We start from the raw sequence: 72,089 nt of genomic DNA, 5'->3' as shown, positions 1-72,089 counted from the left end.
TGGGGCCTCAGATTCTGAAGTTCTAACAAGCTCCTCAATGCCACTGCTGGGGGTCCTGCCTTTGTGGAGAAGTGGTGGGGGTGGGGGGGTGGGGGAGCTAGCTGCTTTTTAAAGTCCTTTTTGGCTGTGAACACGGCATGATTCGAACAACTCCCCATACAAAGGGGGGAAGCAGAATAGGAAGGTCTCTCTAGGCAGCACACCACCCACATTAAAATACCCTTCTGTGTGTAGAGAGATAAGAATCGAATTCCTAAGCCTGAGCTTGAAAGAAGGAAGGTGAGTTCTGATGGAGATATGTGCTCTGAAGCCTGAGACAGTCTGAAATTTTCACTGATGCTTGAAAGGAGGGAGAAGAGAGGGGCAGAAAGTGTGCAATAGGCAGGTAGAAAAGTCAGCGAACAGCCGTCTGCAGAAACCACGGGTGATGGTGTTGGGAATGGTCATAGAAATATAACAAAGGGCCTAATGCTAATTCAGCAGAGATGCACGAACTGACCCTGTTTTCTACAGATGTTATCTCATGCACTCTCACAGCATTCCTGCCAAGCTGCAGGAGAATGGTAGGGCTCTCCCCATCTTGAAGGGGAGCTGGATGGAGAGGAAGAAGAAAGGCTGAGGCTGGGAGTGCATTGGGAGGGGAGCCTCTGGGATGCAGTCCGCAAAGCCTTGGCTGTGACATCCCAGTGATGAACCTGGAGCCTGGAACCTAACCCGGGCTCTCCCCATGTCACCCCTTTGGAGCCACCCGTGGGCAGCGTCGTGGGGGAAGGAAAGTATCTCAGCAGAACCTCAGTTTCACTTCCTGCCTTGAACACAGAGAGTCATTATATAAATATCAACCTCAGCAGCTGTTGCTCTCACCCCTCTTTTCGCTATTACTCCCAAGGCCCAGCTCACAGGCAGGGCGCCTGCAGCCTCTCACTTTCTCCTGCTCCCATAGCCCTGCACCAGGCAGGCCAGGTGGGTGCCTGGGGCAGAAATGAATCACAACCTTTCTCTGGCCCTCCAGCCAGCCATGCCCAGTGGCCCGTGCCTCACTGAGCAGAAGAGGTTGTCCTGACCAGTGGCCCACATCAATCAAATTATTATTTGATTAACATGACAGGCAGGCAGCCCATGTATGGGGGCAATAGAATGCACCGTCAGCACTCGCACTGCTGGAAGGGGGTCGCCTTCATGTACGTGCATTCTATTCTGTGAAATGAACTAAAATTGCCCACACGTTCAAATGGGTTTTAAGTCAGGAAGGCAGTGCAGCACGATAGAAAGAGTGGTCTGGAATGAAAGCTCAAAAATGGGCTCGAGTCTCCACTCCACTGTGAGTGAATAAAATCTTCTACTAATCTTCAACCACAAGAAACTTTCCTTGGGACATCGGCTCATTTTTGTTTACTTATCTTATTTCTGAAGATACTATTTAACAAAAAAAAGCACAAAAATCCTGGGCATGTACATGTAATCTCCCTGGGCCTCAATTTCTTCATCTTTAAAATAATGATGTGTGTGTGTGTGTGTGTGTGTGTGTGTGTGTGTGTGTGTGTGTGTATGAAAGCATTTAGCAAGTTGAAAGCTGTTATTCCAAGCTGCTATAGTTACTCATTCCTTAATAATGGTTTAGACATGGCCATCTGAGTGACAGAAAAGCTTGAAAGCCTAGTAAAATGGCCTTGTTGGGCCCTTGAAACCATCAGTGGAAAGCAGTACTTGGGAACCTCAACAGGTCAAATGTCATAATATTACACTCATTCTCCTGCTTGATCCACTCTGACCTGACTAGGTATTTGTGATTTATTATCAAGTGACAAAAACAGATTACTAAGCAGTTTGTTCAGTATGAATCTATTAAACAAATTATATATACATTCTGACAAAAAGACTAAAAAAGGATAGATGTTCACCAAATTACTAACTACTGGTAATCTCTAGATGGTGATATTTGGGTGGTTTAAATATCTTTCTCTGTGCTTTTTTTTGGAAACATCCACATTGGATATAACAAGCATTAGAGAAATTGACCCTGTAAAAAACACAGATGTTTGGTGTTATTCATTTGTCCTCTTCCCTTAAACATATGTGTGAAGTGTTAGGGGAAGGGAGACCAAAGGTGAGAGGACTGAAGCAGGTCCTTGTGGGTCCAAGCAGAAGGAGAGTCTAGAGTTGCTTATTTTTTAAAAATCTGTTTCCCAAAAGTGACTGATTGGTGAACTTTGTCAGTCTGTCATTCATCCAGGCATCCCGCCATCATCCCCTCACTTGATCATCAAACAGGTACTAGATTGTTACGCTGTGTAGAAGAAGGGCATGGACTGATGGTCAGAAGACTGAGGTTCAAGCTCTGCCAACATGTGTTCAAGGCCATGAGCCCTTTGCCCCATTGGGTCACCTGCGGCTTCCTGATCTATGACATGGGACTCTGATGGACAGGAAAGCTCTTTGAGAACTCCACAGGGCTGAGCAGGGAAAGAGTTTCCATGAAGCACCAAACACTGTGCAGACAGTGCAAGAGGAAAAGGTAAGTCATCCAGGCCCTGGGCCCTTGGGAAGCTTGTGCTCAGGTAGTCTGCCACCACCTGAATGCCAAATTGAACAGCATGGTGCAGGGAAAGACTTTCTTAACTGGAATCAGGAAGCCTGGGTTCTAGGTTAGTCTGAGCTAATGACATGCTGTGTGACTATGAGCCACCCAATTTCCTCCTCTGACTCTTGGTTTCTATCTATACCATAAAGGGATTATTAAGCCTGATTATCTCCAAGGCACCATCCAGCTTGGACACTCTATGGCACGAGTGAAATCAGGAAAAGTTTGGAATATATTCAGGTATCTATGATGAACCAGCATGCATAATGTTCTGTTTCTCTTTGTACAGCAAAGAAACAGGAGCATTTGAGACCGCAGTGGAATCCCACAAGGCAGGTCCTAGGGCCATCAGTGTTGGTCTTCTGCTGAAGCTCTGCTTTTCTGTTTAGCTTTCATCACTTCAGGAAAGAGACAAGAGCAAACTCTTCTATGAGGGGACTGGGAACCCACTTGTGAACATAAACAAGCATGTTGGACTTTGACTATTTACAATACCTTTCGGTCATATTTATGAGCTGTTTCTCAAACCTTCCTATGAAGTGAGTGTGAATGGAGGAGACAGAAAGTGTGAGCAGTGGGGAGCCCCAGCTTGGTAATCTGGAGCCCAGGGTCTAGGGCCAGCTTAGCTAGTTACTGGCATTCCTTTGTTTACTTATTCACTTACTCAGAAAACATTCACAGGGCACCTACTATGTGTGTGTTAGGCACTGGGTTAGCTATTTGGGATAATATGGTGAGTAGGACATAGTTGACTAGACAGTGTGTTTCTTGAAGCAGGTGTCTTGTCTTTATGTCTCCAGTGCCGGAACATGGCCTTGCCTTGAGAAGCATATGAACTAGTGGGGTCTTTGGACAAGTAATTTCCTTTCCTGAAACTCAGTGTTCTCATTTATAAAATGGTTTTGGGGAATCAGACTTAGTGGTCTCCAAGATCCCTTCTAACTTGAGTGTTCTGATCCGTTACATAACTTAGCTTCCCACAGCGTGAAAGTTTGCATATAGAGATGCAGCAGAGATCACAGAACGATCTGCAGCAGGGGTGAAAAGAGGCCACAAAGCCTCCAGGGAGTGCCTGACGCCAGTGAAGTCCCCCTGCCTGAGACTGCGGTGGGACAAGGCCTGGTCTGGGAATGTGGAGAGGTGCGTGCAGGCAGAGCATCAGGCAGCACTGGCCCTGGGCTTCCATGGCCCCTTCCCCTGGGCTGGGATGGGGAACATCGGGTAACGTGCTGCATGGCGCTGAAGCCAGACAGTCCACACTCAGATCGACATGTTGTAGCCAAATACACTCTGGAGAGAGAACCGGAATTTCTGAGTCCCTGTCACAGTCACCCTCCCCCCGCTTTTACCTGTGTCACCAAAACTCTCTGGGGATGGCAACACCTACCTCCAAACTACTGTGATGATTAAATGTGAAAACACATATGAAATATCTTTGTAAACTCTGAAGTGCTTTATACATGGAAAATAGAATTAATATTCATGAATGAGAGAGAAATAAAAGGGCACCTTAAAGAATAAATAGGCACCACCTAAGTGGGTAGGTGTGTGCCAGGCGCTGAGGTAAGCACTTCATTAAAAATTCATCTAAGCCTCATGACATGATGTAGAGGATATTGTTTGTCCCATTCTGCACATGAGAAAACTGAGTCTCTGGGAGGTGAAGAAGTTGACCAGGTCGACCAGGTCACCCCACGAGGAAGTGGCAATGCCAGGGCTCACACCAAGGGAGGTTGGCTGCCGAATCTGTGCTCTTAGCCAACGTGCCCGCATGGAAAAGTGTTTTCTAATCCAAGTTAATTCCAGCCGATGAATGTAGCCTGAGAGCTAGACTGGGCACTGGGCACATGATGATGAAGACGAGAAGCATAAGCAAATAAGGAAATGCTCTGAGGAATAAGGAAATAGATACCACAAATATGATTGGTATTGGAATAATGTAAAGAAAAATGTGTGTATGGAAAAGATGAGGAGTGTTTCCGGGGCTCTGCACTTAACAGACTGGGAAAGTGGTGCTGGGTAAAGAGCAGATCAGGGTGAGGCTGGAAAGGAGAGACAGAGCCTGGTGGTGAAGGATTTTGAGTGCCAGGCTTCAAGTGATTTGGGCTTAGCCTGGAGTTGATAGGGAACTAAGAAGGGCTTTTGAGCAGGTGAGCAGTACATCAAAAGTGGAACTTTAAGGGAGATAAACTAATATATTATAAGAAAGCTATTCATCTTAGACCAGCACTATTACCATCATCTGTGGACTGGTAAAGAAGAAGTTAGATGAAAGTTATTTTTTCAAGTTGGAACCCTTATCAGGGAAAAGAGGGGATGAAATTTCAGGGATTTAGTTACATCACTGATACTCAAAATGGTGCAGGGCTGGGAGGTGGTCTCAGAAGACTGGGCTGAAGAGATCTTGGAAGTGCTCCCAGGTTTACTCTGCCCACTTCATCGTCAGGCTGGTGGCCTTGTCTCTGATCGACCCTTGAAGTGATGGGGAATCTTCAGTCCATCCAATCAGCTTACTATCCATGGATAGTTCTTACTTCGGAATGAGTATTTGTTTTTTTCTTTCCTTATTATTTTCTACAAGTTCTCAGCACTGTTTCATTCAAATCTAAGAATGTCTTTAGCTCAGTATCACCATGTGGGTAACCACCACATGCCTCAAACCAATCGTAGCTGTCAGTAAGGGAACTTTGTGGTGATCTGAAGGGGCAGGATTTGGCCTCTGAAGGGGCTGAGGACTTGCGGAAGAGATAGACTTAGCTAGATTAGGGGGAGGAAATACAGCCAGGTGGGTGAGACGTGGTACTTGGAAGGTGGAAGGTAAGAAGAAGCTACTGTCTGTATGGCTTTTTAAGCCAAAGACCAAGAGTGGGGCTGCAAGAATCACTGTTAGTCAAGAAATAGGTGAAATACCCAAAATGAATCACAGCTCTAATTTCTTTTAAGAAGCCCCTACTTTTAAATGAATGGCTAGGGAAACCTCACAGATCATACCTGCACCCTGTCCCTGCTGGGTACCAGGCAGTGAGATTCACAAATGGATTAGACATGGCTCCTGTTGTAGGGGCTCAAACTGTAGGGGGGCAAATGAAAGGGTAAGCAAAGAAAAATTGTATAAATAATCTGCAGTATATGCATAGGATTCCACTAGTTTAAGCTGCATGAGGTCAGGACAGTCTGTTTTTGTCCACAACACTGTATCTAGACACAACACAGTGTCTAGAGTGAGTGCCTAGAATAAGCCTGATATATTCCTAATAAATGAGTAAGTCTCTGCAATTATCTGACCTAAAACCATAATGAAGTTCTTCTGATCATCAGTACTTTACTCAGTATGACTGGGCCATCCCTGTTCCGTAAGGTCCCCAGTGAGGCTTATCTTAGCAAGTAGATATTACCTAATTGAGATGGGCTCAAAGATACCCACTGCCCAGCCTAGTACTGATTCCTTGGCCACCTGTCAAATCAACAGAAGCCTGACTTGTTGAGTGAACCTGGGCAAGTCCTTTAACCTCTTTGAACTTCAATTTCATATCTGTTGAAGAAAGGGAGTGTCACATCTAGTTCAGATAATTATTAAGTAATTTCAGTCTGGGGAAGAGTTAGGCATTGTTGATAAATGATCCAAATGGAGTTGGCAGGCCTCTTTGCCTGATGCAGCTAGATCTTTTCAGAACTTCCAGACTCAAAGGTTAGCCTGGGGAGCAGCTGACATTAGAAGGGTATTTGAACCTGTGAACTTTTGGCTTAAAAGTAAGAGTTCAACTCTCCCCAAGTTCTTTCTGGTGTTGCAATGTTGGCCAAGGGTGGCTGCTGCACTCTGCATACGACCGGAAACCCCAAATTGGGTTTGCATTTATCTGGCCGAGGTACCTTCCCCAGCTCCACCTCCAGATGTTCCATGGAGGGTTGAGGTGTGGAGGAGGAGTCGCCAGAGCCTGGTGTCTCTCTGAGAGAGGCGAGTGTGTGCACCGGCATGCAGGAGACAGCTGTGGGGGAGTGCCCCAGCCTCGTTTTGTCAGTGTGTGCGCAGACAGCTACAGGGTGCTTTAGCCAAAAGGAAAATGCTTCTGTGTGATCACGAGAGAGGCTTCCCCATCTCTCCAAGAAAGTTTGGAGGCCATTTCTTTGCCTGCAACTGCCAAGCTTTTCCCCACATCAGTAATATTCTTTTACAAACTGACTTTTTACAAACTCACCTGTCTGCTTTTTAATAAGCAAAACTTTGCATTAATGTTACATGTGCAAGGTCTGACCTTTTCATAGGAAAAACTTTCATAACTGAAGCCTATATATAGAAGATTAAGACTGGAGCAGATAAAGTTGTAGGTCATATGACTTTTTTGTGTGAAGCATAATGCAAGAGGGATTCAGTAGACAATTCAAAAGTCATGAAATATTGCCACTGGCTTGAGCCCACCTCATTTATCAAAGGCTTTAAATAATGACTTTGTTTTCAACTTAGAATATAATGCCGCCTTCTATCCCTGAACCCAGGATGCTTTTTCCCCCATAAGGAAAATTTACATAATTTAAAAGTGTATTTCACTATCTATTTAACTCTTAACTATTCCTGTTAAAGAACAGTTCATTCAGTTATTAAGATCTATTCAATGAACAAATATTTAAAATAATATGATAAGTAACCAAAAAATCTGGTTTGTGTCACTGATCAGAAGATCATTGACATTTTCCTGGCTCATCATTACATAAGAGAGCATCAAGCAAATTGCTCAGCATTCAAGGCTTGCATGACCTGGAAGATGCCTCTTTCCCAGCAGTCCCCTCAGCACCCTCGATGGTCTTTGTCCCACCAAACCTCATGCACCTGCTCCTCTGTGGTCCTTTATCTATGTCTTTGCTGCCTTTATTCGCTCTTCCTGGGATGCATGTCCAAGTCTATTCTGAAATACATAGCCCAGTCAGCTTTGTGAATCCTTCCTTCTCTCCCTCTCCTGCCCTTCCTAAGGTTATTTTTTTATGAGCTGATCATAGCTTGCTCTGTATTACATCTCCTGGTGTTCCTGTCTTATATCCTCTTCTGCTAGACCATGAACTCTTCCAGGGCAGGGCAAGAGTGTTTGAGGCCCTCTATACCCCCATAGTTCCTAATACTGGAAAGGAGGGGGAAGCACCTACAAAATGCATCCTAGCAAAATGTTTCTTAAGTGAATTAATCTGGCTTTTGAATGCACTAATGGTGATTTGTTGAACATGTACTATGTATAGCTCTATGCTAAGCATTATCTCATTTAAGCATCATCAATAAACCTGTAAAGTCCCTGTTGTGTGTCACCTTCCACAGCTGAGAAACTAAAGCTCAGAGAAGTTCAAAATCCCTCCCAACATCACATCACTGGCTGATCGATGGGTCAGGATTCAAACTCAGATCTGTCTGACCCAGTGATTTGCTGGGAGCCAACTTGTTCCATCTTGTAAGAGCTGATTCTTAAATTATCAGGAATTTTGAGAACTAGTTGAAAATACAGTCATTGTTAAAAATTAAATCACTGAAGTGTACAAATTATATTAAAAACAATGGTGATAAATACTCAAGACTCACCACTTCCTATTCATTTCATGACATTTTATTATCATGTATGCTCTTGAGGTTATTAATATTTCTTGTAACTATATGTCAGGAGTATTATATACTGGCATGCTGCTTTGCATCTCTTCCAAATTCCATGTTCAGTGATATTGCACTGGTAGTTTGAAAGCAGCCATGGTGGGAATATTCACAGTGAGGATATTGGAAAATACAGCAAATGAAGGCTTCCTCGTACCACACTTCTTCCCTTTAGAACCAGTTCTTAAATATTTACCAGCATGCCGCTATTCTGGCCCCAAAGCTGGATAATATTTCAGTAAGTAATAGGCTTTGGGTCCAAGACACACATAGACTCCTCGGTTTCTAGGCTTAAATTTTACCCAGTAGGGCCTAGCTTTGTACCATCACAGATAAGATGCTTTTCAAAGATAGAAAATTGACTTTTACAGAGCTTCTTTGAGCTTCAGGGTTGGTATTAAAGTAGCTCTTTGTAGTTATTTTATGCCTATACCCATCTAAACCTCTACCACAAATTGAATTATGCTCTTCATCATGTCCTATACACAGGAATATAGTATGTGTCTCTTATAGAGCAAAATGGGAATTCTAAAATACAGATATTAAATAATTTTTCCCCAAATTCACATTACTATTATAACCTGCTCTTTTATCTACATAGCCTCAGGATCTGGATTCCATGTGCACAGTTTCTGCACTATGTACTGTATATGTGGTCTCATGAAATGAGACCAAAATTTGAATCAGATGTTATGGGTTTCAGTACTAGGTCTTTAACTCAGGAAGAGGTTAATTAACATTGCTGGGCCTCAGTTTCCGCATCTGTCCGATGGTGACTTTGGCCTAGATGTTCTTTAAAGATTTTTCTGGCTCTACTTCTAAATGACACTCATTGTTACTTCTCTTTACTAGGGCTCAGTTTGTGTATCTGTAAACAACAAGGGGTTATACCAGTAGTTCCTAATGTCTTTTGCAGCTCCATAAGCTAATGGAGCCACATGAAAAGCTGTATTTTCTACCTTATGTGACATTCCTTTCAGATACCATCATGCTTTACCATGGGGAAAAATACCAGGTTACCTGCTCAACACCCAGGCTTCTGATAGCCAGAGGGGACTTGGAGATAGATGGAGCAGCCTTTCTGGCCCAGAGCTCTAACTGCCACAAGGCCAGGCTGCTATGGCCCTCAAAACAAAGGGAAATGGGTGGCTGGAGGGAGTGCCTCTGCTGTTTTCTTTTAGATGGTCTAGAAGGCTAAAGAAGTGAGAGTGAGCTATCTGTGCCAAGGTTTTGATTTGACACCCATCTGGGTCTACAGTGAGGAGGGTGGGGGAAGTGTAAGATGTAAGACAAGGGGATACTTCCTATGGGACTTCAAGACAGGAGCAGGGCTGTGTGGGACCCTCGGGTGTAGTTCTCAGGGACAGAGCAAGGCACCAGAGGGAACATCTCCTTCCCTCCCCCCATCTGCTGTCCCTGAACAGGTAGCTCATTTGTATCTTTATGGAAAATCAAAAACTGTTCTTAACTCTTCATCTGCATCTTCATCCTCACTCTCACCCACACAACGCCTTGTGCTTTTCAGGTTATAATCACTTTGGCATCCATCATCTCATCTGACCCACAAGACAGCACTGTGAAATAGATATTATTACTCAGACTTTTAAGAGGAACAATTGAAGGCTCAGAAAGGGAACTGAAGCTGTTCAAGATCACCTATGTGTAGAGTTCAGAGTTTCTTCTGACTCTATGGTGGCATTTCCAGCCCCAGATGGACTTTACTTGATGCTGTCAAGACTGTTAACTAAAATGATAAGTTTCTGAGCTGCTGCCTCCCTGAGGACTCACAAAACCACACTAGAGGAAGGAGGAATTAATAAATTCATAGACCCAGTGAATCCTAGAAATCCTAGGAGGGGACCTTGCATGTCCCCTGGCCTACGCCATCAATTTTCAGATGGGTGAAATGCAGCCCACAGAGGCCTGTGGCATGTCTGAAGTCATGGACTAGGTCAGGAACAAAGCTGGGATTTCACCGCTTGTCATCGCCAGCTGTTCAGGCACTGTTCACTTTTGCTGGCTTTTTGGCACTGGCAACATCAAGAGAACATAACAACTTTAAAACCCTTGACTATCATTGTGAGGACAGCATGACATTTTCTACCAGCATGACCTTTGACTGAAGAACCCTGGATGGAGGGAGGCCAACGTGCTCCAATCTCAGCTGTCATTTTGCATTTGATCCACTCTGTGCCAGTGATTTGACTTATTGTTGCTGAAAACAGTGACTCATGCTCTTTTGACGCCAACCAACTAATTTTTCCTGCCATGGTTTGGTAGGTACAAATGTTTAGTATATGATCAAAAATAGAGCCCCCCCAACCCCCTACCTGTCATCTAGTCCCTCAGGATTGGTCTTGACTAAGCCTGAGGACTTTCTCAAACTCAAATCAAACTTTTACTCCAGATGTAACCAGATAAACTTTATTTTAGGAATCACTAACCTGTAACCTGGTCATGAAGACTAGCAAAATATAATAAGGAAAGGAGTTACCTGTCCTGAGTCTATCCCCACTTCTTTTATTAAATTGGTCTATGACCTTTGGCAGCTCATTTCCTCTCTCTGAGCCACATTATCCCCATTTGCCAAATGAGAAGGTTAAAGTAGATGACCTTTGGGGGATTATCTATTTTAATGAGATCCTTTGTCACAGGTGTCTTGCTCCATCTCAGTTTTTCTATATGGCCTTGCTATGCTTTGGGGATGAGGTCTGACCTGTGTTCTCACAGGTTCCTGCGCTGTTTGTAAAAGGATGTAGAACTCCTCAAAGGCTAAGATAAACTATATCAATTTAGCTTTATGAAGTTAATTTCAGGTTCAGCAATGGAGAAGACAACAGACTTCAGAACTTAAGAGACTTTAACTTTCTCTCTGTCATTACAGTATTTCTCTTGAAACCTACTTTCTAGGCCAGATGGACAGGCCACACGCCATACATCAACAAGATGTAGATGAAGTCAAAGGAAAAGACCAAAGGACTAAAAGTCATAGATAGTTGTGTCAAGATTCAGCTGGCTTTGACCTTGGAGATATGACTGCACTGATTTTTCTAAAATAATGGTGACAAGTCCAGTCTGAAATGTGGATCTCTTCATTCATTTACTCAACTGGTATTTCCTAAGTGCCTATGCATTGCCAGGCACTTTGTTGTGGCTGTGGGAAAACAGGGATAATTTTAATACCACACTGATCATAAGGAAGTTGTGGTATCACAGTGATGATTTGGCATGTGCACACATTACTGTTAAAGACAGTGGCTTCAATGCCATGAGAAATGTCTGGGCTGTTCAGAGGACAGTAAGACTCCATGTTACTGAAAGCACTTCCTAGAGGAAGTGACATCCTTAGTCTTAACAGTGGTCAGGTGGGATTTTAATTCAGTGTTAGTGAGCCAGAGACTGGGGAACTACTTCTCTGTGATCAGTTTTTTCATCTGTAGAATAGGATAATAATAGTGTCAACCTCATAGACTAGTGAGTAATATGTGAATTCATATGTATTAAAGCTCTAAGCAAAGTTCCTGGGACATTGTCAATGCTCAAAAACATTAACTGTTGTTTTTATTCTTAGCTTCAGGGTGAAATTACCCAAAGTTTCTTTGGGGTCTCCAAAAGAGATGCATGGAGGGAAGACCCAGGCTTGTAGGATTTCTTTGTCACCTACAGTAAAAACCTCTTCAGGTCTTTGCAGGTTTCTGTGCCGTGTGGCTCAGAAGTGCGCTCTTGCTTGGGCCCCCTCTCACCCACAGCTCAAGACTCGTCTTTCTCTGTCTCTCAAACACACACACACACACATACACACACACAGAGTTTCTCTCTGCAGAAGCTGGACTGTTTATCAAAAGCCCCGGGTGTAGGAGTGTTTCAAATGATTTTTGGAAACTGAAATGATTTCAGAGATAATAGGCATCAAAACCGTGGGTGTGAAATACAAACAATAGGCAAGTTCATATCGAAATCTTTACATTTAAGAGAGCTGGGTTTTCCTTTGTGTTGCTTTTTTTTTTTTTCCAAAAGCATCATCATTTATGTGGTTTGAAAATGATCTTTCCTCTGGAAATTATACATCGCAACATACAGCATAGACACATAGCTGACAGATTTGTCTGAGTGAGGCTTCATCCTCTTTCAGGCATGGCAGCCTACAAGAATGAATTTGCTTTGACTCACATATTTTACATAAACCAAAGAGGTTACCCCTAAGATGAACTGTCTGGCTTATTGCTCCCCACCCCCACCATGTCCCACATACCATCTTAGGCAGGTATTAGTGGTTTCAATTGAACTTTCTCTCAAAAATTTCTTTACTAGAACCGAGCAGGATTTCTATATTTAAAAATAATCATCGTTGTGCCAGGTGTAATTGATGGTTATGGGCATGTAGTCCTCTTAGATAGAAAGATAATAAGATAGTATTTGTTACTTACCCTGAGTCTGTCAAAGAGTGGGCAAAGGTTTGCCTTCCGTGGTCTCCCGGCTTCTAGTCCCTCTCGGTGCACACTGTAAACAAAGACAAGGAGTTGCAAGAGGCTGAACAGGATTAGGGCTCCTGGAGCTCATCTAGTTCACTCTACCCCTCTTCCACGTTACAGATGGAGAAACTGAGGGCTTGCCTAGAGAAAAAGTGGCTTGCCTAAGGCCACACAGGGGTTAGAACCCAGGACTTCTGAATTGTAGTCCAGGATTCTAATAACAGAACAAAAGACAAAAACGTTAGCCATAACCACAGCCTCAGAAGCATCAGTGTTCTTATAAAGAGTAATGACCTGATACAATTGTATCTGACCTGAAATGGCTGTTATAGGAATAAATACAATAATGAATGTGAAATATTCATATAAAATCTCCAAGTACTAACTAGATGGTTAATAAAGACTGTATAACATCTACCCAAGTCAAGGGGAGAATCAGACTGACTTTCTTGCAAATAAAACGGGAGTTCTAAGGCTATTTAAAATGTCTGTTTGCCTATATGCCTTCTTTCAGCCTGAAGTTTCCTTTACACAGTCCAGTACTAGGAAATTTCATGTCATTCTAGAACTAAGGATAATTTGTTTCAGTCTACATCACACAGCTAGCAATTTTCAACCAAGCATGAGTGTGGCTGAGGTCAAAAGCAGAAACATTACACTGAACTTTAAGATGTCATTTGCTGATCTAAACTGAGGGCAGAAAACCTAAACTCTGAGTACAGGATCTCCAGCAAATAGGTAAATAATTTCTTTGGTACCACAAAGACTTTCCTTCTAGAGCAAAGGAGACTGAAAGAGATGATTGAAAGTTAATTCACAAGATATGCTGGATTTGAGAATGGAAGTATATGCTGCTCATGGGACTTTTAAGATATGGACTTAAGATAGGTAGAGCCTATCAAATTGTCACAGATGCCTTTCATGCTTGTGCAAGTGGGGTCACACTTGTTTAGAGCCAAACATAGGAGTAAGTTCCCATAAGAGAGTGTGGTTCAGAACTTTCGAATAATCTAAACTGTTAAAACATGGAGCCGGGCGCCTCTGAGAAAGTGAGTACCTCACTCCAGAGTCTGTGGAAGGGATGCTGAAAGGGAAGCGTCGAGTTGAGAGGGGCTGCAGACCAGAGGAAGCCCCCTGTGGTCTGCCACACCTCTTAGAATCTCTCTGAGAGTCTAGAATTCCTTTTTCCAAAGAGGAGGAATGTCGGAGGAGCCATGGAGTCAGCATGACAATAGGCAGAATGGGACACACTTGGCAGCCTCCTTCTTCTCCCGTAACAAGGGAATGATGGTCTCCTGATCTCAGGGAAAGGAAAGGGCAGGAACTTTCCAAGATAATAAAAGGGGCTGCCTCTAATCCTATATTCAGGCAACATGTGGAAGTCCTTGTTTTCAGATGGATTATGGGGTTGTTTTTTTTTTTCCAGCATAAAGACTTCCATGGCTGAAGTGACCCAGATTGTGGCTCTGTGTTGCTCAACGCAGGTGGTACCAGGCTTGCAAGACCACCTTCCCTGAGCCAGCATGTACAGCACCGGCATGGGGTTCTGGGGGCTGGGGTGGGCTAGGGTGGTTGTAAAATTTCCCTTGGAATTCATGTTGGTGCTTGGAGAGAGCAATGGGACCATCAGAGAATGTCCCAGTGTTTATCAGATTGGGCTCCGTGGAATATGAATTCCATGAGATCCATGTCTAGGACCAACTTAGAGGAATGTTGTACATCCATGGCCCACTTCCCCTTGTAGATTTGCATCTAAAGGCTCTGGGAAGAGTTGGAGCAGAGCAACCTGTTTCATCCTGAATAATCGGCCTTCCTCTCACTTCTTTAACCATAGCAACCATTTTTACCTAAAACCACTGTCGTCCTGGGAGCTAATGCTGCAGAGTGAATACTTCGGGTCACATTTTAGGGTAATTCCTTGGATTTAGCGGTCACGGACACAAGGACCCACAGATGTTAGAACTTAAAGCAACACAGAATTTAATGCCATTCCTTTATCTTTTTTTAAATAAAGAAAAGCAGAGGCCCAGATGGGTTATACTAAAGTAATGACCAACGATCATTAACCCTGACCTACAAGAAAACCTGAAATTTTAAAATGTCAACAAATGACTAAGTAACATTAGGTCATGGATTATGATGTAATATTATATTATATATAAGGTTAGATGGGAGTTACAAGAATACTGGACCTGGAATCAATAGAACTGGCTTCTAAACTTAAGACTCTGGCTTTGCCATTGTTTACCCTTTATTTTATTTATTAGTACTTAATCCTTTCCTCTCTAAATTGGGGAGTCTAATGTTTGTCTGGCTGATTTCACAAGTTCTATTGAGAATCAAGAGGGAGAAAGGATGTGAATGTGGTTTATAAATTGCAAGGTACTATATAAATGATAAAGATCCTTCTTTCTCCTAATACATTAATTCTGTGGCTGGCCTCAAGAGGATGTCTATATTTTCTGTAGCTTTCCTATTTCATGAGGGTAGTTTTCATGAATCCACAGTTTGTGAAGTGACCTGTTACCTCAGTGAGGTCTCAGCAAAGTCAATTTTCCCCTGGAATGGGACCCTGAATCTATGACCTTATGCTCACACAAAGCCTAGCTGGCTAGCAAAGGAAAGCAGAAAGTTATGGGTAGAGTAAGCCCTCAACAGAGTTTGATGTTTGGCTCCTAATTCTCATCAACACCTGTGAAAAAATAAAGGCCTTCAGATTCTGTATTGTCAGGACTGAGAAAAAAAAAAAAAGAAAAAGAAGAAAAGGTAGAAATCAACATCATCACTACCAAAAGAACAGAGTGAGAGGGACACAGAATGACTGGGTTGATAAAGTCTTGGTCTCTTATCTCTGGAATGTTATTGATGATCTGAGTGTAGTGTGAAATCTTAAGTGAAATGAATTGGTGGTTTCAGTTCCGGATATGATATGCAAAGAAAAAAAAATCACTCTGAAATTCAGAGCTTCCTCGTCTGTGCTTCAGGAAGCCGCACGCCTGAAGCTGAGCGTGGAAAGTGACTCATTTCTAGCCCTTTGAGATTCGCCTCCCCTGCCCCCAGACTGTGGGTAGGATCTGAGGCCTAATGGGAAACCAGAATTGGGTCTGGCCACACTTGGAGCAGGAGATCAGAGAAGGTTGTCAGATGCACATCTCTTTTAGGGCGCTTGGCTTCCTGGAAGGTTCTTCAGTGAACCTTCTGGACAAACTAGCCCCAGATTTTTTCAACTTGCAGTTGGTGGTAGGTGGGTGGCCTGAAATGGGAGAAAACCAAATACAAATACATCACTTACTTTATTTTCAAAGTTGTGTTAAAGCAGGTTAGCTGACTAATGCACTTGGGGGAAAGACATGACCTTGAGGCTGTGCGTGTAAAGGATAGCATGTGTTTTCTCACAGAGCCCTAAGAAGCAAAGAACCGTTCTTTTCCTTGATGGTCCCAACAATCTGTGGATTTGGTATTCTGTGTGCAGTTCAGGCACTAGGGAGGCCTAAGAGAGGTTTTTAAAATAAGTTATTTAGAAGAGAAAAGCATTGTAGAGATCATATTTTTCCTATTTTCCCATTGCACCTCAAACAGAGTTGCATCTGATTGTGTCAGTTAAATGGAGCCATGGAACTCCAGGCTGATGGGAGGCTCAGATCTTCTAGAAGTGACCATTTTGCAAGGTTGACTTTCTACAGATCATTTCAGTGAGAGAAATAGCTGATAAGCTCTCCTTTTGCTTCAGTCTGATCAATACAGTGAAAAACAAAAACTTGTCTAAGGACAATGAAAAGAATGCTGGTTTAAATGAGAAGTCAATGAAAGATAAGATGATGTTGAGGGAGTGGGGATCAATGAAAGACTTGGCTTTTGAGACTTGGTTTTCAAAGATCTGAGTTTATTAACTCTAGGACCTCTGGTAAACCACTTAATCTCTCTAAACCTTACATTCCTCATCTGTAAGGTGTGAACACTAATTACAAAATGAGAACACATTTGAAATCATTTACCTTATAAATGGTGAAGACTATGCAAAGTTCATAGTTATTACTATATATAAGCTTTTGAATATTAATGATTAATATATGTTAGAAGTGAAGTTTCAGACTTCATCATAGAATAAGCATTAATCTTTCAAAATTTTGCATTTGCAAAGTACTTATGGAGCATGTTAATCCACATTATTGATTTATTTTCATGCCTCTTCCAAGGAGTGTTCAAAGTAACTTGCAAGATATAGAGGTAACAGCATCATCAAAACACAGATAAAAGATTAAGACCTGCTTATGAACGAAGAGGACAGTGAGGAGGAAGACAGCTCAGAAGCAGAATGATTTTAATGAAGCATACAATATGATTTTGAGCTTCCTGGCAGCTTAGACCAAAAGGGAAATGCACTGTGTTTTATATAGTCCTCTTCATCTAGTGAAGGAAGAAGAGCTATACATGGATTGGAATGGTAGTGGTGGGGGAACCAAATCCTTCCTGGCCCAAACTACACAATAAATGTATCATGGGCATCTTTATTTCAGGGAATTCAAAAACTAAAATGGCAGGATCTTCAAAAGGAGATGCAGCAAAGATACTGTTCCAGTCTAACCACTAAGCAGTATTTCCCTCTGAATCAGTGCTTGCCTTCCCAGAACAAACAAACAGCAAGATGATTAATAGAAGGAGCAGGCTGCCTTTAAAAACTAGGGCAGTGAAAATCAGAATATTTGCTCCCAGCTGGGGCGTGCCACTGGCCCAGGTACTCACAGAGGCAGTCGCCATTTATTAGGGGAGTCAAGTAGGCAAGGCAATCTGCAAGGTGCCTTGCACAAGGTCACTTGGTGTCTCTGAAACTGACTCTGATTCTGAGTTCCTTAATATGATTTTTTAGGTCACAGTGTTCTAGGCAAAGCTCCCTGTTGATGTACATCTCTCATGCAAGATTTAGATCACCTCCTTTTGGGCAGAGCTCCATGGAAACACTGCCCATGATTTCTGAGGTGGAGTCTGATTGGATCCCGGTAATGCCCAACTGGACTGGACAGCGATCTCTGCAGTTGACATATTGCTGGACAGTTGGCAAGCCTGAGATAACCAGAATCTAGTCCTTGGAGGCTACTATTATTTTAAAGTCATTGTAAATTCCTGTTTACTTAAGATGGCCAGGGAATGGGGTATTCTGGGCAGTGGAAAATTCTGGTTTCTCTGGTTATCATCTATATTATTTACTGATTCTTGGTTTCCAAAGAAGTAAGTTTTAACATACTTTGCTACATTAAAATTAAAACATTAAAATCATATACTGGCATGATTCAAGCTTTCTCTGATAATTTTGTAAGATAGTTCAGGATCTATTAGCATTCAAACCACTGTTAAGAGTTATTTTCTGGGATTCTGGGTGGAAATACAGAAGGTGTGGAAAATTGGGCTGCATCCGTAGCAACTACAAACCAGGCCTTTGGAGTTCCTGTTACGGTTTAGTAGAATCATTCATCCTGGATATCGGTTTTTTTGCAAGTGAAATAAACATTAGCGTATCACCTGGTGTATGGTGAATTATTGTTTTACCATTATTTTTCCCTCAAGAACATGAGAAAAAAAAAAAAAGAATCTGATTCATTTCATTGGCCAGCTTAGCATCTGATCAAATTCAATTCATAGCTCAATTGCATAGTTCTGGCAGGGCCCACAGAAATAACAAACCTCATTCCATGGATTCCTACAAAACAAAAGTAAGGCCTGAAGAGGGAGTGTGACTCTGCTACATTCTCATGGCTGTCAAAGGTTACAGATGATGGAGGAACCCATGTCTCCCCGGGGTAAGGCCAGGCTCTTTTTAGCAGCGTGATTCCCTACTATATGGGGAGTATCTGTACAGCAGAAAACAGAGAGGTGGAGAGGAAATGTTCCCTTTGCGAGGGGACTCCAAGGATGCATCATTATCAGTGCTCTTTGACATCATCAAAGGGCCCTTCTACATCCAAGCCCTGGCCCTGGCTCTGAGACAGTTCACAAGTAAAGGACTAATGAGGTCCCGGGATCCAGCCAAAATGAAAACTTTTCAAAAACAGCAAAAGAGCCATAGAACTCTCCACATCTACAAGACTAACTTAATAAAAAAGCCACCAGACGGGTTTAAATTCCTAGCATCTTTCTTTGCCTTGCCTGTGTTTTGAAGCTTGATTCATTCCTATCTCTGCCTCTCAGGTACTTTCAAAGGTGAGATTAACTTCCAAATCAATTTATGGTAAACTCCTCCCTGTGTAGGAAGGGGAAGAAGGAAATGCATGATCTGAATGCTGATTGCGTTTTTGAAAGGCAGGACTCAATCTCTCTGAAATGAGCTGCTTTGCTGTAGTCTCAAATTCTGACTTCTCTCTTTTCCTTTCACTGTTCTCTGCATTCTCATTCCTGCCTTTGATCACGGGCCTGGAAACCTGCTGATTGCACATGAGAAACCACGGCGGCCTGAGATCTCTACTGCCTTCCAGAGCAAAGGAGGAAATTTTGCATGAGACCAGTCCTAAGATTCGAGAGCCCCAGCTCCTGTTATTACCATTGCCAGAAAGGGACTTTTGATATCTGGCCTTCTACATCACATTGTTTTAGCTCCAGGAGACTGCTTCTCAGAGAAATCTGCATGTGTTTTGCATGTACCTGTTATCCTGATATTTTCTGTAAAAGCCTTGTGGTGATTATAAATAGAGAATTGATCACAGAAACTCCTAGGAAAGGATCATCAAGGTTGTGTGTCCAACCCTCCTTGAGGTTTGAGTGACATCACTACCATACCACTTCTGCCAGTGGTAATGTAGGCAGGAAAGGGAAGTCGCCAGGGCAAGGCTGTCCTTGTGCACCTCTCCTCTCTCAGGACCCTCCAGGGACCCCTGTTGCCTACGGAAAGCATTCTCAACCTTGGAGCCTAGCACTCAAAGGTAGGAACCGGCCCTGCAAAAATAGGTATTGGGTAAGTACTGTTGACTAAATAATGAGGCAGTCCTCTGAGACGTGGCTGACCCTTTCCATCCCACCTCTCCCAGCATGATGAAAAATATCCCTCTTCCTACTGCCCACCTTCCTCCACGGCTGTGTGCTCTGACCTCTCTGCATTCCTGTCCAAGCACGTTTTATGACTGACGTGGTCAATGCCATTTCTGTCCGTGGAATTCACTTCCTCCTTTGTGTAGTATTCCCTCCTTCCTCCTCCAGCCTCATGTACACACACTTTCTTCTCTCTCTGGTTCCCAAAGAACTTACCTATGCCATTTTAAGTACATTACTCACCTCCCTCACTAGAGTGTAAAAAATGATTCCCTCTCTTGAGAAGAGGACCTGTTTCATTCCTCCTTGTCTTTATAGCGCTTAATATAGGGCTGAGCATATGGCTGTGCCACAACAGCCCGTCTGGCTTGAACTGAATCTCAGGTTACTCTCCTCTAACCTGATAAAGAGGGAATGGTGCATCCTTCTCTATCAAGAATGGAGTTAGGAATTATTTCTGGCCTCACCTCTGGCCTAAATCTACACAAGTCTGTCCTGAAATCCACACCCACAGGTTTCGCAGTAAGCAAAGGAAGCCACTGGAGCTATGCAACATAGCGGCACACGCTAGCTTACCCAGGCCTCTGCACTGCCCTGGAAATTTACAGGAATGCATAGCTGTGCTGCTGCGGAGCCAGCGTCAGACCTGTTTAGCTTGAGGCTGCTTCCCTCAGCAGGCATGTTGGGGTACCGTGAGTGACTCCAACTGGGGCAAGAGGACTCCCAGCCCGTGCCCAGGTTTTATCTATCCCAGTGCAGTAGGGCTCCACCGGCCTTTTGATCCTTGATCACGAACCAGAGCTCTCTTTGAGCTCTCTCAGGCAGTCTGATTCCAATGGCAATAACCAGTCATGATTTAGGGACGCTCAAAACCTAGACCACCAGAGCTGAAGTACCTTGAAAATCACCTAGTCTGATCCTTCATTTCACAGATGACAAACAAGATCAGAGTTGTTCTGCTTTTAACATGAGGGATAGACTGTATTCATTTGTTTAGTAATTCATTAATCCCCCTACCCATCCTTCCAACCAATGATCTATCAACCAATTCATGTGGTAAATATCCACCAGCACTATGTACCTAGCCCATGCTTGGCTCTGGATATGAAGACATGACTAAGACATGGTCCCTGCTTGCCATACATACACATAAGTAATTATGATTCAACATGATGTGTTAGAATGCAAGTGTGAACAAAGCATGTTATGAGCCTGCAGAGGGCAGTGACTAATCTGCTCTACCTGGAAGAGTGAGGGAAGACTTTTAAGAAGAGGAGACATTCAAACAAAACCTTAAAGTAAGGGAAAGAGTTCCGTAAACCAAGAGGGAGGAAGGCAATCACAGAGCGCAGGCAGGCTGTGTAAATGCCCAGCTGCAGGAGAATGGCAGCATGCCAGGAGAACAGTGAGCATACAGTGGCACTTCTGTGGAGGTCCTGGTGGGTGGGGGGTGGGATATGTGACACGTGCTGTGGCTGGGCTGAATGTGAACATGGAAGCCTATTATGGAGATCTGCCAGGCACTTGAGCTTTACCTTGGGGGTGACAAGGAGCTTTAGGAAGTTTTCAGGTGGAGCAGGGTCACATCAAATTCACATTTTATTATGACCTCTTCAGCCACAGATGAAGAGTCAGAGACTGTTGCAAAGGAGCTGTTGCAATTGTCCTACAGTAAAATAGGGAGCCTTTCAAGCATAAATCAGATCATGTCATCTCCTTGTTTACTAACCTCCATACTCCATATTCATCCTCCACCTGGTTACTCTTCACCAATTACTGTTCTTGTTTTTTTAGTAGTACTCATTACTGTATTAAATCATCTTATGTATTTATTCTCAGGCGAATTATCTGTCTCCAATTTTAAAATGAAAGCACCATCAGAGCCAGAACTGTGTCCTTCTCACCATCGTATTGCCAGGCTAAGCACAGCTCCCAGGACATATCTAAGAAGTGCCCACAAAATGTTTAAAGAGTGATGGATGAGACCTTGGCCTCGGGATGTGGTAAGGAGGATGAAGAGGGGATGGCCTTTAAAAGCAGAAAAACAGATCCCCTCTTTCAGTTTCATTACGTACTTAATGAGTTGATGGTAGCTGGTCTTCTGTAGAGAAAGGATGTTATGTACTAACTGACTGAATTTACTACCCACATTGAGAATTTCTATGATAGGCAACCCTATTTTCCCTCCTGCCCTCTTCACTCCATGTATTTCCACAAATTATCAGTCTCTGGAATGTAACCTGCCAGGGATCCTCTACTTTGTGCTTCCACGTTGTAGTCCCAGCTCTGCCACTAACATTGTGGGGCAGACAGGTTGCTTTTCTCAGGGCTTCAGTTTCCTTAGATGTAAAATTAGAGTGTTAGCCAAGGGCCTATAAAATACTTTCTAACTTACATGCTCTGAGTCTCATATTTCCCTAGCTAGTGCAAGAGTTTCTGTTTTCATTTTTTAAAAATATTTAAACAATGATTATATACAAAACCTAATGCAACACTTTTCTATATTTCTCTGTTGTCCCTTTCAATTTCTAGCCATAAGTATTTTTACAGAGTTTTAATCAGAACACATGTACAGTTTTGCATTCCATTCTCAATCTTGAACATTATTTGTTATGTACCTTTCATGTTGTCACAAAGTCTTCCCATTTATCATTTTAATGGCTACATAATTTTCCATGGAGTTAATATATCATATATTATTTAACCATTCTCAAAATGTTGGGAATTTGGATTCTTTCCAGGTTTTGATATTTTGAAGAGCTTTGAACATACAGGTTTCTTCTTTTTTAGAGTTATTTTCCTTAGGGTAAATCGCTCAGACTGGGATTATTAGATGAGTTTTATGGCTCTTGAAAAGTATTGCCAAATGGTTCTCCAAAAGAATTGTTTCAATTTGTATTCAATTTGTGTTTCTCATAGGAGTATGCCAGTTTCACAGAAAACTTGCCAGCATGTTTTTAAAAATCAATTTCCTTTATGTTTTTCAAGTACAAGTTACATGAAATCTGGCTTCCTGATTGTTGCTGTATCAGGATTATCATCAGTCAGGCTGCAGTTATGATATAATGGTGAGCACATAGAAGCCCTCAATAACTAGTGTTGTTATAATTATAGAAAGAGGGATCTCAGGAGGGCCACACATGCTTGTCCTACCTTCCAAGTCGTTTTTTTCCCCACCATTGTCTCTAGTTCAATTTACCGCAGATAACTTAACCCTTGCTTTCAATGTTTTCTCCAAGAAGAGTGCCACAGGCCTCCTCTAAGCCAAGGCAGCCGAGGTCCCTGACACGTAAAAGGCATAGCCCAAGCTCCCTCTCTCTCTGATATTCTCCTTTCTTCAATTGTCTGTCAAGAGTCCTCACTGGAGGCAGGATGCCGACTTGCTTTCCCAAAGCTGCTGCTTAATGTTAATCTGAAGTCATTGTCCACATAGTTATTTTCCCCTATTCTTCATCTTCCCCAAGAGAGGCCTTGGGCTATTTGGAGATGATGATTAATTCCCTTGTGGGTATTTTCTTCAAGTTGGATATCTCATTGTTTAATCTACTTATTCTCCTATTCAGATTTTCACTGCCATGTTTGCTCTCTTTTGATTTTTAGTTTGTCAAGTTCTCCCTTTAAGTGTTGGAGCTATTCATTTATCAAAATCTGCAGAACATCTTCCAAGTGACAAGCAGCATATAAAGATGAAAAGACCTAGTTCTTGCCCTCAATATGTTCAGAGTCCAGTGGGTCAGAGATGAGCACAGCCCTTCAAGGTTCTGGTCTTAGAGAACTCTCAGGCTGCATGCTGGTGTGTAGGTCAGGGGATGACACCCTTAAGAGAATTCAATGGTCCTTTATATACCCAAACCTATGTATGATTTGGTAAAATGTTGACTGTCCTACCAAGCAGAAGCTACCATATAATAACATTTGGTAAAGATGTCATAGCACCCCAGAGCCTGAAGTTCTGAGATTTAGACCATGAGAAAAGTTTTAAGAAGGGTAGGCATTGACCACCCACCAAGCAGAGCTGATTCAGAGCCACTATGATGGAGGCTGAAATGCTTAAGCAGATGTGCTGTTGAGGCCATTGGCTATTCAGAGAGCTTCCGGGAGTCTAAGGAAAGCCAGTTTCTTAGGGAGGAAGAACGGGAACCTACTGTTAACCAGTAAGGAGATGAATAGAGAAAACTCTGGTCCTGTTCTGCCATTGTTGGTTATATTACTTAACTCCTCTAGAACTTAGCATCTTCATGTGCAGAATGAATAGGATTAGACTATTTCTTCCACCTGTAATGTCTTTTTCAACTCTAATAATCTGTGATCCACAGAGCAGCAGATCCTGATTTGTTCTTCTCCATGACTTTTTGCATCGTCTCTCACCCATCCCAGAAAAGCAAGGGAAGAAAAGGTGACCGCCTTGGCCACTGGGCAGATGTGAGAGAGTCCTTTGGGATTCCATGATGTCTGCTGCTATGGTAGCAGGCATGCCCAGCTGTAGCTAAGACCTGCTGCTGGCATGATTTGTACCCAGTTTACCAGGCCTTCTGCTGTGGCTGCTGCCTCTTCCTTCCTCTCACTGAGGCAAACCTCCATCTTACTTGGTTTTGTTTTCTCCGCATATTTTGAGTTTGCTGCCTCCCAGCCCTTGTTATTAGAACAGAAATAATTAATAACTCATGGCACACGAATCAGCCAGATTGGACAATCTGCCTTTTGCTTTCTCGAACTGTCTTCTGAGCAATCTGCGAGCCTGAATTTATAGCCTGGACCCCATACAATGGATTGTTTTGTAATCCCCAGAAAGAATCAGGAACTCACCACATTGCCAGCTTGAAAAAATTAAATTCTCTTTGTAGTTCATAGTGGAAGTTTTATCCAACATCTTCACAAGAATTAAAAGCAACATGTGGTCTCATCCTTTCTTAAACCTCTCTTGAGAAGACAACTCTGTAGACATTTTTGGACCATTCTAGAATTTTCCATCCTGAATCATCAGGAGTTGATTCCTAACGTCTAACCCACTCAACTTCTGTAGCAGCCTAGACCCATTTCCTTAGAAGAGATTAAAAACAGAGATATATCATTCTCATTTTATTTTTCTTGTGGTTAGAGAAAATTGCTAAGGAATTTTCAGCATCCTCTGTTTTTAGCCTAAGGAATGACAATTCCTTGACCTCTTCCACATTGGTAAACACTCCAAAAATATCAGGCATTTCCAATCTTGTCATCTGGACTCTTGTAAATTTGTCCATAGGTATTTAAATCAATAGGACCTAGATTGGACAAGTGTGATCATTTAATAATATTCACTGAGCTACTGCCTTTTTCTTGGTGCCATGGGGAACACAAATTTGATTAAAGTAAGATTTATGATCTCAGGTAGCTTATGGTTTATAATCAGAGTAAGTATAATACAGGGCTGAGTTATGTCAAGTTGTAACTGTAGTAGTATAAACTTGTCTGCACACTGAATCTCCTGGGGAGCTTAAGAAGCTATTGATGGCTGCATCCCATCCTCCCTGAGATTCTGATTTAATTCATTTGAGGTATGTCCTGAACTTTGGAAGTTTTAAAAGATCCCCAGGTGATTCTGATGTGCAAACCACACTATTATGTCCCAGTTGAAATATTGGGAGACTCAAAAGAAAAACAAAGTTTGGTAGAGAAATTGAGAAGTTTTCATGGGAGAGTTTAGTCTAAAAGTCTACTGGAGATTCAGTTTAACGGTGAGGATTAAGTTGTGGGCTTTGAGGTTACACAGACTGGAATTTGAATCTCAGCTCTGTCTCTTAGTGGCTGTGTGTTCTTAGGTTAGTTACTTACCCATTCTGAGGGACAGCCATGAGCAAAAGCACACAGAATCTTTAGGGCACATGAAGGAAGTAGTGGGAAGTAAAGGCAGTGGTGTGGGGACATAGTTTTTCCTGCTGAGGAAAGGTCCGAATTTGCAAGAGGGCAGCTCAGAGGCGACAGAAAGAAAGTGGTGGATGAGATAGATGTTATAGGGGTAAGCCTTCTCCTAACATCCAGAATATCTCTCTTCTCTGGCCAACTGTCTCATCCAAATCAAAGCCAGTTAAATTGAGCTCCTGTTATGACCCAGAATATTAATCAAGAATACATGGCTAAAGAGCCAGACCAAAGTCCTCTTCTGAGAAACTGATTCTTATGAGCAGAATATATACAGGAACTTCTTCCTCAGCTGCTTCTGATGCTCTCTGTTACTCAGGTCCTTAGACCGTCCCGATGAGAACAAAAGAAATTATGAAGAAACTTAATATCAAATACATAATGAAAGGTTGACAGAATTAGACATTGAGACCGAAGAAGAGATAAAATACCTTTGCTCAGAATAAACCCAGATCTGCCCATGTTACCATTAATTGCTCCTCATGGTTCTATTGTAAGGTTTGTTTAAGTAACAAGTGGTTATTATGCTGAGAATGCTGGTTCCCTAAGTTCTATCATGAGGCACGTGATAGGACTGAAAAGAAATAAACCTCCATTTCCAAATGAAGAACTAGATTTGTTAAGAGTATACTGATGAATTTCAATGAGAATGTTACATGAATTGCAAATGCTTGGAGAAGGAAGCTGTAGTCATTTTGCAGAACAGAATCAAGTCATAAAATGTAAAGGCTAGAGAAGGCTTTGGAGTTCATCTCGTCCAATCTTCTGTGTGTATGGGCAAGGAGACGAGGGCTGAGTGACAAGGTGATTTATACAGGGTCACACAGTGTAATAACTGCTGAGGAGAGAAGGGAAATTAGGTCTCCCGTCTCCTACTGCTCATTTGCCATAAGAAAAAAAGAATATTTTTGGTTTTTCCATCAGGAAGAGCTGAGCTTTCCCTAGGTAATAAGTTACCTTGCAAGCCCCTAAACCTTGTCACACACGTATATAATGGCCACAAGATTCTGTGTGCATTTTGCAAATCAACCTGATTTCTCCAACTTAACTCTATCATCATCACTTTCTTTTGCCTCATTTTCTTTTCTCTTTTTCCCCCATTGTTTTCACTTTGATATGTTAGAAGCATCAGTACAAAATACCTTAATCCCTTTGCAGAGTAAGATAGAGTAAAAAGATATATAGCTCCATTCTACTTGTACCATGTCCCATCGTAGAAGAAAACTTATGTTTATTGATACTCACTTTGTCCTTATACCTAGTATTTCTTTAAGTTCTCTGAGCATCACTATGAGGCATATGCCATTATTTTCTTCATTTTACATGGGGAAACTGAGTCTCATAGAACTGAAAAAATTGCCTGAATCTTACAATTGGCCAAGGGGAAAGATGAGGTTAAATCCAGGTCTGCCTGATGCTGATGCTCCTGTTCTTTCCCCTGCATTGGGTGACTCTCGGGCAATATTTATTGCCCTGGAATGGGAAAGCTGCCCATGGTTGGCTGAATGGCCTGAGTATGCTGCTCTCCCACAATGCCTTGCTGTTTAATTCTTTAGAAGTGCCTAATTATTTCACTCAGCAAGACCTCAAATCTTACTCCAAACAACTGGCTTCCAAAGAATTGGCTATTTTCCTTGTTTTTAATGTAGGGGAAAGAAACCCAACTAGCTATTTTTCTTTATTACTTTACAAGAACAAAAATAATCAAATTAAGATGTTAAAAATAAATTTTAAATGTGCAACTGTGGGAGAAAGACACCTCCTGTCTGGGAGAACCCAAAGAAATTTAAATAGACTCATATGTGTTCTTTGTGTGAAATGCAGAGGCCACAATTCAAAGTAAGATGTTAACAAGACATTAAAGAGAATGAGCTGGGGATAAGCGCAGGTTTGCAAAGTAAGTTCACGAAGTCATTTACATGAGGAGCGTATGGCGGCGTGACTAGGAGCCTCCTCTCCCCTGGCCCTGTTACCAGTGCTGCTCCTGCAGACAGGCCTCCTCGCCACTGCTTCTTCTACTGAGGAGATTGGAGTATCTTCCTGCATCAGCTCTGAACGAGATAGTACAGGAGAGCAAAGGCACGAGTTTGTGCCTTTAGGGAGCTCCAGGATTGTTGGTGAACTTGACTTCGGTTACAGTGAGCAAAGCTCAAGCTCGAGAGACTGGTCGAGTTCATCTTGCCAGACAGGGTAAATATCAGGGCTGACTGAAGTCATGCTGCCAGTTTGGGACTGCAGTAAATTCTTACAGTGATGGAATCTGAGGGAACCTCAGAGATTCCAGTCTCAGGCTTCATTTTATATGTAGAGGCCCAGGAAGGGGCTGGCCCCAGGCAATACCATTAATTAATGGAAATAAGCATGGCTATTTGTTAGGTACCAGACTCTGTGCGGCACACTTTACATGTTGGCCTCGGTACATAGCCCGTGACATGCTGTGAGGTAGGAATTAGCCCTGACTGGAGCTGGGAGAGCTAAGGCCTGGAGCTGGGAGCTGCATGCCTGAGGTCACATGGCAAGTAAGTTGTAGAGGTAGGATTTGAGTGCCAGTAAATCTGACTGACTGCAAAGTCCATCTTCCTTTTAACCATTACACAACAGAGCTGGGACTGGGGTCCAGAGGCAAATTTACTTCAGTGTAGTGCTTCCTTTAGTGCAGAGAACCTTTGAGTATATTCAATAGCTTATTTGATATGTATTTTCTGAGGGCCCACTGTGAGCAGATCTTGGGCTAAACCCTGGGGATATAAAAAATTAATAAGTGCAGGTTCTTAACCTCCTGGATCTTAAAGTGTAATGGAGCTACTGACACTTGAAAGGAAATTACAGTACAGTGTGGTAAGTGTTATTATGGAAATATAAACAAGTGCTGTGGGAGATCAGGACAAAGCGAATAGTTCTGCCTGGAAGGAAAAAAGGGTGACCTCTCAGAGATGGTGAAATGTGAGTTGGGACACAAAATATGCCTGAGTTATCCAATCAGTATGGGGAAGAAGTACATTCCAGAAAAGGGGAACAGTATGAGCAAGAGCTCCACATTGTAAAAGATAATTGGTATGTTGGGCTAAGGAGTTCAGGGTGACCCCGTGGGGTGAGCAGGCAGGAGATGGAGTTTGAGATCAGAAGGTGAAGAGTGTTCCGCACCCACCACCCCTGCCAAGGAATTTTTTTCTCAATTCTACAGGCAGTGGATCATCAATGGGGATTCCTAAGCAAGAGCATGCCTCAGTGGGAGCTGCTTTTTAAGAAGATAACCCAGTGAGACATGGAAGACAGAGAACAGACGCTGGCATGATCCCATCCCACCCAAAGCTCATGAGAGCTCGAGACAGAGCACTGTGGATGGAGAGGCAGGACAGAAAAGAGATACTAGTTTCTGAGATTAAGCTCCTGCACTCTGATGACTGGCATGTGGAGGGCGAGGGGAAGAAGTGCCTGAGGATGATCTGGGGATTTCTAGCTTTAAAGGAGGAATGGCTGAGAATCCTAGTAACCAGAGCAACATGTGAAGGACAGTGAGCAGCTTCGGTAAACCTGGAGGTTGGGAGAGTGAATTCACTTTTAAGCATGCGGCTTTAAGCTTCTATAAAACACCCCACTGGAGATGTGGGTGCAATTGGGGTGACAAATGTGGTGGTTGGGAGAGAAGTAGGGGCTGGAAATGGAGATTCAGGAGACTTCAAGGTATCAGTGGTGTGCTTTAAACTGTAGAACCAGTGAGTATCCCCAGGGAGCTCTGCAAGGCAGGAGAAAATGAAGACCCAAGGAGCAGCCCAGGTATACTCAGACCCAGAGTCCCTGTGCCCACAGGGACTCCCTTAGAGCAAGTTCTCACGGACGTCACCCTGCTTTCTTGAGTGGGACATGGGGACAGATAGGTCATTCTGTGCTTACTTCAAAGTCTCTACTAATTGATGATTTTTTTCAAATAATTTTCAAAATTATTAACCCAATATTTATTGAGAGCATGGAGTCTGGCAGGGTATGGAGTGATGAGTCAGATAAAATCTCTGTCTTCAAGGAGTTTCTATCAATATCAGGGGAAGCTAAAGAGCAAATTAAACAGTGAGTGTGAAAGTTCTTAGCAGGGTGCCTGACTTAATAGAAGAGAAATGACTTTCATTTTTAAATTTGATATATGTAAGTATCTGAGAGAAGGGATAAGATGGTTCTGAGGAAGAGGAGATTCCTTGACTTGGCTAGAGGCCTGAGGGAAGCCTTTGTAGAAGAGGTAGAATCTAGGTGTGCAGCATGGGAGGACTGGAGCAGGCAGCAGCGGCTGTTGGTGGGGACAGGGACACACTTCAGATGGAGAGAACTTCTCTGATAGGCAACTGGGTTTGCAAATGGAGCCAACTGTTACGAGAGACCCCAGGCAGCTTAGTGCCTCTTGTCCCACCACAATGGGACACAAGAACTGATATTCAGAAGGAACACGGGGCTCCCAGGGCTGGGTAGCCATAAGGAGGACTAGTCCCCAAGAAGGGGCAGAGGGCTCCGGGCGCCCGGCCCACCCCCAGCCTGACTCATTGCGATACCACACTGTTTTAGTGCTTCGTTTCCCTTGGTCAAACCAGGACTATTTGAATGCACCTGCCTCTCTTCCGTGCCCCCTGCCTGGCCAGGGTGGCCGTTGTGAGGGTAGGAGTGCTTCCTAATTGTGGTCCTGCGGCCCAAGGCCCACGTGAGGGCTCTTGGCGGTCTCACTCAAATGAAGTGGGGGCCGGCTGACTGCTCAGCCACACTTGGAAGACACCTTGCTTATTCCTTCTCAGTGATCCTCTGGTCTCGTTTTCAAGTTGCAAATTTCAGAAGCTTGCTGCAGCTCTTTCAAAAAAGGTGAGAGGAGGAGAGGGAGGGCGAAGTGGAGCTCCACCTGCCAGAGAGATGCTGGGGTCTCAGCAGCATTCTGCCTCTCGCCCCCGAGTCCCTATAGATTGCCTCCACCCCCTCCTCCCCTCCAAATTAGACATATTTGAAATGCAGAGCAAATGTTCTCATAGAAAAAAAGAAGAAAGATGGGAGAGAAAAAAAGTAAAAGTTGTAAGATATTACCAGACACCTGGAAGGGTCAGTGTCTTCACACAAAGTGAATTTTTCTGGGCATTTCTGCTTCATAAAGCCAGGGCACAGGAATCTGGATTATCCATTCAGAGCTCTGCTCCCTGGTACCAGCCTACCTGCTTGGGGGCCAAGAAACCCTAGGTCCCTGAGATGTGATCATATGACACTTTCCCCAGGACAACAGCACAGTTGGGGTCAGTGTTTTAAGCAGAGCCATTAGAGGGATTGACCTGTTTGAGTTTCTCTCAGTCTCCAGGGCAGATGATGATGGTGATGATGGTGCTGTCAGTAACTTTCTGTGGTGAGTCATACTGCAACAAAGCACTTTCACATTTATTGAATCATTTTCTTTCAAAAAACATACTAGAGATCCCAGTCCCCTTCAGAGTATTCCCAAAAGATAAACTGCCACCTCTAGTAAAGTGGACTTCCGCGTAGATATCATTATCTAGCGCTGCGCACGGGGAACTTTGGAGATTTGCATTGTGGTCTTGCCCTGAGCAGCTGGGTGACCTTGGACAAATCACTTCACCCCTCCTAATCTTAGCTTCTTCGTATGTAAAATGTGTTAATAATAACTGTCTGAGAGGGTTATTGTGGGGATTTAAATGACTTCATGTAAATAAAAAAAAGACATTATAAACTCTAAAGCATTATGCAAATATTAATTACCATCTATACAAGGGTGAGCTATTTGCAAAAATGAATGTAAATATCGTTTTGAGATGGCAGGTTATGATGTGCCTGAGAGAGCACTTCACTTGGAATCAAAAGAGATGTGTTCTATTTTGGCCCCTGAACGTCAGGTGGCAGCTAGAAGTGTGCCGGTTAGGCAGGCAAACACGGCCGTGTGCACGTGGAGCATTTACCAGTAGAAACGGCTGCCACCGTCCACCTGCCATCATCGTGCACCTGTGGTGGGCTGAGCACTGGCCCCAAAGGTACCCAGATCCTAATCCCAGGAACCTGTGAATATTTTACTTTACATGGTCAAAGGAATTTGTAGTTGTGATGTTAAGCATGAAGTGGAGAGTATTCTGAAGGGACCATTATAATGACAAAGGACCCTTTACATCACAAGACAGATGTGGGAGAGTCAGAGCAAGAGAAGTGGCTATGTGACGATGGGAGCACAGGTTGGAGGGGTGTTCTTTGAAGATGGAAGAAAGGGCCACACGTCAAATACAAACAGGCCCTACAAGCTGAAAAAGATGAGGAAACAACTGTTCCTTCCAAAGAATTTTTCTGCAAACACCTTGACTTTAAAGCCCAGAAAAACTAATTTCAGGCTTCTGGCTTCCAGAACTTTAAGAGAATAGCCAAGCAATCAATGGTTTAAGTCACCAGTTTGTGGTAATGTGCTGCAGCAGCAAGAGAAAACTCATACGTTCCCTCTACCTTGAGCTCCCCTTCCTGGGTCCCCACATGTTCAGGCTCCTGTTTCCTTTCTTCCTTACAACCTGTACCCACTTCTCAGTAGGCTAGTGGGCTGTGCCCACATGTCCCTTCACTGGCTCCCCATCTTCTGTGGGCCAGTGTGGAGCTCATGCATCACTGGTGCTTACAACTGATGAACTCCTGGTCTCCATGCCTCGAGTTGGCTGGACATCTCCTGAGGCACTCTTGGCTATCGAAATGCAGCTTGCCTTTGGGCAAATCACTTAAGCCTTCAGACTCTCCGTTTGCTCATCTGTCATTTGGGGATGAATTCCTTTCCATCTTTACTTTACAGGGTGGTTGGGAGACTTAGGAGAAATGATAGCAATGGCAGCTTGTTCACTTATAAAATTCTCTACAAGTGTGAACTCCTATTATCACCATCATCATTATTTTATAAACAGAAGTATCTAGACTAATCTCTTCTTCACTCCACATATATGTTGTGACACTCTGATTCTAGACAAGGGGAAAAAATTTTGTAAGAAGAATATCCACTTGGGCATCGGATTTTGGACATCTGGATTATCCACAAACTTGCACTTTCAAAATGGACCTATAAAAATAAAAAAACCCATAGATGTTGTAAGGACATTAAATCATTGTTTAGTAATATTGCCCATTTGGGGATGGTGAGGTGGGGCAAATTTCGCTTACCTTTCTCTTTGTGGAACTAAAAATAGAAATGACACCTTACTAATCTGTAACAGGTTATCTGAAAACAGGCTTTTAAAACATCTTTCAGCCACAAGACTGCTAAGCGCTGAGGAACTCTGTACTGCAAACCCATGCTTACTGCACCTTGCCACTGAAAAATGAAAACCCCCACTAGTTATGGGCTCTTTCTCAAACATTATAACCACAATTTACCTAAAACTCCCCCTCGACCCTCAGAATGGTTTATGCACCATGACCTCACTAACTTTCTCTGAGTTGATTAGGATCAGAAAAAATCAAGCAATTGTCTGGTAAATTTGGTCAGAGAGCAGAAAATATTAGAATGCAAGGGGAAGGAGTTGGTGGAAGGGAAATAACATTTATCAACCACTTAGTTCAAGATCTCATACTACACTTTTCTGTGCATGCTATCTAATTTACTTCTCATTACAACCTCATTATGTACTATTGTTTTCATTTTACCAATTGGAAGCTGCAGTTCAGAAAGATTAAGTAACGTTCCAGAACATCATTGTAGGACATGATAGAGCTGGCTTTCCAGACCACTTCTAGTTCATTCCTTTACAAAAAAAAAAGAAAGTGAGAGGAATTTATTGCCCCAAAGCTGTATATTTACTTAGTTCTCCTATGATTTCTAAAATTTAGGTTCACTAAATAAAGTCTTGACTTGCCCTTTTGAAACTACCCCTAAATTTCTCTAAGTCCTTGGAAACTCAAGAGAATTGAATAACTCCAGGGCCTTCTTCCTTGGACCCCAGATTAGGTGCTTCTTGGGTTTATTACCTGGGGTTCTGACTGTACTGAGTCCCATGGTTTTCCCATGGGAGGCTGAAATCCCTTCCTTGATTCTTCACCAGGTTCTGCTTCATGATGACCAGCACCCACTAGAAATGATAAGCAGAGCTTTTGCAAAAACTTTCCCTGTGCCCAAGGCAAATAGTAAAACAATATTGGCTTTAAAGCCACAATATAGAAGGTCCAGACCCAGCTTGGCTATTATCTCTCTGTGCAATTGTAGGCCAACCAGGAGTGGGTCTAGATAACCAACCAGGTCTGGATATCTCACATCCAGGAGATTGGGTTGATGGGGCTGCTTGAAATCCCAAATGTGTGAAGTGAGTGAAGGGAAGCTCTCAATGGATTCTGACTTTGGCTATATGAAATACATCCTCCTGTTCATTCATGGATAACTCATAAAAATTCAACATCCTTTCCCAAGAGGGTGTATCTCCTATTCATTTGAGATTGATGGTCCAAGGGGACACTATGGGACTGTGATACACTGAGACTCCCCCAAACTGAGGAAGCTAAAGGTGGAGAGAAGATTGGTTAGTGGCAGCGGGCAAAATGGGGCAGACTCTTAGGGAAGTGAGATAGGATGTGTGTGGAAAGGAAACTAAAGCAGGTTAGGAATCCTGATACTTCATGGTATTGTGAGGACCAGGGCAAGGTTCTGGAAAGCAGAAGATTTGGATTCTGGCTCCAGATAACCAGGTGCTTCTTGAAACTGACTGAAGTCATCAGCCTCACTGGGTTTCATTTCCTCAACTGGATAAGAGGAATAATAATCTTCCTAACTGTCCCATAAAGTTGTTGTAAAGATTAAGATGACCCAGTGTATGTGGACATTCTTAGGAAACTGTGGAGTGTTATAAAATGTAATAACATCATTATTTGTAGAGCCCTCACAGATTGTCCTATTGGACAACAATTTTTATTCCTTTTTTTGCTAAGGGAGTCCAGGTCTGAGATGTGATCTTCCTAAGAGCCTTCGTGTAGTGGGTGAGAAAGCCCGGGATCATTACTATTAACGAACAGCAGAAGAAGGAGGGTGGTTGAGGGTTTTCCCTGATACAGGAGATGCCATGGCATGTGTCTATGCTGCTGCAACCAGATTTGGCAGCAGGATATAGAAAAGGCATGTTTCAGTTACTATTGCTTCAAACAAATCACCCCAAATCTTAGTGGCTAAATCTGTGGATTGGGAGTTTGGGAGGAGTTAGGCTGGGCATTTCTGGCTCAGGAGCTCACATGTGAATGCAGACAACAGTTGGAGCCTGAAGCCCTGGGCAGGGCGTATTGGAGCAGCCGGGGCAGCCCAGGCATCTCTTGGGGCCCCAACCATGGCCCTTCTGCATGCGTCACTTTGGGCTTCCTCACATCTGGCAGCCTTGGGAAAGCTAGATGCTTAACTGGCAGCTCAGGTCTCCATGTGAACAAGGAGGAGATGGCATCATTATCACTTTTAATGATGTAGCTTCAGAAATCATACAGCATCATTTACACTATATTGAAATGATTATAAGCAAGTCACAACTCCACCCAGAGTCAAAAGGAGAAATAGACCCTACCTTTCGCTGGGAGCAGTGGCACATTTCTAGAAGAGCATATGGTATGGGAGACACTATTGCAGCCAGAATGCCGTCTGCTGAGGAAGGAAAGGCCTCAATGCTGTCAGAAGGAAGATTAAGGGTCTCAGACCTTGGGAAGAGGGGGCATTATTTCTGTACAATGATGTGAACTATAAAGCAGTCAGTTAATGACAGACAGGTCCCCTCAGAAAGAGAGACTGAAAAAAAATGCCAGCAATGTTCTATGACCTTACAATAGAGTATGTTAATTGACAATGTGATAGAGGCATATTAGGGAAGGTCCTGAAATTATATCTGGGCAGATTAATCAGTTCAGTGAAAAGTTAACAGGGAAGGTGTTTATGGAAGCAAACAGAAATCTCTCTTTAAAAATTGCCAGAATATATTTTATAGATTCAACTTCTTGTTTGAATAACTTTACAAGCTCAGGCTTTCTATATGGTTTAGTTATCTTGAAACCTCCTTATCCTCCCACTGTTGAGAAGTTGGTGGGTTCTGGATAGAAACCAAAGACATTTTCCCACTCAATTATCCCTCAATAAAACTTGGACCTACCAAGAATATTTTTTTAAATGTTTGGGAAAGAATATTAATTTAACTCTCTGGTTACTCTTTATTTTAATTAAAAAGAAATTCTTTTTAGTTTTTAGTTGATTTTTACCCTATGCAAATACTATGATCTTTTGGAACAAACTGACATGAGGAAAGCACCCTGGCCTCAACAGCCAAGAGCCACCCATCATCAGAAAGGGGGTGAGCTGGACTGGGGAGACCCATGTGGCCTGGGAGAGGAACTCCAGGCCCAGGTTTCTGGACTGCAGTTTGAAGGCACTGTGTGAGAGGTCATGTTTCAGTCCTGCTGTGCATATGACCTGGTTCCAAGCCTGCTCCCAGTATGTGATTATTGGTGAGAGTCCTCCATGGGTTGTTGCAAGAATTAAAAGAAATGATGTATGTGGAGCACTTGGCATGTGGTAGGCACTCAGTAAAGTGCACTATTATTGTTACTATGTTGTGTTTTATTATAATTTAATACTAACATTAAAGTATGAAGAATGGCTTTCTGTTTATAAATATGTTATTTTTCATCTTATTTAATTGTAACAATTCTGTAATTTAGGCATTGTTATGATCCCCCCTCACCCCCAGTTTTACATATTTAGATCATTGATATTCCAGGAGGCCAAGTGACTTACTTGGAGTCTCTTGGCTACTAAGTGGCAGAGCTGGGATGGAACCAGGTTACCACCCCAAAGTCACCCGTTTTCACTCTACCGTATTGTTTCCTAAATTGGCAAGTAACCCTGTGTAAGCATTCCATGTCCCGTCCCTGACTCTGGCCTTCGATTTCTATCTGCAAGATGAGAGGAGTTACATCATGCCTAAGGTCCTTCCAGGTCCCAGTGTCTCTGATTAAAAGCATATGTTCAGGAATGGACCCTGCCTGCTGCCGAGCTCCTGTGCATACTAAAGCCCAGGCTCAGGGGGGGCTGGAGCTTGGAGCTGTGCCCAAAACACAGGCCTGGCTTGGCATTCACCACCATATCTGACTGCCAAAGGACACAATTCTCTAGAGGACCTGAATCCAATCTGGCCAACTTCTGGTGGCCTTAAGTTATCCTCCGACTTCAAACTTCTGATTATCTGAAGCTTATTTTTAAAAAGACTTAGGAATAACCATTACATCTCTCTGGAGACATGGGTCTTTTCTTACTTTCATTATGCTCCTCCAACAACAAGGGATGGGAGTTGGGAGACAGGCAATCTGTATGTAGTTTTTGCCTCTGCTGCTGCTTTTCTTGTGACCCTGGGCAAGTCACATCAAAAGCAGGGTTATCAACAAGCCTTCTCCTGGCTTGAGGGTTTGTGAAGCCATGTGGCTTCCTCTCTAGGAACAAGTGGAAGACATAGGTTACATGTGCCTTTAAGATAAGAAACCTATCAGATTTTCTAATAGTGTCTGATATTCAGGACTGGCCCACTTCAACTGCCCTTTCAAAAACAGCTTTTCTATATTGCAAAGGAAATAGGTGAGAAAATGCTTTCTGTCTCTGGCCCTGAGAGAAGTCATAAGTTTCATAGGTAATATTAGATTTAAAGCACATTTCTTATTCCTTCTGTGTACCTCCTTTTCCATTTCAAGATGGGATCTGGAGTGACTCACAGTCACTCAGAGTGAGTCTGGAGCCATGTTGGATGGACCCTTCCTGCCCCTGGGGTCAGTGCTGCTTCTCCCGGACCAGGCGCTTTACTCTGGCTCTCATCACCTGGCTTCACTGCACAGCCTCAGGCAGAAGATCCACCTGCCCCAGGAGAAGGGCCTTCACACTCAGGAGCGAGAGCTGTTGGGGCACCATTTAAGCAGATGCTGAGGGACCTCTCCTCTAGCCTCTCTGCCCCCAGAGTTAAGGAGTTCGGTTTTGGTTTCATTTTACCAGAGAGTGGGAAGAAAGAGCAAGTGATCCTTGCTCCACTTCTGGGGCACAAATTGCTCAGACCCTCTCCAAAGCCCTCTGCTTGCTGCCAGCAGTCCCAAGGGGACAGAGAAGAGGGCAATTGCAACAGCCTTGGGACAGCAATTGCACAATTCACCACACAGCCTCGGGGCAGCTTGGAGAAGATCTAGAATCATCTAGCCACATGGGGCAGTAGATAAAATCACGGCCTGGTCTCTGGTCACTGCTGTGCCACCAACTCACTGTGTGACCTTAGACACTTACTGAACCTCTGTAAACCTCCTTTTCCTCACCTGTCAAACTAGATAATGGGAAGCTTTGTGGATTAGAAAAGTATCAGAGTGGAAAAGTATTCATCTAGCCCCAGCTCTTTTCTTTATTCACTTGGAAACAAAGGGTTGGGGTGGGGTGCGGTTTATCTAATGTTACATGGCAGATAAATAACCGGGTCATTTCTTGAAAACAAGCCCCCTACTTCATGTTGGAGTGCACCTTTCTCTTCTAGATGATCACCAAGGTTTTCCCAGCTCCAGAACGCTATCACTCTGCAGACATAGTTCCCTACCAGCTCTGGCTGCTGCCTTTGGGTTCATCTTGTATTGGTCACCATGTGCTTCCTTTGGGACTCTTGGTGACACGTTCTGTCCAACTACTTCCCTTATCACAGACATCTTCAATTTCACATAGGCTAGGCAAATGATCTGCTCAGCAAAGCTTCTGGCAATCCTGTCATAATGCTTGCAATGATCTTGGTTCATTTCAGGCAAAACTGTCAGAGTGCTGGGCAAGGGCAGGGGCAGCTTGGCACCTCGGCTTGTATATAGACAGAAACTCACAGGAGCCAAAATGAGACTCATGTTCTAGGTTCATCTTGGCCCCTGAATCACTTTGTGACCTTGGACCTGCCTCATTTTCTCCATACTAAAAACAAGTTGATTGAACTAGATAACCCTAAGGTACCTTCCAGTTCTGACATTCCATAACAAACTATTGCCCAATCTTTCTATTACTTAGGGAATTTTGATTAGATCTAGGAGGATGAACTTTGCCACAGGACGTCTGGGAATACTTGCAAGCTGTAGGACAGTAAACAAATAATAGTAAAGAAAAATAAGAATATTATGTTGTCCTGTACTTTTGGCTCATATTTTCTAAGATCCATAAAAATGTTTGCAGCATATTTTAATTTTCATATGCAAAGATGAAGAAGGGAAGATAATAGTTATACTTGCTGTGGAAATTAACCATACGGAAATTTAACCGTATCAAAATATTGCATTGGATTATATTTGGCGGGACATGATTGGTTCATCAGCTTCATAGACATGGATCTTGCCTTCAGAGGAGGTTACCAGGGAACTCAAACATAGATAGAGATAACTTAAATATAAGGTATGACATTTTAATGCTGATAAAAAGGACCTTAGACAGGAGAGAGATCACTTACTGTTTGGAGCTATCAGAAAAGTCTTCATGGAGGAGTTTGTATTTGAGCTTGGTTTGGGGAAAGAAATGGTCATGAGAGGGAAAAGGAGGCAAATCAGCGGAGATATTATCAACAAAGGCAGAGGCAGGAGAGCCATTTGAAGTTTGGGGATGAGGGAATGGGTAGTTTGTTTTGTTAGAGCACAAGGCTGTGAAGTGAAATAGTGGAGAAGAAGACCACTTATATTTATATGACATAGCTCTTGGCTAGTACAGAAGTTCATTTAGGGCAGAAATCTTTTTTCAATTCATCTTTGTATCCCTATCAAAGGTGATACATAACCACCTCTCAAAACTTGTTTAATGAATAAATTGTATTATGTATTAATTTTTTCCTACAAACTATCCATACACTGTGCAGATATAAACATATCTTCGAATCACAGAAGTCAAGTTGAGTATGATGCTTATCCTATTGACTGTCATGGATGTGAAGTGTCATGTAAATGAAGTACATTTATAGTCCTGTAATTATAGATCAGTGATTTCACCTGGGGAAGGAGGCTGTGTCAAATTCCACAGCTTCTAAGAGTTAAAATGTGATAAAAAAAAATGTTTAAGATGCTAAGTTCTACAACTCTGAGGCAGAAATAAGCCCATTGACCATCATCTCTTGCAATGGCCTATATGGCCAATTCTAAGGACAATAGAATAAAAGGGATCCTAGAAAATGTCTGTGAGTTGTAATAAATTAAATCTCCTAAGAAAATATGTTGCTATTCACCGAGTTTCTGTCACTTAGTAATGTAGTATCCAGACTGCTGAAGAAAAGATAGAAAGGAATCTGAACTTTTCTGCATCTTGGCTGTGGTAGTCAATAATAAACTTACACATGTGATTAAATTGTATAGAACTAAATGTACACACCCACAGGATATATGAATAAAATAGGTAGATCACTTCAATGTAAATGTCCTGTTCATGATATTGCATTACAGTATTAAAAGATATTATCATTGGGAGAAACTGGTTTAAAGGGCACATGCAATCTCTCTGCATTATTTCTTATGCCTGCATGTGAAGCCTGCAGTAAGTTTTTAATTCAAAAACAGGTCTCAGATAGGTTGAATGGTGAATTCTGTAAAACATTTAAGGAAGAAATTATGTCAATTCTCTACAATCTCTTCCAGAAGATAGAGGCAAAGTGAATACTTCCTAACTCCTTCTATGAGGCCATACCCTAATATCAAAGCCAGAAAAAGACAAAGAAAAGAAAACTATAGATCAATATCTCCCCTGAACATGGATGCAAAGATCCTCAACAAAATATTAGCAAGTCGAATTTAACAATGTATGAAAAGAATTACATACCGTGAACAAGACATTTATTCCAGGCATGAAAGACTTGTTCAACACTCAATTAATGTAATCCATCATATCAATAAGCTGAAGAAGAAAAATCACATGATCATACCAATAGATGCAGGTGGACAAAATCCATCACCCATTCATGATAATAACTCTCAGCAATCAAGGATTAGAGGGGAATTTTCTCAACTTGATAAAGAATATCTTTAAAAAACCCATAGCTAACATCATACTCAATGAAGAAAAACTCAAAAGTTTCCTGCTAAGATCAGAAACAAAGCAAGAATGTATTCTTTTACTACCACTTTTCAGCATCATATGGAAGCCCTTGCTAATGCAATAAGGCATGAAAAGCAAATAAAAGGTATATAGATTGGGAAGGAAGAAATAAAACTATCTTTATTCTCAGTTGACATGATTGTCTATGCAGCAAATCTGAAAGAACTGACCAAAAACACTATTGAAACTAAGAAATAATGCAAAATTAATATATAAATGTCAACCACTTCCCTATATACCATCAATGAATAAGTTGAATTTGAAATTTAAAAATACTACCATTTATATTAGCACTCCAAAAAAATGAAATACTTAGGTATAAATCTAACAAAATATATTCAAGATACATATGAGGAAAACTATAAAATTCTAACAAAAGATATCAAAGAATTATATAAATGAAGATATACCCCATGTTTATGGATAGGAAGATGCAATATTGTCAATATGACAGATCTTCCCAACTTAATCTATAGATTCAAAGCCATCACAATAAAAATCCCAGCAAAATATTTTGTGGATATTGACAAACTAATTCTAAAATTTATATGGAGAGGCAAAAGACCCCAACAGCCAACTCATTTTGAAGGAGAAGACCAAAGTCAGAGAAGTCCTATTACCCAATTTCAAGTCTTACTCTAAAGTTACAGTTACCAAGACAGTGTGGTACTGGCAAAAGAATAGGCAAATAGATCAGAATAGAGGGCCCATCTCTGCTCTTTAACAAAAGAGCAAAGACAATGCAATGGAACAAAGATAGCCTTTTGCTGCTAGGGCAAATGCATATTCACATGCAAAAAAAATGAATTTAGACATCAACTTATACACTGCACAAAAATTAATTCAAAATGATCATAGATTTAAATGTAAAGTGCAAAACTATAAAACTCCTAGAAGGTAACATAGAAGAAAATTTAGATCATCCTGGGTATGGCAATAACTTTTTAGATATAATATCAAAGACATGATCCATGAAACAAATAATTGATAAGGTGGACTTCATTAAAATTAAAAACTTCTGCTCTGTGAAAGACAATGTCAAGAGAATGAGAAGACAAATGATAGACTGAAAGAAAATACTGGCAAAAGATATTTGTGATAAAGGATTGTTATCCAAAATACACAAAGAACCCTTAAAACTCAACAATAAGAAAACAAACAAGTAGATTAAAAAATGGGCAAAAAACTTGAACAGACACCTGGCCAAAGAAGATATACAGATGACAAATAAGCATATAAAAGGATGTTCTACATCATATGTCATTAGAGAAGTGAAAATTAAAACAGCAATGAAAACCACAACATACCTATTAGAAAGGCCAAAATGCAGAACACTGGCCATACTAAATGCTGAAAAGGACATAGAGCAATAGGAACTCTCATTCATTGTTGGTAGAAATGCAAAATGGTACAAACATTTTGGAAGATACTTTGGCAGTTTCTTGCAAAACCAAACATACTGTTACCATGTGATTCAATGATCAACAATCATACTCCTTGGTATATACCCAAGTGAATTAAAACTTAGATCCATACAAAGCTGACACATGGATGTCACAGCCAATTTCTCCATAATTGTTACAACTTGGAAGCAACCAATATGCCCTTCAGTAGGTGAATGGGTAAATAACAGTGGTAGATCCAAATAATGGAATATTTTTAGCACTAAAAAGAAATGAGCTATAAAGCCATGAAAGGACATGGGAGACACTTAAATGCATACTCCTACATGGAAGAAGCCAATCTGAAAAGACTACATACTATATGATTCCAACTATACGATATTCTGGAAAAGTTATAATTATGGAGATAGTAAAAAGACAAGTTTCCAAGATAATAAGTTAGGAGGCAAGGAAGGATAGATAAGCAGAATAGAGAAGATTTTTAGGTCAGTGAAACTGTTCTCTTTGATACTGCAATGGCAGATACATTTCATTATACATTTGTAAACCCATAGACTGTACAACACCAAGAGTGAATCTAATGTAAACAATGGACTCTGGGTGATAATGATATGTCAGTTCAATTGTAACAAACTTAACACTCTAGAGAAGTATGTTGCTCCTGGGTGAGTCTATGAATAGGTAGGAGCAGGGAGTTTAGGGCAAATTTCTCTACCTTCCACTCCATTCTGCTGGGAGCCTACAACTGCTCTGAAAAAGTCAAGTCTATGGAAGGAAGGAAGGAAGGAAGGAAGGAAGGGAAGGAGGCAGGGAAAAGGAAGGAAGGGAGAGGAAGAGAAAGAATGAGCCGAGTCAAAAAAAGATTCATATGGGCTACCATGAAAGCCATGATAAGAACTGTGCTTCCTGGTTCCCATATCCAAGGTAAATATATATTCCCAACTGAGTGGTTACAGGGTTAAAAGATTGCTTATGGATGTACAAAAGCTGTTGTCCCACCCATTGGCTTTCTCCAAGGATGAGCTTTCTAATTGCTCTGCACTGGAGTGCCATCAACTTTCCCCCTTCAATGTTAGGTAACATTTACAAAGTCCTGCAGGCCCTGAGTCTTACTTACAAATTCCTTTATGTCTCTTCCAGCTTGGCTGCTGAAAGGATATTTTCCTTTGCAGCTAGCATTCTGGACAGCTTGAACAGGTCATGAAAGCAGGGTAGCTTTCATGACCTGTTCAGATCCCATCTGAGTCGTGTCCTCTAAATGGGATCTGAAGGTTTGGTACTAAGGACATCATTTTTAGCAGGTAATGTCACATTCTCCTTTTATCCATTCCTGTGATACTTTATTCAAAGCTCTTGATTAGAATATTTTCAAACTTTCTGAGTTTTGCTAAGTCAGAAGACCCCTAGAAAGAGCCTGTGGGAAGTGATCAATGGCTCCAAGATCATTTTCCAGGAAAGAAACTTGATATCAAACAAATGAACATATTTCCCTCTACCAGCTTAGAGAAGTTCCATGGTCCTATAACCCGAGAGAGATTTACACCTCCCCAAAGCTGTAGTGAGCTGAGTGAAGCTTTGAACCAACCTGTCCATTTTACAGATGGGAAATGAGGCCTGAGGAGAGGAAACTACTTCTCCGTGAGTGAGCCAGAGACATGTTCTTCAAAAAAGACTTGTTTAGAGGTATGTATGTTTGTTACAATCCATCAGGATGCTGAAAAGGTACTAAAACTTCTATTTATGTAATTTTTGAAATAGTTATCAATTCTTAGGAAGTTGGAAAAATAAAATTTAAAAGGGTACATTGTACCCTTCACCAAGTGGTAGCATCTTGCATAACTATAATCCAGTATCAAAAGAAGGAAATCCACATTGGTACAGTACACAGAGCCTGTTCAGAATCTCCAATTTTTACTTACACTTATTTGCATGTATGTATATGCATGTGTGGAGTTCTGTGCAATTTTTTCACATTGTAGATTTGTGCCACTGCCAAGAACTCATAGTTTTATATTTTAAATCTAAAGAGGAGAGAAAACTTTACTAATGTCTAATAAATGGATATGTGCTACTGCCCATATTAGTGTCCATACATACATGAGATGCTCACATTCTTGGAGCATATCTGAGATGTCTTGAAGGGAGAATGGGTTAAACAGTGTGACAGTCACATTCCCTCCTTCTTAGGCTCTCAGTATATTGTGACATTCATAGTTTACATGAGCCCCATCAAGTGGATCCATGGATTATATTATCCAGTTTCAATTAAACTAACCTTTTCAAATGGACCTAAATGAGTTAAAATGATTTCTGCCTTAAAAGATTTTTGACAAGCAGAGGATTAAAGAAAATACCGATGTTGCAAGCACAGCCAAACAAGGAAATGGGGGAACTGACCTTTCTACTTCTGGTTAAAAAAAACTCTCTGCCAGTCACATTTCTAGGAAAACATAGTAATCATCTAACTGGAGCTGACAGGCATCAGCCAAAAATACTGAAATTATCAAGATACTTTTAAATGGATTTAAAACTATTTTATTTCTTGTCCACAATGTACATGTATATTGGGTCATAAGATGAATATTTGTGCCAATTATTGGATGACCTATCATGATTAGAAGACATCTTGAACATGATGACAACCTTCATAAAATTCTTGGCCATGCACAAGCCATATGATGCACAATATGAGACTAAATACATAACATTATAAGAGAAATCCTTATTATTTCTTTTATAATGTAGCAGCAAACTCAAGTGCAATCATTTGTCCATTTCTTATCTGTGAGCCCTTGGGTACACCCTTCTGCCTTCCCCAAGCATTGCCGGTGGACCAAAGAAGGAACAAGTGTAAACATGCTTCGTAAATGCAAAAATTCTGTCTAATGGTATATTATTATTATTACTAATTATTTTAACATGAAGTTTCAGAAGAAAATTAGTTGAACACAAATGCCATTATCTAAAAGGTAAATATTTGAATCTCAGGTGAGACTATTTTTTGATAGTCTGTGAAGAGAAACAATTCTTTGAGGCAGAAAAGCATATTCAAGAGTAGAAAGATGGTGAAGTATCTCCAGACCTGGATTTCAATGCTGACTTACTAGAGCTGTGGTCTTGGGTCAGACACTTGCTCTCTCCAAGCATGAGTTTCCTCATTTGGAAAAGTAACTAATAAATAACCCACATCACAGAATCATTGTGAGAATGGAGTGAGACAATACATGGCAAGAGTTCAGCACAGTAGCTGGCACACTGCAGGTTCTCAAACCTCATCCGTCCTTTTCCTCCCTGCTCACTCTTAGCCAGCTTCTGAAACACCCTTTCAGAGAGCCTCCATTCTACTGGCATTATAGTTATTTCTTGTCTTCCTAACCACCCAGAATTTTCTTAGAGAACTGGATTGAGTGCCCAGTTTCTTCAGAAAACTCGCAAAATTTACCAGTTTTCTGCTTGCAGTAGGAATTAATAAAAGCCTATTAGATGAATGGTTAAATTAAGGATCTCTAACAGATCAAATGTGGGGACTCAGGACAAAGTCCTTTGATCTCGGAACTTCAGACACAGACTGCCACTAAAGGATTATTAGAGTGCCCTCCTAGCCTTGGCCCTCAGCAGGCGGATATAATACAAATGTAAGAATTCCTTTGATTCCTACACAGCATAACAGTTTCCAAAGCAATTTTACATCTGTCATCCTATTTGATCCACACAACGAACTCTTGAGTTACTCAGGCAGGTACTCCTAAAGAAAAACTTTAGGTCCAGAAAAACAGAGTCTCTGATCTAACGCTGTTATGTCAGGCATAAGACACAGCAATAGCGTGAACCACTATTTTCTGAGCATGTGATTTGTACCAGGTACTCTCTGTAAATTGTTTTATTCGATCCTCAGGAAAATCTTTGATTCAGCTTCTGTTGTTGCTTTAAAAGCTACCTCCAAACTTGGTGGCATAAAACAACAATTTTATTATAAGCATGGATTCTGTGGGTCAGCAATTCAGAAGGGTTACAAAAGGTTCCGCTTGTTTCTGCTCCATAATGTCTGGGACCTCAGCTGGAGGAGTTATGGATTGAAATCATCTGGAGGAATCACCAGTCACATGTCTGGCAGTTGCTACTCTCTGTTTGCTGGGATAGGAGCACCTATACGTGGCCTCTTTCTGTGGCTTGGGCTTCCTCACAGCATGGTGGTCTCAGGGTAATTTAATTTCTTGCATGGAGGCTCAATGCTCCAAAAGCAAGTGTTACAGAAAAAGAGATTGAAGCTGGGCCACTTTTTAAAACCTGGCTCTCAAGTCACATTGTATTCTTTTTGCTTTATTCTATTGGTTATAAGCAAGTCACTAGCCCACCCATATTCTGGGGAAGGATCATAGATCCCACTCTTGGTGGGAAGAGAACTCAGGTGGGATGCAGGTGTTGCTGAATCATCTTTAGAAAACACAACCTGCCACATTCCTAAAAGAAATAAAAAATGTGGAAATCAAAGTTCAAGGAGATTGAAAGACTTGTTCAAAATCACACACACAGCTTATATAGTGGAGTAGCATCTCACCCAGAGGTTAAAATTTCAAAATCAGTGAGTAAGACAAATATTGCTCATAGCTAAAATTACCTTGGAAATCCTTTAATTTGTCAGTAAAGAAAGTATATGTGGTTTTGCATATGCAACAGATTCCAGTGTGTCATCCCATGCTTGCTGGGGTAGGTACATCTGCTAACTTAATGAAATGATAAGCAGAATCATATGCACTATTTAAATTATTCTCTCATTTGTTCAGAGTGCTAATATTTAAATTTCCATCAACTTGTTGCCTTTTAAAGGGTAGATGCAGAATTGATTCAAGTCATTCTGACTCCAAGGCTCAAACTCTTTTCATACTGTTGCCTAGACACCACCTGCGGGAAAGAGATCAGAGTTTTAGGCCCACCTGGCTGGCCCTACTGACACAGGTTGGGGGGTCACAAGAATCAAGCCTCAGTTGCAACCTGGATCTGATTTGCAGACTCTGTCACTGGCTTAACTCTTACATCTAAACTTGTTCATGTTAAAACCATAGCGATCCCTGGGCACCTGGATAGTTGCACCCTCCCTGCCCTTTGTCCCCTCCCTCCAGGTTGTCATAGAATAGGAAGAAGAGGAACTGAGATTTGAAAAGGAGTGAAATGTCAACAAATGAGGATTCGGGCACTTCAGATAGACTGACTAGCAAGAGCAAAGGCAGGCTGTTGCGAAATTGCAGAAACTATTCAAAAATTGGTGGGTAACACAGAGCTGTTTTGCTGGGGAAAGATCACTGAACTCCCACAGTACCCAGACAAAGACTTGATTCTAGGGATAACAATGCAGGAAAAGTAGTCTGGTCAGACACTCTGGAGGCAGTATGGAGACGAACTGTAAGGGAGAGTGGGGCTTAGGTAAGGAGACTGGATAGCTTACTACTGCTGCAGGGGAAGCAAGTGCCTGCCTCTGGTGAACATCAGGGTGTCTGAGCATGGAAATTAAGGGTCTTTGTCCATGATCTTTAAAACCAGTTTGGAACCAGTATTTCAGAAACTAGGCAGGCCTACGGGGATAATGGAGCAAATGGTCATGAAAATGCATGACACAGCTCTCCTGCTCAAAGAAACCTCTACCTCCAGGGCCTCAGTTCTTAAAGTCTCCCATTAGAAGAATTTATTGTAGATCTCAGGGACTTAGAACTGGATTGATCATTATCCCTCTTTCATGTGTGGCACTGCTGTATTTATGTACCTAGTTAATCTGATGTCATAAGCATCTGTGAATGACCCTTCAATGTGAAAACCAGGACCTTGACAGCAACTTGACCACATCTTCCCCTGCGGTCTCCCACCATTAAAGCCCTGCCAGCCCCTCCCAAAGTAACCACCATGAATCTTGTGTTCATCATTCTTTTGCTTTCCGTTCTAAATAGGTTAATCTAATGTATATGTATTCCTTTAAAAGCGTATTTTGTTAATGTTGTTCTTAATATCATGAGAAAGAAATCATATAAACAGCTCTAATATGCCCTTTTGATGGGAATTTTTGTTTGATAATATATACAGTAGTGCTGTGAACCTTCTTATCTGCATTTCCTATGTATACACATGTAAAGGCCTCTTTTAAGCATTGTCATAGGAATAGAATTGCTGGGCTATAGGGTCCATAAACTTCAATTTTATGAGATAATATCAAGCTATTTGCTAAGTGGTTTTATACTTCCAGTTCCAGCCTTGACTAACCTCACCAGAAATAACTATGAAGGTTGGTCTGAAAAAATCACATCATCCGAAAATAATGTTAATTTTAATTTCTTCCTTTTCAATTCTTAAGCCCCTACTTTCTTCTCCTTTTCCTGTTGTATATACTAGCAATATTTAGCTAATATGCTGAATTATGAGTGTAGATTTTCTAATATTAAAATTGCCCTAGTATACCTGAGGAGAGCTCAGTGTGTTATATGGTAACAATTGGATTTGATTTACTAAAGCATTCTTTAGAATGTTTACATCTGTAGTAGTAAGTGGCACAGCTAGGCAATTTTCCTTTCTTACAGCTTTTTACTAGTTTTGGAATAAAAGCTGTGATCTTCATACTATATGATAATACTATATTGACACCAGTTTTATATTGTTCTACTTGCCTGATTAATCATTTTTCATCATATCATTTACATCTTTGGCATGTATGTTGCTTTAGAATGTGTTTAGTGAATAGCAGGTAACTGTATTGTGTTTTTCAGTTGGCAAGTTAGCTCATTTTCATATAGAGTCCATATATTAGGACTCTTTCTAATCTTTTAGTTAATTATTTCAATTTTTCCACTTTTTTTCTGATTTTCATTCCTTTATTTATTGTTTTAAAGTTGTCTATGTTTTCTCTCATATAAGAAAAAGGCATTAATATACTCTGCTGTCCCTTGACTTCCCCCTACTCCATCATATTGAGTTAATCTAAGCTATTAAGTCTTGTTTTTATGGATACACTTTTGCTTTCTTTTTTCTGAGGTCTCAGTTGTTTTTTAAGGAAACCACAAACTTTAAAACGGCATTTTATCACCTTTACTTCACATACTTCTTCTATCATTCCTTAGGTTTGTCTCTCTCTCTCTGTATGTATGTAATTTAAAAAGTTTTACAAGTGGGTTTTTGCATGGCAAACATTCTGAGATTCTGTATGTCTCAGAATATTTTTATCATGCCTTCACATTTGAATGATGGTTTAGCTGGATATGAAATTCTGTGCTTGCAAAATTTTTTAAACACTTCAGTGCTTTCTTGTATCTTTGCATACTGCTGAAAAACCTGATAGCAACATTATTCTCAGTCCTTTGTAAATGATCATCTTTCTTTCTCTCTGGAGGTTTTTATAATTTTACCTTATCTTTGATATCCCTAAATTTCAACACAATTTATGTTCTAAGAGTATAATTTTCCTTATCTCTCCTTTTTTGTTCTCTGTGGTTTCTTTCAACCTGAGGTCTTTTATCTTCCATTAATTCTGGAGGAATTATCTCCATTATTCCTTCAAATATTTCCTCCTCTCCATTTATATCTTTTTTTTTTCTTTCTGGAACTACTTTTGCCATTTATACCTTAACTTTTATATTTTCTATTTTTAAAGTAATTGTCTGTTAGGGAGAATTCCTCAATCTCATCTCCCAGTTCATGAATTCATTCAAGTGAGTCCCCATTCTACTAATTACCATCCATTGTATTCATTATCTCAACTATTACACTTTTATACTTACATTTCAACTTGATTCTTTTTGTAGTTTATTTTCATTATATATTGCTAATATCATCCCTTGTTTTTTAAATATAAAAAATGAAATAAATTCTTAAAAATATATATAAATTATTGATCTATCAGTTCTAATACCTCTGGTTCCTATGGAATCTGTAACTCGGTTTGTTGTTTTTCTTTGGAAATGTTAGTGCCTCTCTTCTACCCATGAGCTTCTATTCCTCTGGGGTTATGGGCTACTCTGTCTAGCAGTGGGGATGGCAGAAGGGCTGAAGGCTAGATCTCCATCTACACTGGCACCGGTATGTTTAAACTCAGGTTGAGGATGGAGGGTGAGCCTCGAGTGGCACGTAACAGATATCAGAAAAGCAGAGCTAATCACCCTTTACCCCTTCAAACAGCTCCTCAGATGTGTTCTTTACTTTGGGAAGAATTAGTATCTGGAAGAAGAGATTGTAATCAGTCCTGAGCATTTAGAAGGAGAAAGCAGTGCCCACTTGAGACTAGTCCATCTTTGTGCCCACTCAGACACAGGACCTCCGCATGGCCCTGGTTTTAAACCTGAGCAACCCTTGCCCAACAGATCTAAGTTCCAGCCTGGCCTGCCCCACTGCAGTGAGGGTGTGGATGGAGGGGAGGTGAAGAACTTTAGAAGTCTTATCCTGCCACAGCAGCCTCAATACTCTCTGCCTTAGTTTAGACCATTCCAGGCACACATACACACCCTATAACAACAGCTCTGTCTCTCCAGGAGTTTCTCACAGCTTTCTCTGTAACTTAATGTTTTTCCTCTATAGTCCCCAGAGCTGGTCTCAGGGGAGGGAAACTTAAGGTCAGGATAGTTCAGCTTCTCCTTAGGAACCCTCTTGACTTTCCTTTTTATAGGTCATGCACTGTCTTCCCTTTCTGCCTACCTTTAGCTCACAGATACCCCTGGGCGGGCAGCATTTTCAGTACTGGTGTGAGCCAGTGCCCTGGGTCAGCTCTTCCCCTGGACTGGTGAGAGGCAGCGTGGAGGAAGAGGGAGGTCAGGCTCTGCTTGTGTCCTCATTCAGTCATTGACTTGCTGTGTGTCCTTAGACAAGTCATTTCACTTCCCTGAGCCTCAGTGTCCTGCTCTGAAAAGTGAAGTTAACAATAACACTGACCTCACTGGGCTGGTCCAGGATTCAAGTAAGTAATGAGTTGTGAAAGGGCACTATGAATTGTAATGTGAGATAATTTTATTGATCATCTGGAGGCAAGGAAAGGAGTCTTGGGCTGTGCGAACATTCACTTTGTCAACCTCAAAACTTTGCTAAGTGTTGGCCCTGCTAAAAAAGCCTGATGCAACTGAACATTGTCTTATTATAGAAATGACGAATCTGTGTTTGATGCCAGAATTGTCACATTCTTCCAAGAGTTCAGACTTTTATGGGCCCCTGGAAGCTCTGCTGGAGACTATTTCTGAGGATGGGAACATTGTGCCTTACTGGCAAGGCCTGTCAAACCAAGGCCACTTGTGGTCATTGAAGAATCTAGGTCTGCCTTTGCAATGGTGGGGATGAGGTATCAGATCCTGTCTTCTGATGTCTGCTGATTCAGATACATGACTTCTGCTGACCTTGGTGCCTTTTGCTTCCTTGCTTGGTGAGAGTCTTCAGTGTAGTTAGGGGAGTGGAAAGTGGGAGAAGATGGAACAGGTCCAAATCAAAGACAAGTAGCAAAGGTAGAAATGAATAAGAATAATGTGTTCTCTCTGGGAATTTATACAAGGACAAAGCTAAAGAGACTTTGTTTTTAATTAAAATTCAGTCTCATTGAAAAGATGATGTAATGACTAAAACAGAAAACAAGCCAGAATCCTGCACCATATTCAACAATCTGTATTTTTGCACATTCTTGTCTATTTCTTATTATCATCATGATGCATGCATGATTCATTTTATGGCCTGATTTTTTTCTTAACATTATATAATGAGCATTCTTCTTTTAAGGTTTGCATTTTAATGACTAGGTAAGACAAGTTTTGATGCTGTTTATAATAAATAAAACCGTTCTGCTACTTAGATATTTGGATTGTCTTCAGTTTTGTTATTGTTTGTTGTTTGGCTTTTTTTCTATTATAGTGAATGCTGTCATGGACATCTTTGTGCATTTTGCATATTTTGTTTTTGTTTTTGTTGTTGAATTGTTACTTTTTTACGAATTCTAAAATTCCTTGGAATGGGATGGTTCCTGTGAATGGGGAAATATGCCTGGGCATCTTTATGACTCTTGAATATGCTTAAAAAAAGTGCTAATTTAAAACTTCACTAGCCAATTTAACCACAGCTCTTCCAAGCATTGACTGTGTGCTTGAAGTTTTTTTCTACTTTAATATATAAAAAACAGTGCTTCAGATTTTTTTCATTGTATTTCTCTGTTTACTAGCAAAGTTTAATGTTTTCCATATATTTTTGGTTTTGTCTAGATTGCATTATTAAAATTAAAATTTAGCTGCCATAAGTTTTCAGAATGTTTTGAATCCCTCCCAAAATGCTCCCCAAAATATTTCCTAAGGAATTTGAATTCCCAAATTAGGAATTTGAATTCCCAAATTTTGCCAAAGCAAAGAGATGTTTCAAGTTAATTTGTCTTTCATTTAGCTGGTTAAGTGTCTTTCATGTGTAATTCAGGTTCTGTCAGGAATGTTTTGAGGGATTTTGAAAATAAGCATGGACATGACCCCCCAAAAGTTTACATTCCAGGAAAGCTATTCCCATTTGACTGACCAGGATTCAAAAATTGCTAAATGTTGTAAGAAAAGGACAGAATAACTATAGGAATTCAGAGAACATAGAGATTATTTCTAACTTGAGGGATGAAGTGTGAGGGGTCAAAGACGGCTTCTTAGAGGAAATTAAATGTGAGCCAAATGAACAGGTTCTGAGGGTGGGGCTGTTGCAGGCACATGAGGGAAGCTGGCTGGTGAGAATGTTTTCCTGGTTTATATGATGGAGTTCTTGAGATTTTAGCTAAGTCTTCTAAGCTATAGCTACTCTTCTTCAGACGGTAAATGAAATCAGAAAGGGGTGACCAACCGATGGTTACCAGGTCACATGAAGGGACAGGTTTCCACATAAATATACTTAAAATATATATATATATAAAGAAAATAAAAAATGGCTAGTTTCAATTGTCTCCACAATATGAGAGTTAAATTATGCATTTTGAAAGACCTAAAATATGCAATGAAGCTCAGTGCTTCTCAGCCCCTTCTATAACATGGTACACAAGACACTGATAGTCCTTCATGTTTATACTGGGGGAAGCAGACAAGGTTGCTTGCTCCTGGAGGCAACTGGCCCAGAACTCCAGCTGCTCCAGGTCTGAAAGGTAGAAGGAACCAATTTGGGGGCCATCTTAGAACCCAGTGGGCAAAAACTATATGGGAAGTTCTGCAGGTAGATAAAGATGATTAATAAAAGTAGTTACCAGATTTATTCTGTATGATAAATATTCAATGAATTGGACATTAAGACTGATAAGGAAAAAAGAAGAAAGAAAAAGTTTTATGGCCTTCGGTGCTAACTTGACCAGGATGCCTACCATGGAATAAAGAAATTTCTAGTATTACAAAATTGTCATAACAGAACCCTGGAATTGTGGTCATAGCAGTTTAACCCTGGAAAGCAATGAGAGACAGGAAATTTACCTATGCACTATGTTATGGGATGGGGTGATAAGAACATTTTGCTAGTGGTCCAATTTCCGTGAGATCAAAACATGGGATCAAATAATACTCACATACCAAGCAGGTAGAAAGGTAGCAAATAGAACTCTTATGATCTCCATTAAAAAAATGGAGCAATTCATTCTAGTATTTGTTTACTTATTTAAACCCTGTCTTGCTCTAGAAATTGTTTCAACTGGACAGAGTACATTAGTCACTCAAGGATTCAATAGTTTAAAGTTGAAAAGTTAGAAAACAATTTAAAAGAAGGTCTTTGCATAATAGAAAAAAGAGGATTTCATAGATATAAAAAAGTTGTACACTTGGGTGCAGTGCTCTCACGGAAAAAAATTCCTGGAAACCTTTAGTGCACAGCCATACTTACGATAATATTAAAAATTCTACAGCTGTGCTTTTCTTCTATGTTAAGAAAATAAAGCTATATCCTGAGCTAATGCGACATCAGAGTGGCATGTCTGAACACTTTAATGTCATGTGTTGCCAGAGTCCAGTTTTCCAGGAGCTCTGGCTCACCCCATTCTTCTTGGAGGAAGAGGTTGGAGTGGTCACTCCAGGCCAAAAAAAGTCAGCATTTCTTGGTTCTCCTTCCCAATTGTGGTGAGGCCCTGGATACACTTTATACCACCTCAGTTTCTCTGGTGAGGCCCTTTGGCAGGTAAAGGGGTTGTGGTTAAATGGAATTGTTTGAAGGATTGCCATGTGGAAGAGGAATTAGACTTATTCTGCATGGCCCCAGAGGACAGAGCTAAGACCCAGAGGATGGTAATTGTTACAGAGAGATGGATTTGGACTCTACATAAAGATGAACAATAAAGAAAGTAAATTTCCTTAACACTACTTGTTACAAGGACAAACACTTCATCTGTGTTGTTTAATTTAATTCTTTTAACAACCCATGAGGCAAAAATTATTAATTTTTACAGACTAGGAAGCTGAGAGGGGGAAAGAACTAGACTAAGGTCACATTCTACTGGGTGTGCCAGAACTAAGACCTGGATCAAGCTGAGACTGAAGCCTGCCTGATCAGTTGTATGATATTAGTTCATGAATGAACTACTAGTTACAATGGATTGGGGGGAAAAACAATCTCAAATTTAAACATTATTTAACAAGCCATAAGTTACTATGGGATTTGGGGATAATCAAGATGGGCCTAATGTGTGAAGTCTATAACGTACTCAGGTTTCTACAAATTTCTGGACATGCAGAGTCAGGACTAAGGTCATGGCCTGTGCCGAAGAGCCCCCATGTAAAAATGAGCAGTGTTAGCCCCATGACCCATGCTTTGAAGAAAGAATCCCAGGCAGTAGGAGAGGGGAATCTTCTAGCTGTCAAGGGAGAGATCTTCCTTTTCATGACATTGTAGAAGAATGGAAATTTATGACATAAAACCAGTGAGGTCCAGAGAAAGGAAGTAATCCCCCAGCAAAACAAAGTCAGGCTCTGCACGGGAGCCCAGTTCTCAGGACTCCCAAGCTTGTAGAGCTTCTTTCCCCTGAGCAGCCATCTTGTCCTGTCTCCACTATTGGTGAGGATGTGATATTGCCCTAGGCTTTGGGGTCTGTGAGAAAAGCACTTATCTCTCACACCTCTCCCTCAATTTTAATCCCTGTATGCCCAATGGTAGGCCTTCCATCGATCCTGTGAGTCCAACCTACTTCCCTAATCTGATTTCCACTACTACCATTTACCAAATGAATGTACTCAGCTTGCATGAAAATACCGGTTAGAAATAGAAAGTGTCCCAGAGAGCATCTACTTAACCCTGGCATTTTATAGATGAGGAAACAGGAAACTCAGAAAGAAGTAAGTTAGAGTCTCAGTCACTGACTAGCATTGTGCAAAGTGCCTATTATGTGCAGTGCCTGGTGCTAGGAGGTGCACCGCAGCCTATGAAAACCCAGCCACTGCTCCCCAGGAGGCCACACGGCATGGCGTGGGAATGGCCTGGTGGCTGTGTAGGAGAAGCAGGAGCTGCTATTGATTCCTTGATTCTAAAGTTTTATAATGCCGATTTACAGGCAGACGTTGAATCCTTTCTGGGCTTTAGTTTCCCCAAGGAGGCCATGAAGGGGTGGATGTTTTTCATATTTCTCCTCTCCAGGTTGGTGTGGTGAAAGCAGGATAGCACTTGGGAAGCTTTGGAGAGGGCACCCCAAGGGAGCTGGAGGCTGCTGTGGTATGTCTGGCACAGCCTGGCAGAGTTTTTGCCCATGAACTCCCCTTGTGGCTTCAGAGAGAGCCTGAAGAGTAACTGGGGGGTATGGAAATGTGGGGGTGAGTGTGGGTGGAACAAGGCGGGGGCATCAACCTTGGGGCCATCCCCAAGGTGGGGGAATCATTGGTGTTGTGATGATCAAAACAGATTTGCCCCACATCTGCCATATCAAACGGCACTCCCTGAGTGAGTCACTTCCTCTGGGGAAGCTCCCCTTGCCTGAACTTGCTCCTGGAGGGCAGGGACATCAACTCGGCTGCTCTGAGTAGAGAGCCCAGCTCCTTCCGGGCCTTGAGCAGGCTGTTTGTGTGGTGTGCTTTCTCCCACACGGAGCATCTTAGGGTCAGGAGAGACCTTGAACTGTTTGCTCCATTTTCTTAGGTTACCAACATGCACACTCATCCACTCCTTTGCAAAGGATTTATGAGTCTGTTCTGAAGGTTAGAGGGGTGGCTGCGGCTTCTGTGCAGCAGCAGGGAGGGGCAGCAGCACTAAGGGTCAGTAGAAAGGATATTTAACTGGGAGTTAGGGGGGCTGTATCTGAGTACTGGGTCACTGTGGGGAGAACATAGATGCATATAGCACTTCAGGGCTTAAAAATTTTGCACACACATAACTTCATATAAGCTTTACAAGAGCCTCCTGCATGTGACATTATTTCACCCTTCCATCCCATTTTATAGAGAAGTGAGTCTTGGGGAGTTTAAGGAACTTCAGGGTCCCAGAGACCTTGAAGTGCTGGACCTTGATATAAGTCTTGCCAACATTAAAGCTTCTTTCCATAAATGTTCATTTTAGAACCTAGGCCCCAGATCTCCTCTCTGCAAACAAAGGTGTTGAGCAATCTCTACAATCTTGTCCAGTCCTGACATCTGTGTTCAAGTAGATGGGGTCACGTGCATCTGCTTTCTAATACTGTGTCCTTAGCACCTGAGTGTAAGATTATATTGCCGTGCTGTGAGATAGGGAGAGATATCAAGGTAAAAAGTGACGTTGCCCCCATCACCTGCAGAGGGTGGGGTCACAGAGTGAGAAAAAGAGTGGCTCTGTGCCAGGCCAAGGCAGGACGAACTCTTGTCTCTTCCAGCTACCAGCACTGAGGCTTGGGACAAATCTCTAAACCTCTTCACGCTTTCTCAAGGTCTCTTCCTCTCTTGAGCCTCCAAACGGGGCCAGTGACCCTGACATTGCACATGGATGGTTGTGAAGATCACATGAGATTGTGACACACTTTTTGTGACACACTTATCACCTGTGGGCAGGTGGTGATGCTTATGAAAAGTCAGTTCCTTTCCTCACTTTTGCCTGGGGGGATATGAATATCCAGACTGTTGTCAACAATGAAGATTTGCTTAATTACAGGTGGCCATGACCATGTAGGCTGTCTGTTGGAAAGGGACTCAAGACCACTGTCACACCTATCTGCTGGAGTATGCCCAGGGACAAAGGAGAACACATATGCGTTGTTTGGTTGGAGGTGAGAGTGCATGGACACACCAGAAGTGCCACTGCATGTGAAAAATAATTTTGGGAACCCCTGTTTACCTTAGATCGTGTAAATTGCACATGTTTTCCCACAATACATCCATGTTTACTTTGATATCAAAACAGTGTTTAAAACAGTACTCAGCATGTCGTAAATGCTCAATAAATATTTGCTGAACAAGTGAATTACATTTTGAAAGAAAAATAATGTTTTAAAGTGTTTGTCATCAGGTAAGGTGTTCCAGGAAAATGCATGGTACTGAACTTCAGCCTCCCTGTCTTGCTGCATAACCCCACACCCCAGGAACACAAACCCCACTAAGATTTTACGCTATCGTTGAGAAATCTAGGTTTACCTATGTAAAGTAATAAATGAGGAGTTGGTCTAAAACTCAGGTCTCCAGAGCCCCACCCCAGGCCCACACCACTGAAACACACTGCTTTGTCTTCAAGTGTCAAGATCTTCAAGCTTGTAGCTTCTCTTCTCCTGAACATCTGCTCCCTGGGTCCCTCCATATACAATAGTTACAGGCTGAAATTAAACATTGCTGGGGTTGTACTTTACTGGGGCCTTGGTTCACAATTTTGACAATCTGTTTGATCATGTTTGCTTTCAGAATCCTCAGTATTAACTGCTGGAATAGTACTATTTGTGAAGGGCTTTATGACTGTTCTGATGGTTTCTTCCATTTTTGTCTGAAGACTGTTTAAGTAAGGAGCGTTTGGGGGCTTGTGAGAAAAACTCCAAATCTGGTGCTGTTTCTAAGGAGAGGCAGCAGGTCCAGAGTAAAGAAAAGTTCTCAATCAGATGTAGTCCCTAGAATGACAGCCTTAGCTCTCTCTCTAATTCTGTTCCTCTTGGGGACCTGTAGCATGCCAATCTGCCTGCCTGGGCACAATCTCCCTGAAGCCCAGCCTGGGAAATCTTCCAGGGACACCCAGTTCTGCTAACCTTGCTGCCACCTTTCCCAAGATATTCTCTTCCCACCGCACCAAGCATGTCCTCTCCCTTCCTTTCCCCACCCCTCCCCACCCTGCCTTACAATGCTTCCTGGGTCCCATGTTTCCCTGGCTGTCAGAACTTGTTTCCTGTCAGTGAGTCTCCCAGAGCCTAGATACACCCCAGTGCAGTAGCCCTGACAAAACAATGTGCTGTGGTGATGCAATAGCCAAGGTGTCAAAATAATTCAGCAATGAAAGCCGGGCAGGTCAGGGTTTCTTCTGTCTGGAAAGACAAACACACGCACAAAGAGAAAAGCTAAACAAGGAAGCCAATTTCACATTCCCTTGTCCCTCTTGCCCCTCGGCCCTGAACCCATAGCCCACTACCCACAAAAGGTCCTCTCAGGGCACTGGACTAAGAACCCACCTGATTTAGAAGGCGTGGCAAGTTTGAACACCAAGGAACAGAATATTTTCAAAGTTTCAACACACCCCTTGTTTTTGTCTTCCCTGTTTGTTTTCACATCAGCCCCACCCTACTCTCCTGCTGGGGCAACGGCTCCAGAGAGGGGCTCAATGCCATGGATAGGACATGGCTCACAGGGGGTGGTGGGTGCTGAAGGCAATGTCTCCTCCCGAGAAACCAAACCATCAAGGTCATCTTCCCTTGGCTCTTATTTGTTCATTCCTTCAACACTCATGACTTACTAAGCACCTGCTATGCTTTAGGGATTGTGCTTGGAGCTTGGGGATGGGATGGACAGAATGCAAAGGCCAGTGTGAAATGGCCTGTCCTGCAGGAGCTCACGGTCTAGAGGTAAGTATCATAGTCTGCTGTGACGGTGGGGTTCTAACTTAGGTGGGAATGAAACTCTAGAGGCCTCAGAGGTGGGTGCGATCAATTCCCTGTGGGGATCGGGAACAGGTGACCTGGGAGGTGACATTTGAATCACAGCCTGAAGGATGAGTAAGGTTTCTTCAGACAGGTGGGATGAAACAGGTCATTCTAGGCAGAGGAACAGCACACTCAAAGGTGAGGGGGATAAAGGAGCATGACTCTTAAAATAGGGAGTTTGTGGAGACAAAAATCAGGGCTGGCAGGAGGTAGGTGGGGATGGAGGAGGGACCTGGATAAGTTGGTTAGGGCAAGACTGAGGAGGTTCTTAACAAGACGCCAAGGCATGTGGCCTGTCCTGCAAACGCCAATGTATTATACCAATATATTGAGGCAGAGTAGATCTGTGTGGTGGTGACAATAACCCTCTTCCCAATCACCTTCCTGCTGGGGATCCACACTCAGGTTTCATCACATCAACCCTCAGTCCTGCTCCCCTCAGCCACAGATAAGGTGGCTTTCAGCACCAATGTCTTCTCAGAAAGAGCTTCCTTCAGGTGACCAACTCCCGGGGGTAGAGGCTCGCCCACCACGGCTCAGTCATCTAGATAAGGGGGATGTGGAGAGGGGAGGCACAGAGCTTGCTCTGCACACAATCCTGGTTTTGAACCTCGGCTCTGTCTATTTCCAGCTCTGTTATCTTGAGCAAGTTACTTTCCTCTCCTAAAGCTTCAGTCTGCCCTTTGTAAAATGGGCTTGAGGACTAATACTGCCTTTCTCTCTGGGTTCCCTTGAGAAGGCCTGATGTGTAGCTCACGGAAGTGGCTTCATCCATTGCTGTGCTCTAGAAGCGCCCCACTCGTGCTTCTTAGCCCTGTCACAACACAGCCATATGACTCTTGACAATGCTGCCCGAAGACCCAGGAAAGAGGGCCAATGGATGCACCTTTGAGGATAGAAATCATTGCATATTACAAACATGAAAACAAAGAAATCTGGGAAAGAAGACATGGGCCCTTCTGTCATTCATGACCCAATACGCAGAGCTGGCATAACAAGACCCACAACCAAAACCATCTGTTCTTGTGACACACACCAGTCAGGCCCCCAGATCTTCAGGTCTCTTGCTCTGTGTCCTTGAAATGAAGAGCAGCTGTGTCTGGATGCTGTGGAAGTCTGGGGGTTGTGCCACTACCAGCTTTGCAGATGGAGACTACTCCGGAGTCCAGGGAGGACTTGAATGGGTAAGGCACTTAGGTAAGAGAAATTAAGCAGCTTTTAACTTGTCAAATCCTTCCTCTCAGAAAACATAAACCTTGATAGATCCTTGATAAGAAAATAGTGCTCCATGTTCATTTCCTTTCTTCTAAGTTCTAATTCATGACCCTGGATGTTATCCTGAATGAGCATGGATTTCCAACTGTTTTACATGGCAGCTGAGGAATATTTTGCAAAATTAAACAATTCTTTTACTCTGGAATTTGCATACATGTATATTAGGACATAATCTATATAATAAGTGTGATACAGATTCATAACATTTTCCACTAAGTAGGTATTAAAACCTATATATAGCATTGTAAATAGTTTAAATTTGTAAAGAAATAAGTTAAGACTTAAATTAAATTTTTAAAAATTAAATGTAAAAAATTAGCTTTTTAAAAAAATATTTATTTAAAGTGCTTATATCTACTGATTATAATTAATTTATAATTTCCTTTTAAAGTTTAATTAATGACTTTATACTTAAAATATTTTTGAAAATGCATATGGAGAGTAATTTTAATTTTTTACATTTACTTTCATTTACATTTTTAATGAAAATATATTCAAATTTTATGCATATTGAATCCAATTAATAATCTGTTTTCTAATCCTTTAGATTAGTGGTCTAGTAGAACTTTCTGTTATGATGGCAATGTTCTACATCTGTGCTACTGAAATGGTGGTCATTAGACATGTGTGGCTATTGGGCATGTAAAATGTGATTGTGCAACTGAGAAATTCTTACCTAAATTTTAATTTTTATTAAATTTTAATTGATTTAAATTTAAATATCTACATGTGGCTAGTTTCTATCAAATTAGACAGCACATTTTAAAATTATTGAAAATGAGAACAATCTAGATGATAACAAAAATAGAAAAAGCACAGGAAAATCTAAGAAAAGAAGAAAATTTGAAGAGAAAAAGAAAGAAGTAGTCTGCCTAGTTCTTTAAAATAGAAATAATGGAAATGAGCATATTGACTTGCACACAGGAAAACTTCTATGAACTGAAAAGAAAGGCTGGAACAAATAACAATTGATAAATTACAACAAAGATAAAGCAAATATCCAAATGTTAGTATGAAGTTCTCAGAATTATATTATTTAGCCAATTCTTAGTCAAACATGATGATGCTTTTCATGGCACAAATGGATCAATTTGTTCAGGAAAATTTCTGAATCTGATAGAAATGATTTAGAATGAGATGTCAGAATGTCCCAAATATGGAAGACAAATAAAAAGTACCAAAATGAATTTTCATTAATTAAGATGGTGGTTTCAAAATAGGACTATTTGATGACTAAAGTGCAAAAACAAAATGTAAAATTTTAAAAAGCAAATACTATTTATTTTCCTATACAACTAGATTGTTCCAGAGGTTAAATCATATTGAACAACTAAGAGTTATTATACATGTCATTGAATGGTACCAGAGAGGAAACCAAGGAAGTCAAAATTAATTTCACTGATTTTTACATTTCTTATAAAAAAGTGTAGGTTTTGATTTAAGTCAAAAAAACTAAAAAAGCAGTTTTCAGCTTTTGGCATTTATTTAAAAGATTGCCATTTGTATGTCTTTGGAGAAATATCTTTTCAGTTTCTTCTTCCATTTTTTAAATTGGATTGTTTGCTGTTTACTATTGAATTGTAGGAGTTCCTTATATATTTTGGATATTAACCCTTTATCAGATGCATGGTCTGCAACTATTTCTTCCATTCTGTATGCTGCCTTTTCATTTTGTTGATTGTTTCCTGTGCAGAAAGCTTTTAGTTTGATGTAATCCTACTTGTCTACCATGCTTTTGTCACCTGTGCTCTTGGTGTCATATCCAAGAAATCATTGCCAAGGCCAATGTCAAGAAGCTTTTTCCCTGTGTTTTCTTCTAGGAGTTTTATGGGTTCAGATCTCAACTTTAAGTCTTTAATCCATTTTGACCTGATTCCACTTATAAGAGGAATATAAAATAGTCACACTCATAGAGGAGGCAGAGAGCATAATGGTGGCTACCAGGAGCTGGGCAGAGGGGTACATGGGGAGATATTAATCAAACGGTGCAAGTTTTAGTTATAAAAGAAGAGTAAGTCCTAGAGATCTACTATATAGCATAACGCCTATAGGTAATGATGCTGTATTTTATACTTTAAAATGTTTGCAAAACAGTAGACCTTAAGTGTTCTTATCACACATGATAATAATAGTAATAATACATGAGTGCAGAAGAAAACTTTTGGAGGGGATGGATATGTTTATGGCATAGATTGTAGTAATAATTTCATGGATGTATACTTATCTGCAAAGTTGTATATATTAAGTAGGTATAATTTTTTTCATGTTAATATGTATCAATAAAGTGGATTAAAAAGAAAGGATTCCCAAAGGCAAGCCTATAATGGCACTAATATGTATGATAAGGAAAAAAAAAGTACATAAGTGGGATTTGACCCCAAAATCAGAAGAATTCTTTGTGTTATATGGTTCATAATTTATATTGTTAATGAAAGATGAGCCTCAATTATGCTTATTGAAATCACATCCTTTGAAAAAATTCAAAGATTATGTATTTTTTTGTATCTGTCCAAAAAAAAAGCAACATGCATCAAAGGTGACATGACAAGTATTCTTGAACACCTGGCAGAGAATGTTATTGAAAAAATTAGATTTAGTGAAAATAAGATATAAAATGCACTAGAAGAAATAAGAAAAATAATAGAAATGCTCAAAGAAATATTGAATTATGGAAGAAAATAAAATTAATTTTGAATATACTCTATCCCCTGTTATTTGGTATGAATTATTGCTTGCAAACTATTAACAACCAAACACATCAAAGTTTGACTTTTCATTTTCAAAGTTTTACTTATGTATTTAAAGAAAATGTTTTCTCTTAATTGGAAACTACTGTGTCAAATATGCGATGTAAGTGATATTACAATAAAATGTAATAAAATCAGAAGAGTCAGAGAGAGAATTCATATATAAATAAATCCCCAAACTAACTATAGAATCTATCTTCCAGATCAATGTATATTCTCTATTAAAGATAAATTTGAATAAATTCAGCATTGTACTGCCATGTTTTTTGTTATAACATTCCAGCATTTTAGAAAATTAGAAAAAATTTAAGTACTGTGGGCACTACATCTCTAAAGGTCTGTGAAAATTGTCATGTAGGTCATAGACATGGATAATTACTTTCTGCAATAATGATACTTTATAATATGTGATCCGTGGCACAATGCTTAATAGAGATATGTAAAACTTATTGGTTCATTTTTTAATTTAAGTATTGCTTTAATAATTTTATTAACAATTCCAATTTCTGTTGTCTGAGGCAAGTGGATGAATGGGATAATCTGGTGTTAAGATCCCCAAGAAAGAATTGGAGTTTCTTTCTGAGAGCTAGAGAAATGGGCCTAAATGACAGACATCCAGGTCTTTTAGTAGAATGGGGAAGGAATGCTTTTGGTTTTGTTGTGATGATTTCCTTCTTACTGTCAACTTTGATACTTATTGAGAACGCAGATTGCTAATCTGTGAGCTCAAAGATGTCTGGGTTTTCTAATTGCTGAGATGTTTGGCAGGGCTGACTCCCAGGACTAAGTGACAAGGAGACCTGGGAAAGACAGGTGGTATCTGGGTGTCTGGGAAACATCTGAAAACAAGAGCAGAACTTTTCCCCACTTGGATTCCTTAAACCTGGTCTCTCTTGACTTTTAAGCTCTCATGCATTTTGAAGGGCATTTAAATCTGCATATTCATAATCTTTCAAGTCTTCATAAAATTTTGCATGAGGAATTTAATATACAAGAGAACTCATGAGGTCTATCTTTTAAGGCAAATTTTATCTATATCCCTATCCATATCCATAGCTACATGGTCAGAGTCTTTCTGACTTTCAAGTACACAATTTCAAATGTGCTACCAGTAAAAGAAATCTAAACTGGATCTGTGTTTGAAGATAAGTTTATGAAAAGGAGCATTGCTAATGTTTAGCTTCCCTGAAATGACTGCTGGGTGCAATACACCTTTTGTTGAGATGTTTTTCTTTTAAATATCTGATTAACATAACATTTTTTGTATTATACAAAACATAATACCATGATTATGGAAATAAAAGCCACCCACAAGCTTACTATCTTTATAAATCATCTATTTTCATTCTTTCCTGTCTTTTCCAAAAAAGCATATTTTCTCACAATTTTGGACATGAAGCACAAAGATGATTTTTCACTACCTTTTCATAGGCATCATTCATTGAGCAATTCCAATGTCATCTTTGTTATGACCTTTTTGAATGGCTCCAAAAAGTTACTTTCGTGAATATATTGTCATTTATATCAGCACTCCAAAATTATTGTGGGACATTTATGCTATCTACAATTCACTTCTATTATCAGTAATCTCTCTTTCCACTTTTCTGCCATCCCTTTTCCCCGTCTTGGATTACTTTCTTAGAATAAATCTCCAATAGCAGAATTGTTGGTATGGGAACTTGATGAAGGTATTGGTTGTTACTCCTTTAATTAATTTACTTTTAATCGCAGTCTCCCTCTCTCATTTAAATAAACTAACTTATTAGTTCAACAACTCACTAACTAGCTCAGTGTCCCAGTTTCCTCGTTTGTTCCCTTTCACATCCAGTTGGTTCACAGAATCCCTTTTATTTGTTCCTTCCTGACAATGAGCAGCTGGTTCACACATCTTCTTTACACAAACAAGTTGCAGTGATAACTTTTCACCCAAAAGCTTGATCACTTCAGCGATCGATTGTCTGCCTTCAAGGAATTCCCCATCAGCAAAAGTGTCCATGAGACACAGTTTCTGCGGTTGTGAAAGGACACAGTGATAAGCCAGGTAAAGACAAGGCTCCTGGTCATCTGCTCTTTCTATCTCTTACCAATCCGGTCTCTGTCAAGCCGCCTTGGGTTCTGCCACCGATCTGCCCCACCAGTTCTTGCCAAGTGCAGGCAACCATGTAGACATGGGCCTGGGCATCACCCACACCCACACTGCCCAGACCTTGCTTGGATCCCATGAAAGACCCATTGGGCACTCAGGTGTAATCTTTACCCTCAAGAACCCTGTAGGCTGAAGAGATAAGATATATATGCTCTAAGAATATGGCTGAGTCTATGATTCTGTGGAGGTTCAGAGGAGATGGATAACATCATGGGCCCTAAGCTGGGTCTAACAGTACAGATAGAGATAGAAAAGGCAGAAAGGAGTACAGAGAACATTTAGTTTGGAGGCATTAATTCATTCATCATTGAGTTGATAAGCATCTCCCACATCCCAGGCTCTGAGCTGGGTGCTGGGCACCCACAGATGAGTCAGGTAGCACTCTACTTCTTTAGGAGATCACAGTCCATGGGAGATACTCATAAGAGGTTAGTCACCATAGGGTGTAATGCTGTCACAGAGGAACTGACAAAGCGATGTCAGTGCAATGGCCACATCTGCTTGAGAAAGACAAAGATCTGATAGAAGAGGAAATTTCCCTGCAGACCAAAGGGATCTGGAGTACTTTATGAAGGCCACATGAACAAAATAGGGAGCTAGCAGTGGCAGAGTGGAAAGAAGTCTCTGCTTTAGCTTAAAGACCTGAGTTTTCTCCTGACTCTCCCACTGTCCAGCTATGTGACTCTGATCAATCTCCTCAAAGTCTCTGGGCCACATATAAAAAGGGGATCATAATATTTCCACAGGAACTGCTGGGAGATTGAAAGAGAAAAGAGGAGATAGAAGGAAAAGTAAAAGAATTCCTCCTCATCATTGCCATCAGTATCATCACCTGTGAAAGCACTTTGGGAATTCTCTAGCCCGGTATCAAAGGTGTGATGACTTAATTATCACCACGGTTACCTACCTGTGCCTGTCCTCCAGGCTCTTGCTTACACACGGAAACTAGAGGGCGTGGCTGTGGACGAGCAGGGCCAACTCCTGCCACCCAACCACACCTTTTTCTTCGGGTAAATCCCACTCTGTAAAGCATCAGGAGGTTAACTTTGCATCTGTAAATTCTCCTGAACATGGTTATTAGCATTTTTTTCCTCCAAAGAAATTAAATCATGTACAGCCCACTAAACCTAAGGGTGTTTAAAGTACATGGAGAGTTGGCCACATGCCTGGAGTTCACCTAATCACCCAGGCATCACTGTGCAGGCCATTTATTTCATAATTTCTCACACACACACAAAAAAAACCCTCTGGCAATAGCCATAGATGACAGAGGTGATAGATGAGTCAAGGAGAAAGGGTGACTCAGAGGCAACCATCTATGCCCCCGCCCTCCCCCGCCCCCAAACTGGCATCCTTGAGCATGCTGGCTTCCATAGGGATTTATACTTTTGTTTGGATATTGCTTTAAGGAGATTAAAGGATCTGTATTCCTGGAAGCTTCCTTCCCCGTTTTTTTCCCCAGGGCCCTTCAGACCATGCTCCAGTTCATTCCTTTGTGATGAGAAGAACTCACATTCCTTGGGAATGTATTCTATGCCAGGAATTGTAGTCTGTCTTTCACACTCATTTTCTTCTTTACTCCTCACCACACCACACAGGTATGATGGTCATCCCCACTTTATAGTTGAGGAAACTGGTAACAGCCAAAAGAAAACAAGTAACAGCCAAAGTAAGTCCAGGAATAGCTGGTGCAGCTGGATGTAGGTTCTCTAACTCCAGAGCCCATGCCTCTGACCATTTGGAATTCTGCCTTCTGGTAGGGCAGCCTGGAACCCCCATGCCCCTGGACAAGCTCAGGCACCTCGACTGGTAGTCAAAGCTGAGGGCGGTTCTAGGATTGGCTTCCCATAAAGCAAGAGCTATGGAGGAGAGGAAATGAGCAGAAGAATGTTCTAGGCAGTCTTTTTCCTGTGCAGGAAACCAGAGAAAGCCTGGCTAAGGGAACATGCCCTACATAGCTCCTTCTGGTTGTTTGAGGAGGTCTGTAGTCTGTCTTAGCAGGGAAGAGAGCATTTTTGGAAAAGGAAGAGCTAAATTGTTTAGTGACTCTCTTCCAGACTCCACCTTTTTTTTCTTGAGAAAATGTGATGAAATTTCTTACCCCAAACAGCCTCGTTCACGCCTCCCACTGTTTAAGACTCTCCAGTAATGGTCTTCCATCACCCAAATCAGCAACCTCCCAACTTTTCTGAGTAGGCCAACCAGTCAAAAAGATTTGCCTGTGCCCCCAAATAGATATGTGTGTGTGTAAAAACCAAGCCATTATACTATGCCCGTTATAAAAATACATCAAATACAGAAATTATAAAAGAAGAGATAAACATGAAAAGAATGCTTTTGCTAATCTTCATAACATCATACCATCTTTTCTATCATCTCAAGGCATAACAAACATGGTAGGCAGAGTCCATCATTAATAACAGTGAATATAAACCCATATTTCAAACACTTTTCCTGAGAATTTTAATTTTTTTTTTTTTTTTTTTTTTGCCTACTGCTTGCTTTATCTGATTAGGTCATTGCTGGCTTTAACCCCTGAAATATGGCCAGTGGAAAGCCAGGAATAGGAGAAAAGTCAACTCTGCCATATTCTTGTTCCTTGTGTTTGCTGTAAGTATTATTATCAATCCACAGGTTCTTTGCAGGAATCTTTTAAAGCCACTTATCCATTTTGTGAGGGTTTATTTAGTTAAATCCAGGTTTTAAAAAAATCCATAAATTGAAGAAACTAGCTCCATGAAAACTACAATTTGGGTACTTTATAGACTCTCTGGGGCATAGATTCCCCTTCCCTCCCTCAGAATAACTTTAGTTGGAAATAGGAAAAGAAATCATTTGACATAAGGATCCAACCAGGGTCCATAGTCAATCTATAAAAGAAATAATAGGAATTTTTAAATTTCTTCTATGTACATGAAAGTAGTTAACACAAAGATTCCATATGAGTTGCACACCCTCCTGGAAGCATGCACTCCTCTTTGAAGTCCCGTATTAGCCAAGATCAGATTTCTAAGCCTTCTAAGATCGGTGACCTACTTATATACCTCCAACCATCACCAACCCTGCCTGTTTCCATGCTTGCCCACACACTGCACTGTACAAACACAAGGGCTTGTCATCATTCTAGGAAAACTTTGTCCCTCTGGGCCTTTGCTCAGACCATTCCCTCTACTTGGAATGCCCTTGCTTTCCATTGCCATCTTTCAAAATTGTATTCATCGATAGAGGCTCACCTCAGTCTCTACATCCTGTGTGAGATAATAATATCACCAAACATACATTGGCCTCCTGCTACATGTCAGACACTGTATTATCTTTTTTATCCTTCATGACAATTCTGGGAGATAGGTGCTGTTATGATGAGGAAGCTGAGGGATGGAAAACTGCCCAAATCTACACAGCTGGGAAATGGGGGAGCCAGGAACCAAGCCCATGAGGACTCCAAATTCCCATATTCTATTGTTTTGTGTGTGTTTGAGTTTACTTGCTTGAAGAGGTAATGCCTAAATACCCCATCCTCCTTCTGCTAGTGAAGGGATGGAATTAGTTGCTCCCTCTTCAAGTTTCTGCAGCATCTTGTTTATAAATATCATTTAGTATTTACTTCACCAGGACATATATTGCTCTTATGCGTGTGCATCTCATATGGCCAACAATGCTTTGAGCTCTTTCGACAAGGGGCCACATTGGGTGCTTCATAGCACATAGCACAGGCACAATAAATGTGGTCACTGGTTGAATTAATTAATGGATAGATGAAGAATAAATGGATGATAGGAAAAAGAAAAGGTCCTAGGTTAAGTATGATTTCATGATTTCTCTAGAATGTAATGTGATATTTTCCTGGAGGCTGAAGGTACAAACAACAGACACATACATATGGGTGTGGGTCTGTAATATTACAAAGATTTCAAACTAAAGTGGAAGACAGGAGTTTCATTTCCCAGTATTTATAAAGGCACTTAAGAGTTATGTTAAACTCCAATGTGTATAGACTGGTTAATAAAGACTCAAACTTATGTTTATGTGTTCTAACAGAAAACCAAGTACAAAAAACAGCTGTCACATTACAGACTGGCACTTGTTATCTTGGACAACCAGAAAAGGACCTTTGGGCAAACCATTCTAAAGTTGACAATAGTTAATCCAATTTACAGAAGAAACTTGAGCTCATTTAATCTTCAAAATAACATACACATCCTACAGTTTAGGAATTTTTCTTTCTCTGCCTACTGATTCAGAAACTGAGACTTACAGGGGTGAAGTGACTTGCCCAATAATTATATAGCCAAGAAGTGGCAGAGCCCATACCCAAGCCCAGGCTTTTGGACTCAAATCCCTTAATCTTTCCCACTTTGCTCCTCAAACACAAAATGAATCCTAGAATGTCAGACATTTGAGTATTATAAAGTCTTTACCATGGGCATAGAATAAATAGTCTCCTTTCTGATGTTTTTGAAATGCTGTTCATATAATTCTGTAATCTTAAGGATTGTTCATGGCAGGAAGGGACTAGTGGCCTCTAATCCCTAGATGTCTTAACAGAATCCAGTCTATCTGTGATAAATATCCCTTCCAAGGGCCATAGGTGTGCACTACAGAGCAAACATTTTTCTTTTCTGCCTCAGAGCTGAAACCATCATAGAAGCATTCCATCCTCTGCTCAGTCAATTAACCCTTCCTTCCTTTTTAAATTTTCTTATTAATGCTTGGCGGCATCCTCATGCAGAGGTACAATAAACAGCACTCTGATAAGCTGCATAGGAAAATGGACCAAATGCCATGCATCTACTGGAGTCAGTAATATGAGAATGTATAGGAAGGGCCTCATTCCTAGTTGTCGAGGGCTGAAAGAGACAAAGGCAGAATCCAGTGCCTCCATGCCACCTTCTAACCCTTCATGAACATGTCACCCACACCAGATGGCAATCACAGGCTCACTCGAAGGAAAAGCCATTGAAGCCAGCTTCAAGTACATCCTCTATAAAAGAGGGTAGAAGTTATAATGGAAGTTAGATTTACTTTGGGGACTCCCTAGAGGACAGAACTAGGACAAAAAGGTGAAAATTAAAAGCAACCAGCTTCTTAGTCATTATAAGACAGAGCTTTGTGACAGAAATGTACAACAGAGAAATGGGCTGTCTTTCTACAATAGTGAGCTTGCTGCCATTGGAAACATGCAAGCAGAGGTTGGACCGTCTCTCTTTGAGAGTTGTGCACAGAGCATATATTTAGAGAGAAGATGTTTTGGCTAGATAACCACTAAAATACCCTTCCAGCAATGGCATTTTGTGTTCCCCCAAATATTCCACACTTGAATGCCTTGGGAGATAGGCTCAGACAAAGCTCATCTGTTCCATAATACTTGGCCACAGTACAATGCCTGCTGCCTGGTCACAAAGCATTTCATAGACAGCTGTTACCACCCCTATTTCAGAAACGTGGTGAAAAGGGAATTCAGAGACAGGTGAGAGGCCTCCACCACATGAGCAGGTGGGAAGAGGCCCCTAGCTCCAGAACTGCCCAGCTCCTGAGACTACCTGCTTCTCAACTGGATCTGAACTCAGTGATTCCTAACCATGTTCAATAATCCCACCCCTGGGGATACCCTTGAATTTTTTCTTTCTAGGTTATAAAGTCAGACAATCTCAGTATTTGAATAGTCTTTGAAGACAGAGTCAAGCTCACTGGAATTCACAGAAAAGCAATGTTTCCCACGGACTCTAATTGAGAACTAGAAAATGGAATGACCCCATGGAATCCTAAGGAATTCTGTCTGGACTCAGGGAAAAAAGGGCAAAAGTCACAGCTAAGTCTCCTGCCAGCTTGTCCCAAGGAAGCATGGTGCCAGTCTTTGGAGGGAAAAGGCTGAGTTCCAAGAATAGGGGGAAGGTAATATAGTCTGTTAAGATTGCAAGCATTTGGAACAAAAAGAAACAATAATGGCACAACTGGGAGCAATATTTCTCTGAATGATCTTTGCATTTCACACGTGGGGAAGCAGCAGGATCTAAGACAAAGCAATGAATTGGGAATCAGGAAACTTGTACCACCACTGACTTGCTGTGTGATCTCAGGAAGACACTTAACCTCTCTGCATCTCAGTTTCCTCACAAGGATGTCACTTTGTGCCTGGGCTTGACTGGAAGATCTGACGAGATCATGGATATAAAGCACTTTGTAATGTTAGACAAATGGGAGGTGCTCATAGGATCATGCCTGCTTTATGTAGTTTTTTAAAAGCAAGTTGATGTTATTCCTCTCTATTTCTGGATATTGAAATCAAGGCAGAGAGATGTGAGGGGACACGGGTTCTGCTCCACAGCTTGAACCAAGAGAAGTTGTCTCTCCACACTGGGAGGACTTCAGTTCCTGCCAAGACATGGTCCATTCTCTGCTTCTGAGCATGATGTTGTCATGTGACTGTCTGGTGCCCCAGCTGGAGGAGCTGTCCTTCCTCCTCACAGTGAGAGGCACACACACACACGGAGTCAGGTAGCTGACCACATTCCTGCCACCAGGGAGCCCAAGCACCTGTCTTCTCCCCACGCTCCCAATGCCCGCTGCGCCTCCCACCCCTGTTGGTGGTGTGGTCTGTGCAACTGGGCAATGAGGGTGTCCTCTGATGCCACCTCAGATCAGGGAATTAGTCCTGGCTTCTCTCTGGTCCTCTGCCTGGGAAGAATGCCCAGCCATCATCTACCCTTTGTAATAGTCCCCAAAGCACTCTCCCTTCTGCTTCTCCAACAGTGTGGCCTCTTCTGTGAAGTTCTCTAACCACAGGTTTCCCCCATACCCACCTCCTAGCAGATTCCTCCTTACCATCATCTTCATCTC

At 41.4% G+C, this 72,089-nt stretch overlaps 1 long non-coding RNA gene across 3 annotated transcripts; it reads left to right on the top strand.

Annotated features, from left to right (window-relative positions):
• Positions 1–20,944: 20,944 nt before the first annotated feature.
• Positions 20,945–57,328, top strand: LOC130683455 (uncharacterized). 3 transcript variants are annotated; one of them, XR_008997201.1, is made up of 3 exons: positions 20,945–21,101; positions 21,536–21,699; positions 57,125–57,328. It is a non-coding gene; the product is annotated as an uncharacterized LOC130683455 (long non-coding RNA). The 3 variants fall into 3 exon arrangements; XR_008997199.1 differs by lacking the exon at positions 57,125–57,328 and adding an exon at positions 28,779–31,366; XR_008997200.1 differs by lacking the exon at positions 57,125–57,328 and adding an exon at positions 24,074–24,998.
• The last annotated feature ends 14,761 nt before the right edge of the window (positions 57,329–72,089 follow it).

Source organism: Manis pentadactyla, chromosome 1, assembly GCF_030020395.1.
Source record: "Manis pentadactyla isolate mManPen7 chromosome 1, mManPen7.hap1, whole genome shotgun sequence".
NCBI classification, from domain to species: Eukaryota; Metazoa; Chordata; class Mammalia; order Pholidota; family Manidae; genus Manis; species Manis pentadactyla.
Note: the sequence above shows the minus strand (reverse complement) of the source record. Positions and strands in the feature narration are given on the sequence as shown.